Source organism: Cheilinus undulatus, linkage group 3 (assembly GCF_018320785.1).
Source record: "Cheilinus undulatus linkage group 3, ASM1832078v1, whole genome shotgun sequence".
NCBI classification, from domain to species: domain Eukaryota; kingdom Metazoa; phylum Chordata; class Actinopteri; order Labriformes; family Labridae; genus Cheilinus; species Cheilinus undulatus.
In genome coordinates, this window is record NC_054867.1 from 23127682 (window position 1) to 23199770 (window position 72089).

Below are 72089 nucleotides of genomic sequence, written 5' to 3' on the forward strand. Positions count from 1 at the left end.
GAAGCTGTTATGCGAGTCAAGGCAGGTGATCGAATACTTTTGGCAATATAGTGTATAAATAAAAGGGTAGAACATCCAATGGGGTGAATGCTTTAGGCACTTTAGGATAAAGAGTATGAAACTGAGTCTGTAGCTCACAAAATGGCAATTAAATGGAAAAAAAATTGTTAGAAAAGGTAACCCCTGGATAGGGGGAACTCTCTGAGTACCTAAAAATGCGTCAGGATAGTCTGATCTCAACCTGTCCAGTTTCAAAACTGCTGGTGTGATTCCAAGAGATGAGAGGATAATATTTGATTATGCCACAGGGGTTGGCATTGAAAACTAAAATACAGAAAGCAGATTAAAGGATTATTTAAAAAAATAAATATTTGAAAATTTCACTGATTGCATAATATTAAAGATAAAAAGGGGAAACACAAGTCCTCCCAACCCATGCAACCTCAAAGTTTAGCCTTCATTTAACTCAGTCATGACCATCAGGATAGTTTCCTTACAATAACAGGCAACTTCTTTTACCTACAAATCTCTACTGGAAAAATCATGCAAACATTTGAACAATGGACAAAGTTTATATAGACTAGAGCATTGGTTCTCAACCTTGGGGCTGGGATCCCCTTGGGGGTTGTAAGACACTGAGAGGGGGTCTCCAGATGCCCTAAAAACTAAGAATATTTTTTAAATTACAGTTGCCACTTCATGCCAATTTTGTCAAATTCTAACCCCTTTTCATTATTTTTCCCACCAATTTTAACACATTTTTACCATTTAACACCTATTTTTGTCAGTTTTTAAACTCTTTCTACCACTTTTTTCCTGCCTGTTTTTGCCACTTGTGAACAGATTCTTGCCACTTAAGCCTAATGTTGTCACTGTTGACCCATTATTGCTACTATTAACCCCTTTTAACCACTTTTATGCCAATTTTTGCTATTTTAACCAATTTCTGCCAATATCTGCCTACTTTTTCTTTCTCAGTTAACCCTTTGTTGTCAGTTTTTTAAATCAATTTTTTAATAATTATAATAATAATATCTTTAATTTATATAGCGCCTTTCAAGAAACCCAAGGAAGCTTTACAGGAACACATAGACATGGACAAACTATGTGAGGGGTAGGATAAGTGTAAGGGGTGGTTTAGTGAAGACTGTAGGCTGTGGTGAACAGGTGGTGCTTGAGACGTTTTTTGAAAATGTCCAGAGATGGTTTTTACCCCATTTCACCAAATTTCCACCCATTTTTGCCCATTTAAAGCCATTTCACCCACTTTTTTAACTCCCTTATACCACTATTTATGCCCTTTTTGCCACCACCATCTTTTCATTTTTTTTCCATTTTGGTCTAATTTTTGCCACTTCTAATCCTTTTCGACTACTTTTCAAATCCAATTTCACCACCTTTTCCATTTTTTTTTTTTTTTTTTTGCCATTATTAACCAATTGTAGCAATTTTTAAACCAATTTTAATTCTTTTTTGCCAAAGGGGATTTACATTTTTATGAAGAGTATTTACCAAACAAATGATTAAAAAAATATATTTTTGTCTTTGATAAGAATGGTTAATTTTACAGGTTAAATATGAAATATGGATATCACAGCTTAACTTTACAATGGACCATGGTTTTGCTGACTTCCATGGGCCCCCAGTTTGGCTGGGTGACAGAAAGCTCTCCTATTTATCCTTCTTTATGGGTGGCCTTGTTTGCACATGACTATTCCAAATTATGCATGGCTGTGTTCAACCACCTTCAGGTACAGTGGGGGTCCCCTGTCTCTAGCACCTTTATTTTGGGAAAAGGTTGAGAACCACTGGACTAGAGGCCTGAAACCATTTGGTTAAATTTGGTGAAATGTAAAGCTCCAATTAGGAATTTTTGGGGGTTATGAAACAAAGTAAAAAAAAAAAAGATGCCTGTAGGTGGGATAAAGAAGCAAACAAGACCATCAGGGAGAAGGTTTCTATCAATTTATTAGGGCTGGCTCTCACAGCTGCAGGGCTTTCTACAGATGTAGAGTAGTCAGCCAGCTAGGAAGATCTAGAAGCATAATTGTGATTGCATCTCCAAACCCTCTCTCTCTTAGGGATGGGGACAGACAGGCATCTTTCTGATGGATGTAATGGTTTAAGATGAGGTTAAAGACAGAAAATGACAACCTATTCATCAAAAGGTATCACAGATAAAAGTAGCCAGCTGTGATTAAGTGACTAGTCGGCTATTTGGCTGACAGTTTGTGCTGGTGGAGAGCTCTGGAGCTGCCATCAGGTACGAACCAGAAAAGGCAACTAACTGCATGCTGCCAATACCGCCTTTATGGATGTTTTCTTCAGCTAAGAGTCACAAAAACTCATTATTTATTTGGATATTTTTTAAAGATTTGTTTTGGGCATTCTTATGCCTCTATTTGAAAGGTAGGACATCAGGGTAAAAAAGAGAGAGAGGGGAATAACTTATACAAGAAGCCGAGGGCTGGAGTTGAACATGGACCATCTGCTTTTAAATGTGACCAACAACTCACATTTAAAAGGGTTATTTATTGGATCAGAACATTGTTTGTGTTCAGCGTCAAGGCTCCGTCCTCATGGCTCCTGCAGATCGTTTTATATGTAGAAGTTAAACTTATGCTTAAATATCTTAAACACCTATGGGGTAATATTCTATCTTTATTCAAAAGGGCATTTTAAAAATTTTGAGAGCATGCTGAAGCAGGGTTTTGAGAATAAAAGGAAGGTTTTTCAGGGAAATCTGCACTCAAAATCAATGTCATGCTCTTTAACTCATCTAAACCCCAGAGTCGGAGGCTGCAGGTGGATGCAGTAGTGATGGGGTTGGAAGTATATGCACATTACTGGTGTAGTGACAGCAATGGCAGAGCAGAGGGAGAGATGGGAATCCTGCTGCTGAAACAGACTGCCAAATTAGGAGGTCACGCTGCCAGGTTACAGTAGAGAATGTAAACTTTGTAACAGTTAAGCTTTATAAAGAGGCAGAAAAGCTTTCTCTACAAAGGTCACCAAGATCAGCAGAAAACCTGACTGTAGCTTTAGAGTAAAACAATGCCTTTTCATTTCTCCCAACCATGACCTTAAAGGGTTTTTTTTTCTGTTTGTAAAACATCACCTGATTTCCTCCTCTGCTCTTGTCAAAGGATGAGATATTTGACTCACACTAAGCAATCCATACAGTGCTTGAGCACGTTTGAGCCTCAAAGTCTAGTTTGTTTGCTCAGTAGGAGTTGTAAGCAGGCTACACCTCCCAGGCCTTGGCACAGACAGAAAAGGTGGGCTTCAGCATGTATGGTTGCTCATGCACAAGCACAAGACATGAATAATATTATTGTTAGAGAGCCATATTTGACTAACACCTCAAAGTCAGCCTCACAATGTCTGACAATAATGACAAGCAGCGAGGAAAAAAAAGCTGACACCACATTGTAGTGAATAAAAAAAATGGCACTTCATCTTTTTAGAGGCATTTTACTGCCGTAGGGTGCTAAGGATTCATCACAGGTCCTGGAGGATAGGGGGGTAGATTCAAGCTCGTCACATGTCAACTTACATGCTTGGTAGCCAAGGTCAAGCTTGACAGCTTCTCTTTTGTCTGCGTCTTTTAACACCTGGTAATACGACCAGAGACAGCGGTTTCCAGTCCCTTAGGAAATCCACAACATGACCAGAGGCTTGCGGCAGCCCTACTACCCACCCAGTTGGTACCCTAGACCAGTGTTTCCCCAATTTCCCTGCGAGCCCCCTACATGAGCCGAAGAAAAGCTGAGCCTCCCCCAAAACCCACACAAAAAGAAAAAGTGACACATTGCTGTCAAAAGTCAACATTTTTTTAAATTGTCTCACTGATAAATCTTTAAAAACCCTGTCTTGTCCTGGTTTTAGCCAGTATGTGCTAATCTAATTTTGGTTCCCTCAAAGCAGACAAAGCCTTGTGCTCCCCCTGAGATCTCTGGCTCCCCTTCTGTGGGGTACTGGACCCCAGGATGGGAACCAATGCCCTAGGCCATGCTCACTCACCACATCCACCCCCTACTCTGCCCTAAAGGTGTGGACTTTATTTTTTCAACAGATTCTTTTCCCAAGCCTGAGGTAATATGCAAGGACATCCAGAGGACAACCAGGGTTGTGTCAGTCCTCCTTCACACCCTATGGTACCCTCAGGTGGCTTACTTGACATATCTATACCTTACTTCTGCCTCAATTTTTGACCCAAAAATGCCTAAAAATTCTGCACAGAACAGTGTATATTCTGTATAATATAATATCAGGAGTTAGCCTATTTCCAAACTTGTCACAATAAAGATGAACCTGCTAACTTTAACTAAGGGTCAAAGCCTTAGCGATATGTTGTTTTTGTGCTGAGGTCAGTCTTTGAAAACATCCATGAAAACAACAGAATGCCCTTAATGAGACTCTTGTCTGACAACATTCACACACACCATAAATTCATGGTCACTGGTGACACTGTCTTGCCTCCAGAAAATTCCTCATCCAAATTTAAATCTCAACAATTTTCCAAAATACACATCATAAGTCACCAAATGAGGTCATGGCTTGATGAACTAAGTGAAGTTGATTCACATGCTTACAGCTCAGCCCTAGTGCAGCCGTCGCATCATTTTCTAATGAGCTGAATGAGCGTCTCTGTGTCCTCACTGTGACCTCTGGGCTCAGATAAGGTTCTGCTCAGCCGGAACGCTGTTTGGGCTGGCATGGGCCGCAGCTGCATTATCACACAGATGAGTAGACAAAAAGAGGGTGAATGAGGTCAGGCCTATCAGACAAATGCATTTTGGGAATATGTGGAGTATACTAAAAGCATCTAAATAAAACCACAGCTGCTATTTTTAGCAGCTTCAAAGATTTAAATGTTAATGTTTGATATTTCAAATGTTGAGTCTGTTGGAGAGATCATAGGATCTGCTACAAAATAGTTTGTTATTCATGCCATGAAGGAAAGAGCCCGTCAAAACATAATAACTACAAAGCAATGACACACTTTTCATCCGTCATACTCAGACCTGCAGCAAAGCACTTTGCACATTCATGGTTACTGAGGCTGAGGTGCTTTTGTCACTGAGACAAACAGTCAACACTCGAGTCTCAGGGGCTTTTTTGAAAGGAAAGCAGACACGCAGATCTGATTTTCTGGGGTTGCTGTGCATGGATTGGATTAAATCCTGGGAATTAAACCTCATGGTCCTTCTAAAATTGTCCAAAAGTCTCTCTTTGGTGTGTACTGAAAATACAACACAAGAGCTCAAGACAGATTCCTCAAAGGGACAATGAAGCGTATCCTATTGTATCGTATATTGCACCACAGCTAGGGTACAATGTTTTATTGTCTCATGTGTTATTGTGTTGCAATCCATATTGTGAGCTGAAGGGACCCATGAAATGTCCCTGATCTTGTAAAGTAAAAGGTCTTTTATTTAAATAATTCATATCTGGTGCGTTGTGCTTAAATGTAAAATCTTATGTTTGAGCAAGAAATTAAGAGCCAACACTGATATGGTAGTGTCAGCATGGACAGCACATGTTCCTGCTTCTCCTGTGCTTACAAAGAAAGCCTGAGGCTTTGAGAGTAACAGCAAAAAAAACAGAGCAGAACAGGCATCAGTGACAAGAGAATGACTTTGATTGAGTCAGAAGCAGGATAAAGGAGGCGCTTGGGTGGAGGAGGGCTGCAAAAACTTGCTTGCAGAGGGAGCAGCAAAGCGTAGCCAGGCTAGAGCAGGTTAAACATGGCAGCATACATGCCATTAGCCAATAGCATGCTTAGAGCAAATCAGCTGGCCGTCAGTTGATTGGGGCTTGCATGAGATCAGCTGATCTCTGTTACATTGCAGTGCTTGACTCTGTGACCTACCTGACCTAACATTTTATGCTCGATTTGTCTCCCTCTACTTCAGTCAGTACTTGCGACAGTAATGAGTTTGTCTCCTGTTTTGTTTGTTAATCATCAATATGCATCCTTCTATAACAATTTAGGATACAAGAGCCTTTTTGATAACTCACTAGCAGACTGTAGCCAAGACGCGAGGGCATGTGCTCTAATGGTGTTGTGAGCAGCAAAAGACATACCGTATTTTCTGGACTATAAGTTGCTCTGGTGTATAAGTCGCATCAGTCAAAAAATGTGTCATGAAGAGGAAAAACATATTTAAGTCGCACTGGACTATAAGTCGCATTTATTTAGAAACTGACACACCGTTGTCCGTGCTCTGATAGAGAGGCGGTTGCGTTGCATGAAGCGGTAACACCAAGAAGGCCTGCCTGCAAAGTCATTTATATTCCTCTCCTTGGCAACTACCAGGGCGTAGAGACGTAACTGCACCGTTGACAAGCCTCTCCCGCCATCACGTTGTTCAAGCACCCATCTGTGTACCCGTTCCTCCAGCTCTGGCCATCTTCCTTACAGCCCCACCATGGTTGTCACAAGCCGTGAGCGCCCTCTTGCAGCTGTAGACGGTAATGTTTACTCCTTGTGCATGTCAGTCAGTATGAATTAACATTAAAAAACACATTAAGTTATATATATTTTGATATATAAGTCGCACCTGACTGTAAGTCGCAGGACCAGCCAAACTATGAAAAAAAGTGCAACTTATAGTCAGGAAAATAGAGTAAGTGTAAACTCAAACCAAAAATATGACATTTAATCATAGGGTTTTATGCTTTATATGTGTAACTGATCACTGATCACTGATCACAGAAATTCATGAAATCCATGCCAACCTGGAGCTCTGAAAAAAGGCCATAAGTGGCAACTGCTATATCATGAATAAGAACTCAGTATTAATAAACTTGCAAAGCAGATGGATTTGCCCATTTCTGTGTTTCTTATTTCTGGCAAATCCATCTTGCAAAGCTCCCATCTGAACCATTTCAGTGACAGAACTAATCAGCGTCGAGGGGCAGTACCTATTTGAGTGTGACGTAAGCAAGCAGCGACAAGAGGTCGGTAAATCTATGGAGGAAGAGATTAGCGTGGATGCTGCTAAAATGCCAGTTTTATCTGAACTTGACGAAATTTCTTCGTTAAAAGAAGAATAAAGAACAGCATTGAGTTGTTTTCTTTTCAAGTCATGTACTGACATGTCTACAGTCGCCATGGTTTACGTTATGCAGTCTATGGAGTTTACTCCTTCGGTAGTGGGACAGTCCGGTAGTGGCTATGTCACGTGTTTTGTTGCGCTCTGATTGGCCTGTAAAGATATGACAGAGAGAACGTTCATCCAATCACCCTCCAAGTTTTTTTTCAAAAGCTCTGCCCTTTCCCAAACACCGTCTATAGGAGATTTACCAGATGGATGTTTGAAACACATCCATCTGGTTTTTCTGGCTTTTCCATCATGTCTTGTGTTTAGATGTAGTTTAGATGTTTTTAAATGTATTTACATGTGTTTAGATGTCATCTGTTTTACAGTGACCACAGCTTGGACCCCTTTGCTCATGTCTCTGGTGGATGATTCTTGTTTTTGATGTTAAACACATGTGCACCATGAGTGAAGTAATCCACTGAGTTAGTGACTTTCTCACAAGGTAGTTTGCAGAAAAAGGTGTTGAGCTAATTCTCATCAAAGGGTGTTTCTCAACTTTGCATTTGCTCCATCTATACCAGAAAACACCTGACTGCCACATGTCCAATACAAATGGGCAATTATGTAAAGTACATAGTAATCAGTCAATAATTGAAATTGTAAAAAAACTTCAATTTTACACCATAAGAGAAAGGAAAATTATCATTCATTTTTTAAAATCATGAATCATTATTATAGTAACAGTCTCATTAATCACACTGTCATGTAATTAATGTAATTAAGCGTATTTTTGGAGTTTGCACATGACATGACAACCGTTCATTTTTTACACACTTCACCAGCACCGATTGCTACCCAGTATCTGAGCTCCCAACATGAGCAACCCCTACAGGGTTACTCACCAATACTTCCCACATCATTCCTCATGGTAAAAAGCATGACATAGGCTCTAGCAGGGATAGTGTTGGTGCAGCACAATCATTTATAATAACACCGAAAGGCACTATCAAGACCCCCTCACTACCAACCATGAACGGGCCTAACTTTGCCAGCTAGCTCTACCCGCAGGTTCAAATGTCAGGCTGTCAGATCAATTTGCTAATCCTGTCGCAGATGTCACGCTGAGGAGTTGAGTGTTTCCTTTTCTGTTGTTGTGCTGAGCTGTTTTTAGTGTGTCACTTTTCTCCCCCAGATATAATCTGTTTTTTAAATCATTCTTAAATTAAGATGATTTTTTTCTGTAAAAGATAAAGTAGGCAAAGTAAAAAATCAACTTAATAGTTGGTGAACATCAATCAAGGGTCCTGAACTCCTTTTATTTTGTTGCATATTTTACTCAAATCTCTGGTGGGCATTGTTAAGACATTTTCTCTAGTGTTCATGCGAACAACTGCCGATAAAAACAAGTTTGGGTGGCATCCATCACATCAACTTTTACAGTTTTTATATTCACTTAAGCGACTGCAAATACTTTAGTAGTCCCCCTGTGGGCATTTTTAAATGCAAGAGTGATGCAGCTTAAATAAAGATGTCAAGATGTCAAGTAGAATCATTCACAAACTTCCACTTTAATTTCTGACTTACTTTGGAGGGGAAACTGACATGAATCAAGCAAGTTTGTGTATAAGCACCACATACAACTCCCACATATTTGACGCATCGCCGACGGCTGAAAGGAGCTGGAGCTGGCTATAGTCACAAACCTAAGTTGTTGGGGATTGTCAGGAAATAGTCCAGGTCATTATATAGGTCAAAAACAAGGGCAGTGGCTGCTGCAGGAGAGAAGAGGGAGAGCGTGTATGATGGGGTAGAGGAAGAAGATGGAGCAGAGGAGAAAACAAAGGAGGAATGAAGTGATAGCATTAAAAGAGATGGCAGCTGACCTCAGGACACCCTGGTATTAGCCTACTCAGAACAGAGGATGGATTTAAACAAATCAAAGCTTTCCACTTCAAAATAATCCTCATTTGATAGCTTCTTATCTAGCAAACTGGGACAGAACAGCCTAAGGACTAAGAAACTCTGATGTGCTTATACTCAGTTCATCATTGCTTATGCTAACATACAATATCTCTCTCTTTCTATCGTCCTTCTCACATTCATGCCCGACTCTGTCTGCTTATCATTAGAGTGCACATCTCTCTTCTGTCTCTGGCTTATAAAAGCTGTCGTTCTGCTGGTCTTTCAGTGTGAAAAGCAGTTTCCTCCTTGTGTCATTTTTACCAAGGTATAGTGACAAAATACCCTCACTATTTTCAGTCTTTAAGTGTATGTACGTGAAAGTCTGTAGGTGTGAATGTAATGCCCATATGGGATTATTTCAGCGTTGGAGACAGCAATCCACTGCATTGCACGCCTCCACCTCCACCTCCCCTCCTCTGCTGAAGTCTTCTGCTGAAGACCTCATTGCTTCTCTTCATCCAATTCTCCCATTATTTATATTTCCTCCTTTCCTTTCCTCTCCTCATCCAAGCACCAGTCCCATTTCAACTGACAGCAGTACAAGCAATTAGGTCAGCATTTGGCCTATTTAAAGCACGAGGGCCTAGATTTGCTCTGTCACTAACGAACATCAAAGACGGCAAGAAATCTCACAAAGGCGACATTCTGCTCAAAGCATCAAAATCTTCCTAATGTGAGGAGCTGAATCATAAGACGTATCTTCTGTTGCACTTTCAGAGAGGTCGATGTGAGGTTTTACATCAAATATGCATGGGCTCAACCAGAGCACAGTGCACAGGCATTGTGAAGGTCACCCTTCGTTCACACAGTCTTTGACACAGTGGGTGTCTAGCTGGATCAGCAGACTAAGTCTGATGTATTTACTCACAATGTCACTGAGGTCAAATTTGACCTTGGTCCTTTAACACCACCCTGGAGATCTTAAATAAGCAGGTAAATTGACTGAAGCACTAAGCCTAGCAGCTAAAAGAGCTGATTACCACTCCAGTCATCGATCTTAAAACAGTGGTGTGACCCATTAGAACGTCAAACCCTCAAGAGGAAGAGAAGACCTGAGACAGCTTCTGTGTGTTGACATTGTCAGTGTCAGACTGATGAGGTTCAACAGATATTAAGAGACTTTCTGTAGAACATATTTGAAAATCAGATGAGCTTTGCTACCTTATTATGATATATTTAAATTTTGAGAGGCTATTACTTTAATTCAAATGGGATTTTTTTTTTAAATTCACTACATTTTAATTGCCTTAACAGTAACTTAAAATCTATTTCTACTTGTAAAGCAGGTGCTTTGTATGACTAACATCAATGTCTCTGTCTGTTCTGTTGCTGTTGTGGCATGTGTTTTCAAAGGCTCTAATTTGATCAATGTGAAATATTTATGCATTAAATTAAGAACAGCTCAAATAAAATGATTTAACCCTAAGAGCTCATGGCTATTTTTTTTTACTATTATGTCTCATTTGGACTTTATGCCTTAAAAAGCTTATAAAACATCAACCCTGTGGTGCGCGATCAAGCTCTATGCATCTTTATTTTTCAGGACAACCTGGGCTTTAAGAAAATACCTACTACAGTAATGTCACTTGAATTTTTAAAAGTTATAGAACTCTAAAGACAAAAGAAAAAAACAAATCGGAATTTGAAACTCAGAGATTTTTATTCATAACACACAATACATTAGTGACTAAGCCTTTTCTTTGCACAGACTTGTTCTCCCATCTCTTGGGACAAAACAGTGAAAAAATAAAAAACTTGTGACTAATGGTTTTTAAAATATCTACATACATACAAAGAAAAGTCCATGTGCTTTTTTTGCAGTTAGATTCATTTGTGCCATTCCCAAAGCAGTAGAGATGCAACCCGTTGACTACAACTCCCACACTGCATCGTGGTTAGCCCTGGGCAAAGAGCTGAAGTAAGTGATCGAATATGGATTAAAAAGTGATAAAAAGATGGTTCTTATCAGTTCTAACAATGTGGATTCAATCGGTAAGACCCCAAAAAGTCACCAGAGTTCTGAGCTCAAACAGTGTCCTTTAGGGCTACAGAGACATTGAGGGTAGAAAACGAACGACAGGAAAGTCAGTTTTCAGAGGAAAAATAAGAGTGTCTATGACTTATGGTTATCAATTTTTATAAACTTGTCACTTCTTGTTATTTACAACAACACCGTCCTCAGAGACCCTGGAAAGTCAGCCAAGATCTGGGATCACTAGAAAATGTTCTGTAAGAGCTAAGAATACATGGAGGACATGATCAGAAAGGCACAACGGAGAGCTTTCAGATAAAAAAAGCAATTGTCTACAACCTACAGTTCAAACATTACCAAGTGGTCTATAAAGGGATATGCCTGCATCATGGATCCATGCCACGTGAGCTCTAAGGGTTAATGTGCCAATATACTGATGGACATAACATCAGCACAAATGGAATGCCTCTTGTCCAATCAATTTTCTTGTTTTTAGCACACTGTGGTTTAAAACCCTCAGGGGTCCATGATCACGCCCACGTGATCAGATCATGTGACATTTTCAAAGCCCTGTAACTAAAAAACTAAAGCACCTAGAGCACTTCTGTCAACTTCATTTGGAATTGCAGATCTGAAACTTTCTCCCAGTTTTTGTTTGATGTTGATAGGCCATGTAGAACCGGAGATATCTCCGTTTTAATTTGATAGTACAAAGATATCTATCCGGAGGTAAAGGCGGAGAGGGGGTGGGGCGCTGCGCGCTGGACAGGCCTTGTATTTCATTCCATATCTTCGTCATTTTTTGTCTTTTAACAAAACGGAGAAAAGCTGTCGATATATATATAGTTTGAAATATTTATATATAGTTGGATCTCATCTAAATTTGACCTGTTATGTTACATTTGCACTATTTGGAACTCTGGGAATAGCTATTGGGGACTGTGGGAATACAAAACACTGGTGTGGTTCTTTGTGTAATTTTGCAAATATTTGTTTTGAAGGGTTACAGCTAAAAAAGATAAAAAAACGCCTGTAAATATACATGTTTTAATGGGAAATATTTGGATATAGGTTTACTGTATTTCAGTTTTACCTTTATATGTTCATATTTGCAACCTGTTTTTACTTTTTCAAGTTTCAAAACAGTTCATTGAGCATGTCTGTGTTTTTATTGTAATAAATAGTATATTTTTTAAATTCGGATTTGATGACTTTTGTGTATTTTTAGGCCCAAAATGGTAATTAAGTAGGTTAAAGTGAAAAAATAATTATCAAATCATATAGAGAAAGTTGTGCTGAAAAAAAAGATACCAAACATGGGTATGTTAAAACATTTTTTGTGGGGTATATTAAGGCAAAATCAAAAGTTCTCAAAAACGGCCAAAATAGGCTCCGACCCTTAAGGTTTAAAACTTGTTTTCCTGCTCTTATGCTGATTTTGCAGTATTTTAACACTTTTAATCCCGTTTTAAAACTAAAGACTGTTCAGCTTCTGCGGCTTCATTTCAAGATTACCTGAGCATCACTGCAAGAAAAACCTCTCCACTTGAAGTATCTGTCTATCTGTCTCTATAGAAGACCCTTAGGGCGACAATGACCATCAGTACTCCGTTGTAGCAGTGCTTCCCTGAACAGGCAAATGCTGCAGGAGTTACCTCAGGTAAAACTGTTTCACTTTGTCCTCTACCACTAACAAATTAAATATTCAATTCTCCTCTTTATGTTATTCAGTTCCATTTTGTCATTTGTCCCTGACTTAAAAAAAAGACCTAGATCAGCCTAAGCTGTAGCTGCTGTTTGGTTTGGAGCTAATTAGCAATCATTAGCATGCTAACGTGCCACACTAAGATGCTGATCATATTTAACTTTATTCATCAGCTGAGAATCCTGGCATGCATACATTAGCATTTAGCTCAAAGCACCACTGTGCATGAACGCAGCCACACAATGCTGCAAGCACACTCAGACCTGGTTTTGAGAGGAAAAAGACACAAAGCACACGTCAAAGAAACATAAAACCAACCCAGGAGCACATATCATTGTATACACACCCACCACACACATGCACAAAAGACCCCCTGAAGCAAGTCGCTCAGTCAATTCAAGCTGTTATTCACACTAAGTGCTGTAGTGGATTCAGAGCTGCTCCCTTTCTGAAATCAATCGATTCACCACGCGTGTGATTTAGCATCGTTCCCCCAAAACCAATCTCTCCCTCCTTTCTTTGTTGGCCTGTCACACTGAGCCAACAATGTCAGGCTCCATTGATGAGACATGGGGCATGACTGGTGGCTAGACAGGGAAAGAGAGGGAGACCACCAGGTATTCAGCGCTACACAAACATACTTTTATTGCATTGTTCCTGCCCTACTTCAATGTATTTACATGCCGTGCATTCAGCATGCTGGAAGTGATCCAGCATAATCACACAGGCATTTATAAAGATTACAATCCCTTCGCCTGAGAGCGATTTGTCTCTTTTTATTTCACAGCATAAACAAATGCTCATGTTTAAGCATGATTTTATTATATTCTATCCTGTAATGGCATTAATGCACAGAGGCCTGATTCAGCAGGGATGCCTCAAAGCAAACACAATAAGCACAGAGAAAAAATCAGGCCATGTGTACTTAATGCAGATGTTACAGATTCATATGAGATGGTTACAAAGAATGCACTGACATGACATTAATATTATAAATGACTTGCAGTCATAAAGAATGAATATACATTATCAGGGTGATTCATTCTCATTTAATAAGCCTCTGTATCAATATGATCAGTGGAGCCTGTTTCAATTACAGCCACCAGGGTGCATCATTATCGCTGACACACAACATAAAGCATAGATCATGCAGCACTTTAAAGGTTAATGGTATGCTCAATAGTGACATTCTCTTCTGCAGCACATTTAATGTGATATTCAGCATGCAGGTAATTCTATGACGCTACATGTTGATCTGTATGTGTTCATCTACAGCAGTGTCATAACACAGTATAAAATCTGCTACCGTGACAACCCTAGTGAGTCAGTTATTGAGGGACTTTTGAGGTTTGGTTTTGCCAATGCTAATATCACAAACATTTATGCTTTGGATAAAGTTTTTCTATGTACGCTCATTTTTTTTTTCCTATGGCATCTGCTGTGTAAGATTAGGCTGAGAGTAGGGCTATTTATACACCTGAAATGTCTCAAAATACCAGTTTAATACATGTTTTTCAGCAGACATGTTAAGCTCTTCACATTATAAATAAATTCAACAGTTATTTTTATTTTCTTTAAATGTTTGTCTCATCAAAATGAGAATTCATTCATCATTCAGTCATCATTATAATTTGCCAACTGACTTTTCATTAGAATGTAGGCTATATGTATATACATTTTGGAAAGACTAATTGAAGGATTTGGTATAATCTGCTTTGATGGTTTTTTTTAGTTTTTTTTTAAGCATTTTCATGTAAATTTCTGACATTTATTTGTAATTTTTCAGGAATTGGATTTGGTTTTTGAGGGGAAGGGGGTGGTCCTATGAATTTTCTGGAATTATGAAGAGAATTCCAGGACTTGATTGGATGTTTGAGTGTTTCTGTCAATTTCATGGAATTTTAAGGAATGGATTTGGATTTTTTTTTTTCAATTGCAAAGAAATTTTAGGGTGAATTTGCTCTGAAATTTGGGGAATTAAAATGACTTGTTTTGGGCATTTTTTATGTGTAGGCTTAATAATAAAGTTTCACTGAAAGATTTCAGAAATATTTGAAGAGATTTCGGGAAACATCCTATGGGATACTTCAAAAAGTGTTCAAGAAATTTCACATAAATTTCAGGGAATTGTTTGAAAATTTAGAGGATTAGTTTGAAATTTAAGGGACTTTGTATTTTGGAAAGGAATTTGTTGAATTTCCCTCGGGATTAATAAAGCATCCGTCCGTCTGTCCGTCTGTCCATCCGTCCATGAAATTCCTGTTCGAAGGCTGGTGTTTTAACATAAGCTCCTACTAATCTCAAATAGGAAGGAAAAACTAAGAATTTATACTTAACAAAGGCTCAGTCAGATCTCAGAAGGTTAAATACTCAAAGTTTGCACAGTTCCTTCTTTATCTATCAAATGAACATACAGCCATGCTGCCACTAACTCAATTATATCCCATGTAACAAAATGATGCAAAATGACATAATCTAAGTTCTCTTGTGTTACAGTGTTTATCTACAGGAGATGGCTTCTGCACCTGAATCTACACCTGTTATAACACCAGACGGAAAAAGGGAGAGGGGTCTGGCTGCAGCTAGTACTTACATCTCTGACAGACTAATCACCTTAGATGCCATTTATATCAGAACTTTTAAATAAAGTCAGATTAAACTTCCATTTAGGTTTAGGGTAAAGTTTAAGGTATCTGCTGGAATACCAAAATTTAAAAACCTAACCTGCAAAACCTGACTAAAAGATGTTCAATAAGGCCGTTTAATCATGCTACTTGCAAATAAGCTTGTCATTCATGAAAACACCCTAACCAAGCTCTGCTAGCCTCATAAAAAATGCAGATTAATGAAGCTACATAGCAAACGTGTCTAAAGCTAAGCTCACAAAGCAACTAGGTATCTATGTAGCTGAGTTAGTATTAGCTACGTTTGCTAAAGCTCATGTTGCTAAAGATAACTTTCCAACACTGGCTTTTGTTATATTGTTAATTAAGCCAGTGTAACTACGTTAGCTTTAGCTCAAGCTAAAAAAGCTAAAGCATGCCACTGTTGGTGTAACCACATCTTAACAGGTCTATCCATAGACCTCTGACCTTTTCTCTATTTTATTAAAGAAATGTTTCTCATGTTTGCAATATGGCTATTTCAGGGATAACATCTGCCAGACTTTGTTCATGAATAAAGTTGAATATTCTAGATAGATGTTTTATTCTGAGCTGTACGGCATCTCAGATGAATGGTCTGTGAGTGTGGCTATCAGAGATGAGTATCTGAAGCCTGCCTGACTTGAAAAAAGGGGGTTTGTATGTTTTTTAAGGACCTGTGTTGGAAGTTAGATATTTGAAATAACAATATGATTGTTAGTGAGGCAATTTCTATTGTTTCTGTGAGACTCTGATTGTTCTAATCTTGCTGAAAAATTGGTTTATTAGTAGTGACACCTGTTCCATGATCTCTCTAAATCAGATGTAATTTCAAGCTTTATCACTTGCTATTATTATTGAATTACACATGACAGAGGATGTCCAGTTGGTAATTCATTCTGGAAAGTCAACATAATATGCCTCTATGTCTGTATCAATTCTGATAGTTGCCCTACAACTCTTTAAAAGTAAGCTTTTGTGATGCTGGAAAGAAAAGTCAAAGAGGGTAAGGGTCCTGACTTTAAATCTTTGTCACTTCCACTTGTAGAGCTCTGGTCAAGTGCTGCTTATTCTGAAGAAATGAATGACTTCCTCTGCTCACATAGTGCAGAATGAAGAAGACCAAACCAACACATACTCTGTCTTCAGACTGTTCAGTCATTATCCATTTATAGAATTCACTGATCTCAGTGACAACATTTATCCTCCAGTTATATATCTGCCCTGTTAGACTGATACTGTTTTAGCTTTCATTTAACTCTCAAGGGCATGAACTAACAGATTATATGAACACTAACATCAGCCTCTACAAATTATATTCTTATGCTGCTTACACATGAAAATGTAGTCTTTTCTGCTCTGCTTGAGGCTTTATTTTCATAGTTACATTGTTAGAGGAAAACATCAATTACAGCGTGCATATTTTACTTTCCTGCCCCCACACCATAATCCACATTCAAGCTGTTTTGTTCATCCATTGTAACAACCAAACAGCAGTCATATTACAATATAAATGGCAAGCAGAAGGAGCAGGAACGGATCAAGACAGAGAAATGGTTGACAGAAATCTGAAAATATTGTATCAAGGTATTATATCCTCACTGCTCACATCTGTCACTAGTGCTGTAAAAAGCTGGTGTAACATAATAAGTGCTCGAGTGCCAAGGGACCTTATTCCTTCCTTCACAACTACTCAAATGCACTGACAGTTTGTCAATGACTCAGCCTGAACAAGGAAGGTTAGCATGAATTATGTCTCTGGTTCTGAGTTACTGTTACTGTGACTGCGCAGGAAAAAACAGGATGATATAATTAACTGCTCACTCCTCAGATAATCCAAGGTCGCCTAAGGCCATTCAATCAAGACTGCTTATGATTTGATAACATTGTTAATCTTATGTGACCGGGTAAACACTAAGGGATATAAGGCTTAGGTTTCAAACTAGGAGTGACCTTTATGGATGGCTGCAGGGTTACTGAAAGGAACCGTCATGGCTGAATTCCTCTTTTGACCTCTTTTTGTTTTGATTAAAAAGGATTTTAGGCCCTCAAAACTCCTGCAGTTTTTCTTTTATGTATGCAGTCCAGCCCACAAACTTTGTTTTTGGATGAAATGCTACAATCAGGCTTAGAGCTCAAACTCTAGCCTTAAACTGTTTGCATGTTTGTTATCCTAGAGTTAGGAAAAGGGCTACGCTTTGTTTCTGCTCAGAGCAAATACAGCAACATCTTTATGTTATGTTATCAAAGCACCTCATAACCACTTTTACTAGCACGTTAGCATTTGCTAGTTAGCGGCTACAAGCCAGTCTGTTTCTCATTAACGCAACATACAGAAACCAGTAGGCTAACTACAATTTACAAGGTATTTGACAGGCTAAGTAGAAACTTGATTACGGAGTTAAATGAAAAGTTAAGGCATAACTTAAATCATCAACACAAATGCTCTGAGAACTACGGTTATCAGTATCCATTGGCTGTCAAGGGTTCAGTAAAATGGTTGAACATTTCACTTCTCAACAAATCAACTGACAAATAAATTGGCTGCCAGCCAGTCAGATAGCCAGCTAACCAACCAACCAATCCAACTGACCAACCAACCAACCAGCAGGCCAACCAACCAATCAAACAATAAATGAACAAACAAACTGACAAACCAATCAACAAACCAACCAATCAAACAATGAATAAACCAACCAACCAATCAAACAATGAATAAACAAACTGACCAACCAACAAACAAACCAATCAAACAAACAATGAATAACCAAACCAACCAACCAATAAAACAATCAATGAATAAACCAACCAAAAAATGAATAAACAAACTGACCAACCAACCAATCAAACAAACAATGAATTTACAAACTGACCAACAAACAAACCAGTAGGCCAACCAAACAGCCAACAAACTGACCAACTAACAGAACAAACAATAAACAAGTCAACTAGCCACACAACCAACAGACCAGGAAAAAAAAACAAAAACAGACCAGACAACTAGCCAGCAATCCTGCCTACCAACACATAAGGCAGCCAGGCAACTAAACAGTCAACAAGCCAACCAACCAGCCATCCCACCAACCAGTAAGCCAACAAGCCAACAGACTGACCAACCAAACAAACAATAAACAAATCAACAACTAGCCAACCAGCTAACCATCCAGCCAAGTAGTAAACCAACCAGCCCATTAACTGGCCAAGGGTCAATAGAACACTCTTCTGGCCAAAGGCTGTACAAACCCTCTGACATTCTAGCTTTGCCTTAATCTTCCACACAAAAAAACACATCTACACAGTTGAAGATTATAATTAAAAACATTGCTGTGTAAACCATCAGGAATCATGCAAATTTAAAGGAAGATAAGCTTTGAATTTTATGGAAATGGTGGGCGAGTGGCAAACAGTCATAATAGAGAAGAAAAACAAACAAAACCATGATTGACGCAGCCAGATAACAACACATGCAAAGATGAATTCCTAACACTGTTTGTGTGTAGAAACAAGCTCTTTTGTAGCAACAGATAAAAGACATGGCCTGGTGTGTGCGTTTGTTAACACACCACATGAGGTGTGTGTTCATGTCTCCTGAGCTTTGGCACTAATCACTGCTCGTTTGTTTGTCAGGAGCTGGCATCTGAACCTGGCACTTTCTGTCTGTATTTATCTCCACCATTCTCACTTTCCTCCTCTCCTCTCTCTGTGTGATATCCTTTATGAGTCACCCGCAGGTCTGTGCTGCAGAGGATCCAGTAATTACTCCAAAACTACTCATATCAAAAAGCCATGGCAGGTTTATTTATAATTTAAAAAGCAGGCTATATCAAAGTCTCCAAAAATCAAAATAGACCAAAAGAACACAGATGAAATAAAGAAAGACAGCATGAGGCTCAAATTATTAAAATCAAAGCTGTGAGAGCAAAGTTGATTTATAAGAGCTTATAAAATTATCAAGACCGCCAAACAGCAATATATATCTCCTTAATGATCTCTAAAGAAAAAACTCATTAAACAGACTACTTTTAACGTTCATATGTGAGGCACACACTTTGGTACAATTCAGAAATAAAACAATAAAACAAAGTGAACAGAAATGGGGCAGCTTCTAGTTGGGTTTTGGTGAAACAGCAGACTGGGTCTAAAGCCAGCATCATACCCAGCAATTACCGAGGGAAACCAAACTGGTGCTGTGTTTCTTACAGTTCTGTTCCTTCATTTTTTACAGTGCTGTTACTTTGAGCCACACTGCTATTTCTCTTGTAGTTTCTGTTTTATATAATCAAATACAGCTGGAGCTATCAATGAAATACATAGTTTATTCTAGCTGCAATATAAAAACTTTGACTCCACGTCACTCCCCAGTAGCCTCTCTGATCCAAATCAATGGAGAAAGCAGGGAATGTCTGGGGTTTTATCATCATCTGTTTTTCTGTCCTAACTGCTGCTGGATAACTTGGTGCCATGCTGTTGTCTTGCCATTTCATCATCTTACCTCAGAAAGCAAGCATGCATAGCTTGCAACCTAATAATGGCTAAGGATATAATGGACGAACAAATTTGTCAAGAAAAAATATTAAAAGCTAAGATACCATGACAGAACATGGATCAGCATCAGTGAGTGAAGTGAAGTATTTGTCTGAGGTCAAAGTGAGTGAGGGACGAAAGATTCATGATAGCTTTCTAGTATTAGATGTAGGTGGCTCCCACACAACCTCTGTCCATGCAGCTTTTTGTCAAAGAGCCAGACTTTTTTAATGTTCAGAATGAGGTGAATGTGAATGTGATCACCGACAGAGACACCTCTGCACCCAGTTTCTTTTTGGAACGCTGTGAGTTTTTTAAGTTAAAAATTAAATGACAGTTTCTGCCTCTTTTTAGGAGACAGGAGTGGCAGTGAGCTAACCTTATGTTGTATTATGGTCTCATGAGGATAAAGAAAACTAGAGAAAATTAGAACAATTAGAATGTGATATTCCACACAGATGGACCACATTTGGTCAGGCAGTTCTGTCTGTCAGAGGATGAAACTCGTGAAGTATCTTACCATCTACACTTACAGAACATCTTACATTAGGTGCAATGTTCCTTTAAAGAACTGCACTACATACTTTATTAAGTATTATTCTCATCATAAAAAGTATTAGGGGTGTATAGGGGAGGTCACGGTTCAGTTTGTACCTCAGTTTTGGGGTCCAACTTTGGTTCAACAGGAATAAACAACAAGAAGTCCTAGATTTATAATTCTAGGGTTCACTGATTTATTACTTTTACCTGACAGTAACACAGCTTACAGTTTGTGGACTGACTGTGCAGACTAGCAAATTATTTTACACCTTTATTTGACTCAGAACATGGATTAACAAATAAAATCATAATGTACAACATCTCTGTGACCCTAAAGTTGTTTTTTTTTTCCTGCTAAATATCAAAATAACAATAATGCAGGCTCTAACTCTCTGACCGACCCTCACAAAAGTTAAACAATATGATGGTTAGCATTCAAGCTAGTGGTAATAAATGATCAAAGTTGGATTAAAATGAATAAAAAGACGTTTAATATTGGGTTTACTGGTGTGGATTTAATCATGAAAGTCATGAAAAGTCACACTAGCCCCAGGCTCACTGAAAATGTCTCTGTAAGGATTCAGAGGCATCAATGGGATGCTATTGATGCACAACAGCTAGCTTCAAGAGGAAAAACAAGTAAGAGGCAACGACTTATGGTTCAAAAGTTATTAAACATTTGATAAACTGCGTTACTTCTTGTCGTGTACAACAACGCCAGTCTAGAAAAGCATTTTAATGGTCTGACACACACACAGCCATCTTTGCTGCTGCGTCAATCCTTTGCTTTCTTTGCTGCTCTGAACACGGTAGCTCATGCATGCAGTGTTTGTCAGTGCCAAAAAAGAAGAGATTTCCGTTTTTTTATGCTAACATTTAGCATGATTAAATGAAGCAAAATATAAAATTGGACAAAATGGCATTGGATTGGTACATAAACACATGCAGTTGCCTATGCCAATACCTGCATTGGAACAACTCTACAACTAACCAATGATGAAGCCAATTAATTCATCATAACTTATAACATGTGATAGTTGATATAGCTAGTTAAAACAACCTAGACTTACCAAAGTTCTTCACATATTAGAAGGAAAATATATATATTTTAAAAAAAAACATTAACACATCATTATAAAACTATTAAAACATTCAATCAATTAAAATAGAAAATAAAATAAGAAAAGTCATGTGAAATCTGTTGGGATAAATCATTGTCATCTTAAAACAAAAAACAAAGACATGTTTTCAACAGTGATATTAAGTTCTTTTAGACTTGAAATAAGAGGAAAACAAACGAAAAACACAATAAAAAGGAACCCATAAGTGAATAACCTAACATCTCCTGATTTAAAATTATGAAATACATAAAAGGTAAAAATTTGAATAAAATATGCGTATATTCTATGTGCAGTTTTTGATCAGTAGATGATTTATAAAGTAGGCCATGACACCATCACATAGTTGTTGGTAAATAGCCAGTGTAATGGTTACTCATGCAAAATTATCACTCATGTACATCAGTGAAGAACCCCAGCAAGTTTATAAAAACAGGCTGGGATGCTGTGACAGAGCCTCAGCAGTGCACTAAAATACACACTTGTAACTGGTGTAGTCCACTTATATGTATCCTTGTTTAGCCTTTAGTAAGTATTAGCATAAGCTGTGTTTTTGACCCTCTCTGCTTTAAGTCCAAAGACTTTATGAAATCAGTGCAAGGAAGTTGATAAAAGTGAAATTAAGCCGGCAGGCCATTTCTTCTTTGTGTTCTTCCTCTTCTTCATTAGTTGTTTAATAGCAGTTAGCATATTAGCGAATTTACACTGTCTATCCCCATACTACTATTGATTGTACATATGTCCCTATTTTTAGATACAACTTAGATGTAAACTCTTAAGGGTACCCTTTTCAGGTTGTATTCACCATTTTACTTCCTAATGATGTGCAGGTTTTTGGCATTTAAGACCAACATAAGAGATTCAAAATGGCAGGAAAAATGATGAGCATGACTGCCATAAAACTGAAGCTGTCTCGTACACAGATGATCAGGTGCACCTTCCATTCTTAGGAAATGGTGTTGAAATCTCTCATCATATGAAGGGGATGAAGCTTCCTTTGGGACAAAAACTGCTGCCTGCAACTCAAACGTCATCAAAATGAAAAAAAGAGAGAAAAACATAAAAGAAAAAAGTACGAATTCTTAAGCTGTTTTAAATTAAAGCACTTAAATACATGAATTCAACTGCCCGGTTCTGCTTAAGAGCTGCTGCGTTTTGTTATAGTAGATCAGTGCTTAATGAAGTTGCAGCTTTTATGACCTCCATTTTGGCTATTAGCAGTTAAAAAGTATGCAAAAACACTCACTACACAGTTATTACAGAAAACCCCCGATATTATGGCTGACATATTTTAAAACACATAAAATCAGGCATCACACACCAAAGTGAGATAGAGAGTGGGAGAGTAGTTATGTCTGTGGGCAGTGGAGAGAAATAAGAAAGTCGTTAAAGTGTTGGAAAGCATGTTACAGATCAGCAGGCATGTCGAGGTCAATTAATTTAAGAACATCCCAGATTCTTTCTGTGTTGTGTTTCAATCTTTGTGTGACAGATTTTCAAAGGGTAAAAGTGAGATGCAACCTTACTGTAACTCTTACCGTGTAAGAACAGAAGTGACTAATGAGGTGCACTCTGACATAGTTGTATCGAATGTGCAGATCACAGTAACACCGTTTATTCAAATCCTACTTTTGCTTTATAATATAGTCTTACATATGGCTTGCCCTCTGTGCCTCCTATTAACCGCTTTTCTACCTTGTTTGGTCATAATGGTGCATTTAAAGAAAACAGGAAGTATACTGTTGATGCTAACGTTACCATTGAGTGCTGGTTTGACAGAAAACACTCCTCAGTGAGGGCAAGTGAAAGGTGAAGGAGGGCAGGTAGACTCGTGGGCTTTGAGTCCATCTCAAAACAATCACAGAGAGCTCAACTACTGCACTATAGGTATGGTAATAAAAGAGAGACACAGCTGAAACGAAATGGAAGTCTTCACACCGGAGGCCTGTTCAAACATTTCGTTCCCCTTAGGAGAGTCGAAAAACAAACTGGATTTCATATGTGACTTGTATTCCCAATACTTACCAGTGGTAAGAAGAATACATTGTTTCTTCGCTTGGGATATACTAAGTTTGTCTCTCAGCAGCGCTACTGTCTGTACTGCTACTGTTGTGCTACTGCCAATATCTGACAGTAGTATCACATTACAACCATCTGCCAGTAAAAATAATAGAAAAAAAAATGTTGGCCTTTGTTGCCTGGAATCAGCCATATGAGGACACAAAGACACAGGCCTAATAACAATGGAAGAAGCCTGTTTTTGTAGTTTAGAGGGAAATGCTCAAACAATAAGCCATAAAAACTGAGGGCCTCATCATCCCAGGATTGAAGCACTTCCCTCCTTTCTCGGATAAGAGGAGAACTTAGGAAAAACTGCAGGGAGTCCACATGTTATAAAAGTCCCTGTGGCCATCTCCCCCTAAGTTACACCACCGTCCTGTACTTTCCAAAAACAGACCAGCTACCTTCCACTGTGTTGCTTTGAGCTCCCAGCTTTACCTGAAAGTTTTACACAGTCAGCCACCGTCTGGTGGAGTACAGAGTTTTCTTTCCTTCCTTTGACGCCATCCAGAGATAGAGGAGAGGTAGAGATAGAGGAGTGCTGCAGAAAGCCCACTGGTATCCCAAGAGGGACACACAATTCTGCTCCTGTAACAAAGCTGTGTCTTGATGCCACAAGACTTTTAACTTGCTGAAACCATGGAAGAAACATTAATGGACTGACTTTTGCTCATTCCTGGGCCTAGCTGAACATCGGACTCTAATCACAGTGATCACAAGTAAGAGGCTTTGTTTGGGTAGAACTAGTTGTAAGAAGTGTTTTAGGTGGATTCTTTTGTTGTCCTGTTGTTGCCGCTTATGTGTTGTTCATTTACTTTTCTGTGTCCATTTATATCCAGTACACTGCTTTCACTTACGAAAACAATAGTGTAACTGTTGTATCAAAGTATGGCCACTGGTTTCTGAGATGTAAAGTCACCATACTGAGTAGTTGTAGCAGCAAGCAAAAGTTTTTTCTTTGCCCCATGGCTCTACCTTTGTTCTCAGTCCACCATCTTTACAGCCACACGTTAACCGTTTTCAGAATGTTAGCCATCTTGTCTTTACCCACTCTCTCTTACACTCTCACACCCACACATTTACCACACTTCACCTTGCTTTGTAAATAGTTTGTGCGTTGTAGTTTAGTGTTATAAAAGTTGTGTGTTTATCATTGATAAATTCTAATATAGATTGAAAGAGAAGCTGTCCACAATTATTGTGCATATACACTGTAATTCTTGCTGGGTGAGAAGGCCAGTATACCATTTCACCTTTATTTATATACCAATATTTATTAAATAATAATGTTATTCTATGAATCTTAATTCCATGATGATGTTTTGCTCCTTTTTGATTGTTTCTCCCTGTTTCCAGAGTGGTGCCCCATTATTTATTCATCTTAATTAATAATTGTTTTTATTTATAGAAATCATTCTAAGAAGAAATATCAATACTTTAACAATAACCAATCTAACGTCACAAAACCCAACAAGGCCCAGGTTCAAAATGAGCTAAGTATGATTCAGTCAGACTAAAATGTAACATAATATAATGCTAAACTTTGTTATCATCATCATGCATACCAAGTTCCCGTATTTACCAGCGTAATTTATCTAAGAGAATTGACTCATAGTGTACGAGATGAGTTCCTCTAAATATAGTAATATTAAAATTGACCACACAAAGGCTTCCTCTCCTTTTAAATAAAAATAGTCCACCTCTTATATGTAGCTGTGACTGAGGAGCCCAATGAACAAACTCACACTCATCCAATTCAAAGTCGTTGAAAAGTGAAACAGAACAAAAAAGTCGACTTTGTGAATTATCAGTTAGACAAGTTTCCCACCTGCTTTGCACAGGCGACACAGATGACACTATTATGCAGGGTTTAGTATAAAGTGAATCTGCTGATCCCTACACAATGTCTGTGTGCTTTTGTGCCTGCATGATTGAGAGGAATGATTATTAGCAAAGCCCTGAGAGTAGATCTGACACATAGATTGAACACAGTGGCAGAGTCTGCTCTCTCTGTGTGTCCTCTAATTTTATTTTTTCACTCTGTTTTTTGGGAGGGCTGTGCATCTCAATGAGGCTCTATCTGTCAGGGAAGTGGTCTCACCTCAAATAAAGAATAAATCTCGAGAGGAAGGAAACAGTGACTCAAGTTATTATCAAGGATAGTGAGTGTGGTACCTTGAAGGAGGATGAAGAGTGTTTCAAAACAAGTCCTGATACCACTGAGAGAAACAGAAAACAGTGCCCAGAGAATATCACAGCCTTGTTTTGGGATTGTTGAGGCCTAAAATACCTGATAACAGTGCATTTTTTTCTTCTACTAAAGTGCTATCCAAGTTAAAATATTCTGAGGCCTTAGCTAGTGCAAAAAAAAAAAATTGCAACTGTGGTGAATAAATCAAAAAAGGCTCTACATTAGAACAGTTCCCAAAGACATGCTTTATTTTTGGATAAACAAGAGCACAGGGCAGTATTCATTAAAGTACCAAAATCTTTTTAGAAGCTCAACATCAGTCTGAATGGAAAAGCACATCAGAACTGTGTACCAAAAGAAGCCACTGAGATACCTTCAGTTATCGGCTTGAAGAAAAAGAATCAAACTGCACTTGAATAGCATGCAAGCATTACACCGGCTACATATTTTAGCACACCCAAACTTTGTAGCAAGTCCTGATAATGCAGACTGTGGACTATCCAGACGAGTGGACCGAGTGTTAAATCATGATGCATTCAGGATCAGCTCAGTAAAAATGTCTGTTAGACCAATGTAAATAAATGTCATGATGTGTTTTGATGCCACATCAAGAAAAAGAAAATGCAGTTTTTGATGAGAAGCTTGAGTTGATATCACAGATGAAATCATGACCTTTTCAATGTTTTAACCCAAGTTCTACTCAGCTTATACCACTCTGATCAATGTGTATTGGAATTTTGCCTTTCCAACAAAAAACAGAGAAGGATAACTACTGGTACAAGTAAGGACTCAGACTGATAAGGATCTCTATCCCTACCTCTTGCCCATTGTCAGTTGGGATGGGCTTCAGCCTCCCTTCAAACAGGATGGATGGAAGCTTGGATGCTCTAAAGCACTGGATTCCAATCTGGGGTCCTGGACCACTTCAATTTCTACATTCTCTGCCTGTGGATCTCTCTTTTTATAGTAAGGCTGGGCAATAATCACAAATTGGATTAAACTGCAATATGACTTGCTGCTATTTTGAAATCACAGAGAGTGCAATATTTTCTTAACCCAAAATGTGTCAAAATATCAGTTTGATACAAATTTTTTGTAGCAGAATCTTTTGCTCTACACATTATGCAAACATTTAAGTGTCTGTTTTAGAGAATAGTTTACAAAAATCCTACTTGTCCTGTTCATGTGTATGATTTTCTTAATTAAAATATGAATAACATAAAAAAAGTTATCATTTCCTTCAGTATAGATAATCATATCAAATTTGCTTTTAGAGCCAAAAGTGCAATTATATATTTTTTTCAAATCTTTCAACCCTGGTTTAAATGATCTAATATTGTGCTGGTTATAATATAGAATGATTAATTGGTTGTGTTTGTTGAACAATACCTAAGATCAGGAGCCTAGAAATAATCAAATATTAAATAAATCATCAATTTTAGGGAAAACAATTAGATTGTTTTCCCAAATTGTTGAGCCCTACTTTCTAGTCAGTCTTTGCAACTTCAATCCCTAAACTCGGGTCCATTTCCAGTGCGGAGATACACACCAAATCTATTTGGTCTATCTGCTCTGTCTGCTGTCCGACAGCAAGCATGGCACGCTTAACTGGGCCTAAAACTTCATTTTTTTGGAGCTAACAGTGGACTCTATGGCGCTCAAACAGAGTTTGTTCTGCTAAAATTACCGCTTCAGTCATGCTATAAGCTTCTGATTGATGATATGCACAGCCAACAGCTGATGGATGTGTGACTGACAGACGGTGAGATGAGGAGACATGAGGAAGCAGCGACTGTTTCAAAGTTACAAAGTCACAAATAGCAGCACTAAAAGTGAGTCTGTGCGCATACACAAGCTAAATAAATGCTGTATCCTCCTCATGGAGACTGCACAGGTTACCAGCAGCAGAATCTCATCACCTCGGACTGTTCTGATCATGTGCAGCTCCACATAGTGCACCGGAGGGGGTGGGGGTTGGAGCAGTCATCTTAATGGGTCACGGATCAGCTCCGTTTCTTCATTAGCTCACTCACTCACAGTTAAGTCTCCATGGCATCTTTGTGATCTTTTATAATTTCCAGTTTGGTAGTTTTTTCTGTAAGGAGAGCTGCTGCTCCTTCTCTCCGCACAATATTGATCTTGCGAGTTTGATTTTTCCACGACGAGAAACCTTGTGGCGTTTTGATCTTGCGAGATCTCGTGGCACGAGATCTCGTCATACTCCTATATATCAACATTTCATTTGATCCTGTGGCACAAGCAACAGGTCATCGGGAGGTCGGTCGGCCACAGAGCTACTGTGGTTACAAAGAAAAGTTCTCTTTTGAGGTGGAAAACTACAGAATGTTGCAAACCTTTTATCTTCATGATGTACTCACCCATGGTGGGAAGCAATGAAATCATGGAATCATATTCAAATGACTGCAGAGGAAGGCAAATAATCCACTGCTGACATAGTATGCCCTCATGAAGTCATAGTTCTTCAGTGATTTTGTGATCTCTATTGTCCAGCTACTCAGGCTGCATGGCACTGTGCAGAGCTCCTTCCACTGTGTGAGGTCGATTGCCTTTGGCTGGAGCAAGGTGCTGCAGTGCAGGTAGAGTATGTGGAAACTGAAGGTAAGAGGGGGCACTGAAGATCTCAAGGGGGGCATGGGGCTACATCTACTATGAAGTTGTCAAATTGCACATACATGCTACAAGATACAGTACATTATTAAATGGAAGGAGTGCACCAAATATTAACTTATGGTAACATTTTTTTATTGACAGCTAAGGTAAAAAGCTCTGAATGACCAAAATGAAAGCTCTGAAACAACCCACACCAAAGACTGATTGAACTAATTGATTTCTGCCACCAGTCAGACATTTCACAAATTCCTATCTTTCTCTGAATCATTTTTTAAACCCTTCCAGGTCTCTGTGTTCTCCTCTGTGGGCCTGACAGGGAGCCTTTTCTCAGTCAGCTCACTATCGAGCAGCTGACAGTTTGACCTCTCCTCACGGAGATGCATCTTTTGACTGCAGCCATTTTCCCCCCATTATGTTTACCAATGGGCCCTGTGCCTGCCTGAGGCTGGGGGGTAGCTGCTGAGGCTATCATTCATACCAGTGAAGAGGAAAGGATTAAGGCCACTGAGAGAGAATGGCAGAGAGAGAGAGAGGGGTCTGCATCTTAATGCAGGCCCCAGTGTGGAACAGCCTTGTCAGAGGAGGCTCTGTGGAGAGGGAGGAAGAGGTGAGTGGAAGGGGGGGTCACAGGGGACTGCTAGCATGAGGATTTGGCCAAAAGAAAAAAAAGGCAGATGCAGAAAAATATCTGAGGAAAATTAGAATAAGAGGAAGAAATAGGAATGAGGAGATGTAGAAGAGAACATTGTGTCCACACTGACAGCCCTGACAACATGACTACGTTGTGTGTTATTTTGACTCAGCCACTGATGCAGTGCTCACAGATTTGGACAAAAGAAATTTGTTTTCTTTTAACACCAGTGATGGCATTTAATTGCCTCATCACATCTCCATTCACTCTCTAAGTAAAGCAAAGTTTAAAAGCTTTTCCTGTCAGCTTTGGAGCACATCTTGAGGATTTCTCCATGACTGAACAATCTGCATCCTCAGATCTAAATAATTTATGTCTCCCAATCCAGCTACTTGCTATCTGATTTCTTCAAATCAGTTAAAATTTTAATCACAAATTTGTTTATTTACTTTCAGATCTAAACACACAGTCTGTACTGGATTGTTTAAGCATCAAGTGAAAAAAGTAATCCTTTCTTTCAGAATTTTTCAGGGAGCCTTTTCTTTCTCATATTGTGAAAGTTTATAGTGCAAAGGGAGATGAAGCAGGAGCAGATAAAGATGGTGTATTACATGAGACAAAAGAAGACAGTAAGCCTATTTCCCTTTTTCATTACTGACAGTCTTCACATCATGCAGCCTCATCTTAAAAACTAAGGCTAGAGCTGCAAATATTCATCAGTCTTCCAGCCAATAAAAGCTAAACCAGAGCAAACTGATTGCAATTTTTGTTTGACTCTGGAAAATCTCTAAAAACGTCTGAAATCATTCATCACAGAGAGAAACAACTGAATTCTGATTATTACAACCAAACTTGATTCACAGAGGAGATAGGCAGAAAGCATACTGAAAACCCCACACAGACTCGTAAGACACAAACATAGACCTAACATTAGGGGTGGGAATCACAGGGTACCTCACGATACGATAGGATACGCGATACATGGTCCACGATACCGATATTATCACGATACAGCGATACTGCGATAATCGATATATTGCAAGAAAACTGTATAACGATACATCACAAAATATGTCTAACTAGAGAATACAAAAAAAGTTGTAAAATGCTCAAGTGCAGGATTTCTCAGTTTATTCACAATTTAGTGTCAATTTCACAGAATTGGACACAGACTGAGCTAAATACTTAATATGAAGTGCATAAAGTCTATAGATATGTGTAGTTTATATATATATAAAACTTGTTACATAATTCTAAGTCAATGTGGAATTTAACAATGTAGAATTAAGCTATTTAAAAAATATGTAGTCCTGCATCATCTCGCATTTTAACTATCTTGTTCAATTTGAAGATGAGGATTTTCCCCATTTGTTGCACTCAATTAAAATGCTGCCATGATTTTTTTTTTTTTTAAAGAATAGGGGAATATATTAATATGAGTGAATGTACTCCAATCCTTTATATATCGCATTATATCAGTTTTTTATATCATCACATAACAACCAAGTGTTTGTGGAGGGAGATTATGGGAGACGGGCTGATCGTCACGTCCAGCTTTAAGGACTGATGGACTGTTTTACGGGGGGCATATGTGACAGGCCAGTGTTTCTTTATTGTATTACCGAAACTGTCATTCTTAATGACACTACACAGGATAGGTTCTTACAAATAAAATGACTGTGATTATGGTTGCACGAGTAGAGACCAGCGGTAGCTTCAACGGGCTTGTTTGTTGACATTAGCGGTTAGCTGTAGCGCTAACGCGATGATGCCTAACTTGTAGATTCGTCGTGTTGTCTGAGTATTTCACTCTGGCGTGGCATATCTTGCAAACGACGGTCTAACTCCTGTCTAAGTTTGTGCTGTTTTTAATGTTTTGGAAGCCAAAATAATCCCACACATCCACTATGAATACAGCAGAAGTCGCTCAGCTATAAGCAACCGGCTCACGTAGACCGGAAGTCTCGCATGATCTTGTTGTCTCAAGAGAGAAGAGGCAAGAGTCAACTGCCAGCTGGCGATGCCTGCTGCCAACTAGCGGTCGGGGGGGATGTTACACCACAAACTACCGCACCAACAAAATGAATAATTAATTAATTAAATATCGATACTGCATTTTAAATATAGATAAAAGTATCACGCCAGGAAGTATCGCGATATTTCAGTTTATCGATTTTTTGTCCCACCCCTACCTAACATGGATCCATCATAGAAGTATTTTACACACCATTGACTTCCTTCAGTCATGGCTGTTTGCTCTATTTGGTTCTGCTGCTTTCAGATAATGATGCTGGAACAGAAAAGATCTCCTAAAGAAGGACATGTTAATGTCTGGCACTTGGGAGTTCAGTCCAGCTGCCCGTTTAGGAGTGAATTTGGCTATTCAGTCTACTGTCACATGAAGGTATCTGATCTGATGAATGACTCTGGTTTACACCTATTTACCAATTTGCGTAACTCAAGCCCCCCCATAAGGGAGCACAAATAGAAGAGCTTTCGGGGGCCGAGCCAAATGGGAGCCATGGAGTTCAGCAAAGGTAAAACATGTAAAGTAGGGCTTTATTTTTTCTAACTGTATATGAACAACCCCTATCAAAGAAACAAAAAGAAAAATAACTTTATTCATAAATGCTGGGGTACGAGGAGGACGTCAGGATGCCAGAGAATAAAGCAGAAGGAAGTGAAAGAAGATTAAGGGAAAAATAATTCGTAATTGTAAAAAGTGGCAAAAATTGGCAGAAATAAGCAGTACAATGTAGTTAAAGAGTGTCAAAAATAGGTTAAAAGAGGCAAAAAGTGATATGAAAGAGGCAAATATGATTTACAAAAGGGAAAAATGGGTGTAAAATGGTGAAAAGTGGTTGAAAGTGGCATACATGGGTTAACAGTGGCAAAAATGGGTTAAAGACTGGCATAAATGGGTTAAAAAAGTCAACAAGTTGGATAAAAGAGGCAATATGGTTTACAAATAGGGGCTAAAATGGGTGTAAAATGGTGAGAAGTGGTTAAGATGTAGCATAAATGGGTTAGAGAGGCAAAATGAGTGGTTTAAGCAGTGACAAGGATTGGAAAGTTGCAAACATTGGTTAAAATGGCAAAAAACAGCAAACAGTTGATCAAAAGTGTGTTTAGTAGGGAAACAAATTTGGCAAAAACAGTGATGAGAAGTGGTTAAAGAGTGGCAAAAATAGGTTGAAAGTGGCAAAAAGTGTGATGAAAGAGGCAATATGGCCTACAAAAGGCAAATAGGGGCTAAAATGGGTGTAAAATGGTGAAAAGTGGTTAAAAAGTGGCATAAATGGGTTACCAATTGCAAAAAAAGGGGTTAAAAATGGATGTTTTAAGCAGTGAAAAGGGTTAGAAAGTTGCAAACATTGATTAAAATGGCAAAAACAGTGAAAAAATTGGTTAAGAGAGATAAAATGGTGTTTAGTGGGGAAACAAATTTGGCAAAATGTGTTAAAAAGTGGCATTATTTGAACACAAAAACCCAATAATAGCTTGACACTCTTTTTGCTCCAAAATGAAGTAACTGCTGGCCAAAACACAAGCACCAATTCCACTGTTTCAACACACATGCATATCATTATCATTAGTAAATCACAACTGAGGAGGATCCAGTCACTGGGTTTTTCAGGGGTCCAGCCATCTCTGTGGGCAGGCCTTGCTTGACCACCCAACACAAACCTGTGATATATATTTCCATTTGTCTTGCCCCAGAGTCTTGCCCCACATTTTAGATGTACTAGACTTTGACTGAAAGACCACAAAATAATTCCTGTAGCATTCAAAGACCGCAACTTAATCAGTAAATGCATTGAATCCTGAGAGCCGTTTTATTTTCTCCTACCTTTCTTGACCTCATGTGGGTGTTTTTTTTAAATATAACTTTAGTTGATTGTTAGCAGATCAGTGGAGAAGTGTGTAATTATCCTTGACGTTCCACAGAGCAGAGAATGTGGAAATCAGCGGTGTAAAGAATCTTTTAAGTGGGTATTCATGTGAATGCATGCCATGCATTTTAAATAGGAAGTGGATAACATTTCACAAATCGTTAGGCTAACTTTATACCTGTTATGTCTTCCTCTAGGTGCAACCAGGAGCCTTATTTAGTTCTGTGTTAACTGGCAGTTTCATAGACTGATTAGCATTGGCACAATGAGCTGAAATGCAAATTTCCCTGTCAGGGTTGTCTATTTTTAGAGCTTAATGCAATGAAATGAAGCTTGTGTCAGGATTGACAACATGGTCAGTGATTTATGTCACAGTTTGCATAGGATCTCATGCAAAATTTTAAATGCAGAAACTTCCATGTTTTCTTTCCCACGTCACAAGTGCTTTGAAAAAAACACATGAGGAGTAATCAGAGAAGAAACATAACGTTCAAAAATACCACCAGTAAATCACCATTGTGCAGACTCCTTTAGTTTAACTCCTGGGTTGTAGTTCCTCCTTAATTCCCTGACTTTTAGGTACACAAACAGCTCCTTTTTGCAGTGTCAACTAGCATTTCCTATCGTCACACCAACCATAGGGGCATGTCATGTTGTGTTCAGAATTACAACAGCCTCCCTATTTGCCAATCTGAGCCTGTGCCAGCCCTAGTATCCCGCCACAGCATGGCTAGCATGGCTATTAGCTGCAGGGCAGGTGAAAAGAGGGTTTGGCACCCGTTCCTGTAATCCTGCTGCCTCCTCTAGGGAAAGCGAGACACGAGGTTTAACTACAGACGATAGTTTTGGGTTTTCGGACACGCAGCAGAGGCTTTAATTGATGTCAAATGTGTCTTTCTTGATGTCAGATCAACCCAAACTGCATTGCTTTGATTTCAAAGGGGGATTTCATAGTGGGAGGTTTGAAGCAGTATGGGGTGAACCTCTCTCCACCAAGGCTTGGCTTTTAAGTTAAGACGGAATCAGCTAGTTTGTGCTTAAGACATCCAACATGTGAAGATCTGACAGATAGGTAGAACTGGAATAATGAAAAACAAAGAGAAAAAAAAATAAAGCAGAAGTCAACATTTTCAAAGATTACACACCACTTTGTGACATTACAATCAGCAGATGGATGTAATTTTGAACCAGTTTCAGCTGAATGATAATAGCTGTTGTCGCTCAATTCCTATCATCCTCTATGTCAAAATCAAAATGAATCCCAACTTGCTTATTAAAATCCATTTTACTGACTCCTAAATTTAATATCATCCGAACAAACAAACAAAAAAATGAGCATGTTTTCCAGTGCAGAAAAACTGTAAATAACTCTGGGAAAGGGCAAAACGATGACCACCCAACAATCACAGAGTTACTCTGATCACCACCCAACAATCACAGAGTTACTCTGATGACCACCCAACAATCACAGAGTTACTCTGATGACCACCCAACAATCACAGAGTTACTCTGATGACCACCCAACAATCACAGAGTTACTCTGATGAGCGCCCAACAGTCACAGAGTTACTCTGATGACCACCTAACATTCACAGTTACTCTGATGACCACCCAACAATCACGGAGTTACTCTGATGACCGCCCAACAGTCACAGAGTTACTCTGATGACCACCCAACAATCACAGAGTTACTCTGATGACCACCCAACAGCCACAGAGTTATTCTGATAACCACCTAACAGTCACTGAGTAACTCTGATGACCACCCAACAACAACAGAGTTACTCTGATGACCACCCAACAGTCACAGAGTTACTCTGATCACCGCCCAACAGTCACAGAGTTACTCTGATGACCCAACACACGAGTGACCACTAGTGTTACACTAGTGACCACCCAACAGCCACAGAGTTATACTGATGACCACCAGCCAGTCACGGAGATACTCTGATGATCACCCAACAGTCACAGAGTTACTCTGATGACAACCAAAAAGTCACAGAGTTATACTGATGACCACCCAACAGTCACAAAGTTACTTTGATGACCACCCAACAGTCACAAAGTTAGTCTGATCACCACCAAACAGTCACAAAGTTACTCTGATGACAGACCAACAGTCACAGAGTTATTCTGATGACCATCCAACAGTCACTGAGTTATTCTGATGACCACCCATCAGTCACAAAGTTACTCTGATCACCACCCAACAGTCACAGAGTTACTCTTATGACCACCCAACAATCAATGATGACCGCCCAACAGTCACAGAGTTACTCTTATGACCCAACACACTAGTGACCACTAGTGTTACACTAGTGACCACCCAACAGTCACAGAGTTATACTGATGACCACCCAACAGTCACAGAGTTATACTGATGAGCACCAGCCAGTCACGGAGATACTCTGATGACCACCCAACAGTCACAGAGTTACTCTGATCACCTCCCAACAGTCACAGAGTTACTCTAATGACCACCTAACAGTCACAGAGTTACTCTGATAACCACCTAACAATCACAGAGTTACTCTGATGACCCAACACACTAGTGACCACTAGTGTTACACTAGTGACCACCCAACAGTCACAGAGTTATACTGATGACCACCCAACAGTCACAGAGTTACTCTGATCACCTCCCAACAGTCACAGAGTTACTCTGATGACCACCCAACAGTCACAGAGTTACTCTGATCACCACCCAACAGTCACAATTTGTAACCGTAATTTTTTTTAGAATTCTGCTCCGTGCTTTCTGTAAAACTGCTGCTCTAAGTTTCTTCAATTGCTTCCCTGGTTACCAATAATTTTTTTGATTTTTTTATTGAATTGAATTGTACTGACATTTTTTTCCTGCAAAAATGATTCATTATTTACATTGCTGGGTAAAACACCAGCAAACTGCTCAAGAAAGTACATAATAATTGTGATCTTTTTATTTTTGTTCTCATATCAAACAATCACACCATCCTCTTCCAAAAACAACTTGTACAAATGTTGTAAATAGATGTGAAGCTGTGATCTATTTCTAAAAAGCTTTATCAAGAACAAGCTGAAAGGACAAAAAATATTAAAGATTTGATTTCTTCTGCAGACAACAGTTTCCAAATGGAGAAAATGACGACATCTCATCTCTTGGGCGTGAGGCCGTTTAAATATAGACTTCTGATACTTTATCTGTTCCTGCAGCTTCACAGTCTGTTTATACTCAATTGTAGACTTCCAGTTATGTTTTCATCCTAGAAATTCAGCACCAGTGACATAAACGTCTTTCATCAGATATTTCTATAACTTAGAACTGAACTTTACTGAAGAAACACTAAGGCATCTACCCAAATATTAACCTTAAATCAAAAAGTCCTAAAGTCTTTGCACATTTACAAGAAGGAAAGATTGTTGGCATTTTTCTTCATATTGCTTTCATCCTGTTATTGATGCAATATGGTGTAACGTGGTCCCACTGACTGAGCAGTGCAATACACACCTCCGACTCTGCAGATATTTAATACAGGGCAGCTCTATACATTATAAATGGCCCTCTGCAATATACCATCCCTCTAAAATGAAGCCACTGCGCAAATAGAGGAAATAGAAGTGACCTGCCCTTGGAGTACCTCCAAGGTTTTGGATGTTTTATTCTGAGGCTTCTTCTTTCTGTCACATGGCATGCATATATATATATATTTTCTACATTCTTGAATTAACAGAGAGCAATGTCATAAGGTCAAAGAGGTCACTGTTGATGGTAGAAAACAGCATTAATATGAGAAAACTAAAGAAAAACAATCAGATTGTGACACAAGTTGATGCATGAGTGCCAAAATCACAGATTTTAGCATCCAACATGGCTGTGGGCTGCTCTGCTTCTTTTTGTGTGTGATGGAGACAAGCAGCGAGGGCAGAGTGCCGCTGAGAGTGACGAGATGCGATGAGACACAGTTTGAGTGAGTGCACACTAGCAGGAGGGAGAGGGAGAGAAAGAGAGAGAGGCAGAGTGTGTGAAAGTGGATGAGGGAGCAAGAGAGAGAGAAGATGGACATAAATGGCTATGAGTTAGCATACCCTACGAGTTTTTTTTTTTCTCTTTTTTGCAGTAGAAGCAAATTGAGGCCACTAACGCAGCAGTTAGGCTGCTTTTCAGGTCAGTGAAAAAGCTGGACTAAAAGGGTACACGGACCTAAATCCATTGTTAATTTGATGGAATGAAAGAAACTGCAGCCCACTAAAGGATCCAAACATGTTTCCTCATGTAGTTAATGCAGGGGAGACACAAGAAAGCTAATGTGATGAAACTGAAAGGGAGAGTACTTTTGATTTCTGCTGACTGATACACCAGGATGAGCACAGCTGGATCTGCATCAGCTGTTTCCTTCAAAGTGGCAAACAGAGGTTCTTCTTCTCGTGCTTTGATTCTGATTCAACTTTACTGACAACACCCAGTGTATTCACCATGTTTTCTGAGCTGTGGGAAAGTGCAGCTGACTGTACAGAGCTGCATGTGTGATTCATGTGTGCATTTGTAGTGTAACTGACCTCGTGAATATGGGAATGGGAGTCTGAGATAAATCATCATGTCTGGAAGGAAGCAGGCTGAGTGTTGGGGTTGACTGGGCTTTGTGGTTATTGACAAAAAATACCAATGGTATAGCTCAGTGGGTAAAGCAGGTGTCAAAACATAGAGGCTACTGTCCTCTATGCACTGTTCGTGTGATTGATTCCTGCTCTCGGTGCTGTTTGGTGCATGTCCTCCCCATATTTCCCGTCCCTCCTCAGCTGTCCTGTCTAAATAAAGGCAAGAGCTCCAAAAATAATCTTGAAAGATATCCAGCTAAATATAATGTATTTAATCCTATATATAAAAAAGTCTGACTTGAGTTCCCTTAGGGAGTGGTTCTCATTTGGTGGGTCTGGACCCAAAAGTGGGCAGTGGATCCATTGGGTTGTGATTGTGTGTGGTAGAGAAAAAAAGTAGCAAACATCTACATTATTTCACCTGGTTTTGCCATGATAACAAATGAGTTCTGGTTGTTTTCTCAAGCTCTTGACTTATTTAGCTCATTATCATGGAATAACAAAGTCTCTTTTCCTACGTTGATGTGTTAGTTTCTCAAGATCTCTACAAAAAAACCCAATTTTACACATTTTTATGGAAATCTGAGTTAAATAAGATTAGGGATGCACAAATGCATCAGGTTAACTCCTGTTTCAGCCAAAATCAGCCCTTTGACAAACACCAAGCATGATATTAGAAGCAGATGTTTTAATGTCATGCTGCATCAATATAAAGCTGGCATTTAGCACACCTAATGGCTTATCTAGAGAAGACATTTGTTTTTCGGCAGAAGAAGTGACCTGATGAACAAAACTGAATTGTTTTTATGGTTAATGTGTGAAAAAATGATGGCAATGAGGTAGTGTTACACCAGAAATGTCATAAAATCTGATTGGCATGTGTAACAGCCATCGGCTACATTTTCATTTCAAAGCATTGGCCCTGAATTTTTACAACTGGTGCATGTCTACACCTGTCATTTAAGGTGCAAACTGCAACATTTTGCATTAAATATAATTGTGATTAAAATTTTGGTTCTGATTCTCCTTAGGGAAAGGTTGGGTCCTGAGCCTGGGCCAGTTGAGAACCAGTGCCTCAAGGATTTTCTAACACTGTCATTGAGGGCTAGCTTTATTTATTTATTTATTTATCAAACCTGACATGTTATATTTACTATTATATATATAAACTGGAAGATATCTCCATAAGAAACCCAGCCGAGCACAATAAAATAAGTCAAAGGAGCCATTATAAGATGAATAAAGTGTATTTGCTCATGTCAGACATCGTATAGTCTCTGGAAGTGCCCTTAGACTCACACTAGACTTCTTGTCTTCCATTAACAAGTGGCAAACTAATCCTGTAGTCTGTGACTAACATGTTATTAACTCAATGTGACAAGCCACTGTGACCAACACCACAAGCCTCCTAAACCTCCATCATGCATCTCTTTACCTGTCAAAAATGATGTTGCTGATGAAACTGTGGAGGAGGAGCTGCATCACAACATCACAGGGACACATCGCCCACTGTTGTTTTGTTTTAATACCCACACACTGAGACAGACAGAGAACCCCTCGTCCTGTGAGAGCTAGCTCCTGTGAAATGTTCAAGAAACGGACTATAGTCTGCGTGTGTGTATTTAAACACCGCATAGACGCAGTGTAAATACTGAGTCCAAAAACAGCGTTTGAATCAGCATGAGTCACCATCCCACCCACTTTGCACGAAATGTTCACTCCTGTCTGACATATTTGACTTAATATCAAAAACACACCACACTCAGTGGGCGACATGTAGGCTGATAGACACAAACACGAAGCAGGAATTCAACAGTTTTAGTCACTATGAAGCTGTTTTACCTTTTAGTGAAAACTGAAGAAGACGACTTGGAGAATTTATCCTTGCTTTGTCCGTAACTTCCCGAGCAGGGCATCTGTTAGTCAAGACGTGCTGATTGAATTGGAAGAAAATGAGAGAGAAAAGCACTAACAAGCGTCACTGTGGTAAACAGCAGCAGCAGCAGCAGCTGCACGAGCGGCTGCGTTTTCCTTTGAAGACCGCGGATCAGTCGGCTTATTTGTCCGGGGAGTTTGCCTGTCTCCGGCGGGAAGGAAAGGACGAGCCCCGGTCCTCAGCAGTCTCCATAGCCGAGTTTAATGTCCACATTAACATGTGGACACAACGGATAGATACAGGAATACACTCACGGAGAGAGCTGGAGAGGAGGACTACCGCTGCCCTCCGTCAGACGAGCCGGGTTAGGTACTGAGAGGCTGCTGCAACCAACCAACAAACTCCAGAGAGAGAGAGAGAGAGAGAGAGGGAGGGAGGGGGGTGGGGGGGTGGCAAATCATAAGTGAAAGGCTTCAGTGTATTTAGGCTACCCATCATTCATTCATATATTCAAGTAACCTACCCATCATTCATTCATATATTCAAGGCTGCCCATAAGGGGGGACAAAGGCAAGACCTTCTAGGGCCCTGCCAAACGAGTGGGCACATGAAGATCAGGAAAATCCGGTCATTTGTAAAGTTACGGTGTGATAACCACAGTTTATTTTTACCAGAACATTAATCGCTCTTATCAAAGTAACAAAATAAAATAATTTCATTTATTCATTTATGCTAGAGTACAATATAGAATTTTCAAAATGTAAACCATTTTCTTAAACCAAATTGCAATAATAATAATAATAATTGTAGAAATAATTGCAAAATAAAGGCGAGAATTGGCAAGGTGGGTTAAGAGTGGCAACAATTGGTAGAAATAAGTGGTGAACAATGGTTAGAGAGTGGCATAAATGGGTTAAAATGTACAAAAGTGACAAAAAATGGCTGGAAATGGTAAAAAGCTGTTAAAAAGTGTCATACATGGGTTAACAGTGGCAAAAATGGGACAAAAGTGGAAGAAATTGATGGCTAAAGTAGTGAAAAAGGGTTAAGTTGCAAACATTGCTTAAAATTCGGCAAAAATGGGAAAAATGGTTTAAAGAGGTATACATGTTTAGTGGGGGAACAAATTTGGCGAAACTGTGTAGAAACAGGAGTTTGAAAGTAGTATGAGCAACTCATTTAAAATATTGAACCCAAAAATAGCTTGACACTATTATCAAATCCAAAATGAAGTAAATTAGCCAGGATTCTACTGACACACATGTATCGATATCATCAATAAATCACAGCTGGGTAGGGACTGGGGTGCAGGGGCTCAGCCAGCATGCCTGCATACAGTAGCCTATCCACAAGTATATCTTTTCTTTTTGACTGAATAGGCTACCTCAGAGAAGGCTATTTATTTTTTAAATGACGGCTTATAATTTTTCTTAACTATACTTGTTTTGATAATTGCCACTGTACTACAGCTACATCCAAGTTCAACATTACAACGGCAGCAGCCTTTATTAGTGGCGTCCAGTATCACTAAACCCCAACCATAGCTGCTACCTTATTCTCCTAAAATTACCCTGATTGGTCAGATCCGTTTTCAGCCATGGCACAAGCGTTTCAGGTTGGAGCTTTGCAAGATGGATCTGCAGTTGTTTCAAATTTGGGTCAAATCCTTTAAAACGACCAAAACTAACAAGAAAATCTGGTAGTTTCTAAATGGGCTTGTGTCTTGTTTACAACCAAAGCATCCTCTTCCTCTTCCCTCACTTATATCGTAAATGACTGATATGTCAGGTTCCAAATGCACAACATCTTCATTTCCCATGATGCAACACTTGCCTCCAAACTACATACAAATCACTTGTTTTTGCCAGGAATAAAATGGGATAGTGCAACCTCAGAACCCACTGGCTATCATCTAATGACAGTAAAGCCTCAGGTAAAGATGGCCAACTCAAAGGGTTTCTGGTTTAGCTAGCAATTAGTGATAAACCGCTCCTGGCCAGGACTTCTCTTTCTAAGTCTGCTTTTGTTTACTGCCCAAGAAAATTGCGAAACAGCTATGGAGTTGGCGTGAATAAACAATGTCTATGAGGTGACTGTGAGCTGCACCTATATGCAAATGTTTGTTTAAAGCTAATTAAAGCTAAATCATCATTAGAAGACAGCCAATGCATTACAGTGGATTGCAATCGGCCCTTTTGCTCTCTGGCTCCTTAACAGCTAATTTCTTAAAAAATAAAGATGAGTGCTAGAAAATGGTGCTAAGACTAAAAATGCAACCCAAGATGCTTGTGTTACCATAGTAAAGCCACATATCTATATGTTCTGCAGTCTTATGCAAAATCTCAACTGACTGCATTGGCATTGTTACATCATAAAGTCAGATTTTTTAAGCATCTTTATTTAATCATTATTCAGACAGGAAATCTTCTTCTTGAGACATGGGGTCTCATTCTAAGACACCAAGTTCCAGACAACAGCAGCAACATAAAATGTCTCTGACTGACAGGACAGACAACACACATGTAAAGTATGACAGCATCAATCATAAAAATTACATGTCCAAAAGTGTGAAGTCTGATTTTGAAATACTGGTACAAGAAAAATCCACCCAAATTCTGTCTCCAGTTCATGTAAAAGTGTCTTAAAATTGCTGAGGGGAATCAAGCTTGACAGCTGTGGCTCCTGCTGGAGGATGTTGCAGGTTTAGGCAGTGGTATAGGAAACAGTGTCCCCCGCCTCCCACCTTTCTCTACTTGTGGTGATTAAAAACTCAGCAATAAGTGTAGAACCTGTGGAATTTGCTGGATATAAAATGTTATTTGCAGAGTTTAAATGTTTGCCTTAAAGTGCAGTAACTTAAAAGTGTACAACATGCATTCAAAAATTCACCATAATGTATATTACATAGGTTAATCAACAAAGCTAATCAAAAAAGCGTTGACCCGGATTATCTCCCTTAATAAAGACTGTTTTTTCCAAGTTTCCTGCTTTCACATTACTTGAGCTACCTGCAGCTTATTTCCTGTGAAACAATAAGACATATATGGAGTAAAGTCAACCAAGCAAGAGACAGAGATGGAAAATATATTCAGTCCAATTTTATTTTGCTAGATGTGTTGATTGTTGTCTTACATTAAGGGGAACAGGCAGCCATAATGCATACAAATCAACACTGTGAATCTGCCCATCTGTCCTTATCAGACTGCTCTTTCTGTGCAGGGAATGTAATTCATTTTGTCACCCTCTGCCTCAGCTCTATATGCAGTCTGTATGACATGCCTGTAAAGCAGAGACCCGGCTGCGCAGAAAGAGAAGGAGAGAGTTATGAAATGGATTCAGGACCATGGACAGCTCACTCTGGTTCCCTAACTAGGCCAAACACTCTGCTCTTGTTCCTGCCGCCACCTCTTTTTACCGTGTCAGTGGCTCTAAATTCAGCCTGGAACAGACTAAAGATACGCTCAGGTTCGTGTCCTTGTGCTGCTACTAGATGATTACATTCCCAAAGAACACAGGCAGTAGCACAAAGCTTTATCTGTGGACAGAAAAAAGACAGGAATGTGTGGTGTGTGATTTGTTGGTGAGACATCAAGCACAGTTTAGCCGAGCTAAAGCAGCCTCAGGAGGACCACAGGGTTATTGCTTTATTATGGGGCGGCTTCCACCTGTCACTTCAGGTTGCTTTCATCCCCGGGAGGTGAAGGCTGAAGAGGAAATACAAGTGTTCCTTAAAAGGACGACATTTATCGTCACGTGCTAGAAGGCTGTAACTACAAAAGAGCTACTTCTATCTTAAAATGGGTGTGAGAATACTACGATTCATATTTTTGACAAAAATACTCTGTAACACTTTTTGGGGGAATTTGACACTTTTGCAGACATTTTTTAAAAAAGAATTCTTCCCCTGAAAATACCAGGCTGTAGACTTAAGTTTACATTATAAAGTCATTATTTGGTTTGGTATTATTTCTTTCAAAAGTATCACTGTCTGTTTTCTCTCTCAATCAATAAATGTCTGCCAAACTACAGTCTCCACTCCTCTCCAGCTCAGGGCAAGTTGCTGCTCATTGATCACTCTTTCATCAGATCTTTGAGGCAATATTTTTTAAACTGAACTGGTAATGAAGTGGCTCCTCAGCTGCTGTCCACATGATACTGAGACACAGATTAAAACACTGACAGTAAGGTGCAAAAAAATGACCAGCTATGTGAGTAAGCATCAGATATTTCCTGCTCTTGAATCCACTCTGTTTTGAATCCCCTTGATCATTTTGCAATAGTAAAATTAAATGTTGTAAAAATATTTTCCACTTTGATTCTTAACTGGTAGACTGGAATTTAAAAGTAGTTAATGGAGCTGGTCAGTGGGTCATGAATGTGTGCCTGGGGAAAAAAATGTGGCCAAAAAAGTCTTTGATGTGTTCAAGCCATCATGGGCATTGACCCATTGTACACAACCCACTTTCTAAAGTCATTCATTTGGACTCCCTTATTTTTGCTTTCACACAAACAAAAGATATCTTTCTGTCTCCTGCACCATTTTCAGAGCACTTTTAGTTAACTCCAATCCATTTTAACATTGATTGAACTATTAAATCAATAACCCTCCATAACGTATTACTGCTACCCTGTAATCCATTCCCTTTTTGATTGGGGAAATGCCTATAACAAGGAAATTCCATGTCATGTCTTCATAGCTGAAATGTATTAAACATGTCAACACTCATTAGAAACACACAGAGGATCAAGTACAGAGTTACCTTTCACCACAATGTGACATTTATCTGAATGCTAGTAATAGCTCACCTGTTGCATATGGCCTTTGTTCACTTAAGAAGTCTCTGCAGCCTCATTGTTTGGTTAGCAAAAGGGCCGATGCTAACATTAGAATAGTGGAGAACTGAAATAATGATAGTAAACTGCTCTGTGAATACAGTAAAAAATCACCTGATTTGATACGTTAAATGTCCACAAAGATTGTCAGAAGCATTTGTTTTTAAGAATATATAAATGATTAAGGATTTGAGAGGAGTACAATGGATAGAGGGGACAAAAGACTGGGGGAGAGACATGAGAGAAAGGAGCCGCTGGCTGGTCTTGAACCCTTACGTAATGTCACGTCTCACGTACATGGGACACAACCTAACCACAGGATTCATGAAATGAAGAAAGTAAGCTGTGTTCATTAAACTGCAACAGCAGAGACTGTTGTTAAAAGTGACCTCAGATTTCAAAATAAAAGCTTGACAATTTCACAGCACCGTTGCTGTTATGATCAGAATTTCTATCCATTTTACTTAACCTAACAATAGAATATTAAACTTACATACGTCTGAAGCCTGAGTATCCAACTATTATTATCATGGGGAAATAATTTAATAATTATAATGGGGCCTAGTAGCCCAGCATTAGGTACATTTTTTCCTGGTTTCACGCTTCTCCATTGTTACCTAAAGCGTGTCCCATTGTGTGGTCAAATGACCATCCAAACATGTTAAATACATCAAAATGCAACATTTATATCTACTCTGTTACTCCCATAGCCCCTGTAAACTGTCCCCTTCTTTTTTATTCTTCTGGTGCCCATGGAAGCCAAAATCAGATGTCCATATTAATTTACACCATTTTACTATTTTATCAAGTAAATACTTTTTGATCTCAATATCATGCAATGAAGTGGAGGTTCCAATGACAGTGTGTTCATTTCTCAAAATCCCAAGCAAACAACAAAAATGTTCATATTATCGTGGGAGTAAAATAAAATAAAAGCATGCATGTCCTACCAGGGTCTCTGTAATGATCCCTTTTTTAAACACATTTGTTGTGTCCACTGTGTTCATTCATATGTTGTGGACCAGATTGGTGCAGGGGTTAGCACTATTGCCTCACAGTAAGAAGGTTCCTGCTTCACTTCCTGGTCAGAACCTTTCCGTGCAGAGTTTGCATGTTCTTCCTGTGCACGCGTAGGTTCTCTGTGGGTATTTGGCTTTCTCCCACCACCAATGACATGCTGATTAGGTTAATTGGTGCCTTTTACTCTTGGCCATAGGTGTGAGCGTGCTTTGTTTTCTGTCTCTATATGATTACCTACAATTGACTGGTGACCAGTCCAGGGTGTACTCTTGACCAGATTACTGGGATATGCTCCAGCCCCCCCTGCGACCCCAATGGGATAGGTGGTAAAGAAAATGGATGAATCGTGGCTTGCTTTAGCTTGGTTACCTTTTGCTAAAGCTTACATAGGTACACTAGTGATGTAACTAACGTTACTACATAAGCTGTAATAGCTAAGGTAGCCTTAACAATGTGAGCTTTAGCAAATGTAGCTAAAGCTAAGGAAGCTACAGATGCTGTATCTATTTTACATAGCTGCTTTGTAAGCTTAGCTTTAACTCCATAGCTACTTCTAAAGCTAAGCTAGCTTTGGCAAACATAGCTAAAATTAATTTAGCTATGCAGATTTTCTGGCTGTTTTATGAGCTTAGCTTTAGTTATGTTAGCTATGTAGTTACGTTTTCTCAGTAGCTTACCAAACTAACGGTACAAGGTGAGCTACGCTGGCTGCGTTAGAGTGTCTTCATGGAGGATGAACTTCTTTCCTGTAAGCAAATGTTTTACTTGGCTTTACAAAATGTTTTGTAATCAGGTTTTGCAGTTCAGGTTTTTAACTTTTGGTTTCCTCACCCTGACCTTGACTCATACCCTGACCCGTAACAGAAGTTTAATCCAATTTTATGTCAAAGTTTTAGCATGAGATAAACAGCATCTCAGAAATGAATGGACTGCAGCCTCAATATTGATATAATATGATATTTAAAAGACAAATAAATTTGATTGCCAAGAGCTGTAACAATGTTTACAGAAAAACGTTTCATAAACTTTTCAAGTAAAGGCGTGAACTGGTCGTCCACATCAAGGTATAGTTATTGTCTGTCTTTACAGCTTGCCACTCAGTGTGGAAGTTAGTATGCACATAGGCTATTCTCAGCAGGTTCAACTCTTTTCAGTGCAGTGCCTTGCTCCAAAATGGTCACTATTGTGTTCAGTACAATAATCAAGATCTTGGAAGTGTTCAGATTTTGACTGGCACTTCCCCAGCTCCACCCACAACACTGATGCATATGACAATTAACATTTTTGCGCCCAAAAATAGTGTAACTGTGTTACCCGGGTCAGAGTTTTATGTAATGTTTTAATTATGGCCTGCCAAACCAACATTGATGCAATGCTTTAAAGGGCAATATTTGTGTTTATATGCTTCCTTTGTAGATAAAAATCGGATTAATAGAATGATTCGAGTCAACAGTTACTGCAACATTAACTGTAATCCCTGTTTGTTCTTGAGCCAACCAACCTGCTGGATTTAAAACCATATTAGAACTCCTCTTAGTCCACAGTATGGTAGACCTGAAGGTCTAGTGTTCTGAGTGTACAGTGTTAAAAGCAGACCATGAATAAAGTCTTAGTATGAGCGTGTGTTTCTAGAAATGTGTATTTGGGTTTTTAGGACCTTTAAACCTCAGTGTAGAGGAGTAGGTAGCTGAGAGGCACCACTGGAGACTGGTCTTGTAGTAAAAAGCCTCCATTACCCTGATTTGTCCTGCAGGCACCTTGACATGTATTCTGCTCATGCCTGCTACATGAACCTTGCAGATGAGCTCCAGGCATGTGTGTTTGAATCAAAGCTGCTCCCTGCTGCTCCCCTCCTCTGTAAGCATGTCTTTCAATAGCATCTGTGCTGTGAGGAGGGAATATGACGAGGATTACCTGCTTAATTAGAAGGGGAGGTGATGCTATTGTGTGTAAGAGAGAGAGTGTTACGTTCACAGTGAGCACCAGAGACATAGAGTGTAATCACAAGTAATCAAACACCTTAATTAGCTTCTATTGGAGTTTTCCCACAGCATTTGCTTTACAAGATAGTGAGTAATTGTTGCGTGTGATAAACCATATAACTAGATTTAATAAAAAGTTTACAAACACTTTGGCTTATTTGCTTCTGGAGCCTTGAATACATTTATATTCCACATCAGCACTGGAGCTTAATATGTTTTTATTTCATTAATGGATTGAAATTAAAGACAGATTATGACTGTGACAGAGCTGTAAGTCATGTGATGCTGCAGCTGATAACAGATGGTCTCTCTCTGTCTCAAAAGCATGCAAACACACAGCCATAGCTGTTTGTTGCCCTTGCCTTCTATCTTCTTCTTAGTAAAAGAAGATAAAGTTTCACACAGTCAGGGAAAAAATCAAGAGATTTCCAGTAAAAAGCTGCACTGCAGATTTAGTCACAGCATTTTTGCAGAGAGGAAACAACATTTCACTCCTTTCCATGAACCCTGGTGTGACCGTAGCCTGGACTAATTAAGGAAACAGTCCTGTCTATGTGTAATGCCTGCACCTGCTTGTCACTGTCCCTGACAACACTGATTAAATACATGCTGTGTACGAGTGGGCCTGGCAGCTCATTAACAATAAGAACAACAGTTGAAGGGCAGAGCTGTGTGCCTCTATGTACAGAGAAACAAAAGAGGAATCTGCTTTTACTTCAGACCTCTTCTTAATCGCTTACACAAGACTCATTTAGGACTTTTGTTGTAAGACAAAGAAGAACCAAAGGAAGAATGCAAAATGGTGCTGATTAAAATAGCTGTAAAATTCTAAACAATTAGACATCCAAACAGAGAGCCTGTTTTATACCAAACTTTGGACTGAAGCGATACGCACAGTTTAAACTTAAAGGTTTGGGGGTCGCAACAGAATCTGAAGGAATTATCAGAAGAGTATCTTAAACACAATTTTAGGAATATAGGGGGTAGGGTCACAGTGGCAGCAAGGGAATATGCAGAACCAACCGCCAGGAGTTACCTCACTCAGAATAAAGACAACGGCAAGCATCTGGTGGCTGGGCTTCACTCAATGGGCAAATTATTCAAGAAAAAATTGACACTTGAATGTTTGCTTGATGCATAAAGCATAACAACTCTGCTGAAAAATTTATGGCATTTTGAAACAAATTTCAGGTCAAAGTAATATTGCACCTTCTGCGATTTGAAGATTGCAGTAGGAAATATTGTGGTTTAATCTAAAAGTTGATTAATTGCCCAGCCCTAGTCTACAGCCAGACTGCCCTAGCTGATTGGTGCTTACTTTTACAGACTTACTGTTCAGTAACATAAATGTCTGAACTAACACTCATTCAATACGCAAACATTTTATGAGTTCTTTCAAGTGTTGCAGGCTTTTTCAGTGTTTTTCCCTTTGGGACAGACAAGTCTTGCAATTTAAGCAATCTGCATCATGATGTTGTTTTGGCAAGTTTAAAACCACTCAAATTACCAAAACATTGATGCCACTTGTGGCACATGGTGACTATAATGATAGATTTGACAGTTCTGTGTACACCACACACTAACAGAGTCAATCAGCAACAACCAGAGTCTCTACTCTAAAAACTACAAATCTACAAACAACTTTAGATTAGCAGTTAGCTCCCTGCTACATCTTTCACATAGCAATTCCTGTCCAGCTCCCTCTCTTGTTGATTTAATTCATTTTTTACAGTATACACTGTTTTAGTGCTTGTGTTGTTGCCATAAATCAACAAGTTGCTCCTTCATTTCATTTCCTAATTTAACAACTGTTGCCATGGCTGTGTTTGTTGTACTTCCTCCTTTAATCAGCTTGCTTCCTGATTGGCTGTTGTTCCATTCTACCTAACAATCTTGCTCATGTCTGGCATTGTGCTCTTAGGAGTTCACCCCACGAAACAAGATTTCTGACTGCAAATACTGAACATGTAGAAAATCAAGCTGAAAATCATCATAATCATCTTGTAGTATGTATGAATGCTGAGATGCTCATAGTGGGAATTCTATGCACGCAATCACATCCATTTCTTTTTTGAGCTTTATTTTTGGGGTCCTATGCCTTCATTGTAGATGGGATAGTAGGTAGATAGTTAGAAACCTGGGAGAAAGAGTGGGATTTGTCATGGGAAACAAGAAACTGACCAGATTTGAACCTGGGTGGCCCACCTTAAGGACAGCAGCCTCTGCTCATCTGGCATGCAGACATAACCACAAAGCTATCACCCTCATCTCTAAATGTGTCTTACCTGCCTGAAGTCTTATAATGTTATGACAAACCACTTTGGAGCAGCCATCCCTGCCAAACACCTGCCCTGCTGTCAGATCACTCATTCTAATGCATACCGCTCAATGCTATTTAAAAGTCAATCGAAAGGGAGCGCTGCCAGTTTGCAAGTCAAACACTCTCACTAGCACACCTGTCCACCTCTGCTAAATGTTGCCACCTGAACAGGCTGTCAGCTGGTGTGAGTCGTGAGGCCTTTTTACTCTGTCCTCTAATTGGATTTCATATTTAGAGCTTCCCCTTCAGAGGAGAGGACACGGTCAGATAATCAACGCACTCAGGCCAACGTAACTGGAATGAAACCAAAATTGATTTTTTAAATGAGGAGGACATCAATGGTAATTCTATTGAAGTTATGGATGCAACACTATTTATTAAGTGCAAGTACTTCATCCACTCTATCTCAGTTTAATGTCTGTGTTGTACATTTCTCTTGTGCAGTCTGTAAAAACAAACTGTTTTATTGCAACGTCCTGTTGGACGATGACACTGAGTGGAAGGCAGCAAAACACACAACAGACATCAAACAATTATGATAGAGTGCTGTTTATAGCATATAATGGGAATGAATCACAGCGTATACTGGAAGTGTTATTTCCCCCAGTGGAAAATCGTTGCCATATATTGCCCTGTCAACACCTCTCAAATGTGATACAAATATGATCTAAAATTGTCTCCCTGCTCATCTGATTCATTATCACCTCCAAGGCTGCAAAGGGTGTTTACATTTTGAGTGCAGAGTTGAGAAAATCAGATATCTGAGTGTCTTTAGCTCAGTCTGTATTGATATTTTAGTTATACTTACCGCAGGCATCTCCTTTCATAACCTCCACCATTGAAGCCAGCACAAGGAGCGTTCAATATCTCCTCCAGGGGTAGAATGCCGTGCCTGTGCAGCTATTTAACCTCCTTCACAAACAGTCAAAGCTGTTCAAATTCAGCCAATATCATGAAGGGCAGTGTCAACACAAAAAAAACACAACACAAATACATTCAGCATTACTTAGACACATGATTGTATACCAAAGAGCTTGTACAATGTCAGAGCTTTTAGGAGGTCATAGGAGGACTTGCAGACTTTGTTCTGGTCCTGTCCAAGCTTTCGTTTCATAACTATGGAAGGAAATGCAGACAAATGAGAGCTGAAGCCAGGGGACAGAAATGCAGGGGAGTTTCTGGGCCAATGGGAGAAGGCGTTGGCTAATGATGCCCAGTGGAGGTTACTGACTCTGCCTCGAATAAAACCTCAGCTCAGTTTTTAGTAGTCACGATTGCATGATAGAGCAGGAATTTTTATCCTTGAGCAATCAATTTTAAGTGCTCTGTGAATGGTTATACCCTCTGTTTAGCAACATGTGTAGGATTTTCTCTTAATATAATGCTTTGATATACAATAATTTTCAAAATTGAATTGTGATATGTATTAGTTTCCCATATGCATTAATGCATTAATCTCTCTGTCTATAAAGAGGATTCCTTCAAACATGTTACCTGTTTAGATCAAAACAAATGACAACAAACTGTAAAACAGCTGATGTATGTTTGATGTAAAAAGAGCAACTTTAAGCAATTTTGTTAAGCACATTTCATTATGGATTATGTAATTCTGTACGTACCACATAGCCATCATATGCTGAAAGCGCAAAGAAAATCAAATATAAACTTAAAAACAAGGTCTGCACTTAGAGCCGACTACAGAGGTGGTCACATATTTACAAGGCATTGTAATGTGTATGTTTCAGAAAATCTAGGTTTTGTGTTTTTTAGTTTTAAAAGTGGGGACAGTTGTGATGGACCTGGGTCAACAATCAACCCCGACCCTGGGTTAATTTGTTATACCATCCAATTAACCAGTTTTTAAACCATTTATACTTTTCCTTTTCTAAAAATTAACATAAACAAAAACCACAAAAAAATAAATACAAACATACATATAACTAGTATTGGATGTAACAAGTTATTTAGAAGACTGAGTCTCCCCAGCAGTTGTACCATATAAGTCCTCATAAACTGATGATCTCAACTGTAACCTCTGCTGAGACAATAAATTCAACCATTGTGGTTTCTTTGGTGTTGAAAGGCAAAAGCACCCACTGATAGTTCAGTGCCGTCCTTTTAATCAATGACACTTCCTTGTAGGTGAAGTTACATTTGCTGCTGCTACTATAGCCAGAAAGCCCCAAGCTAGCACTCCCAGCTACGAAGAAGTAAGATGGGGCTCTCACCAGCAGCCAAAATGACCCATTCCTTTCTGCATGACATGATTCTGTGTTGAATACAGTTCCACTTCATCTGAGAAGTTGTCAGGTAGATTTACTTATTCATTGAAGTACACTACAACTCTTTGCTTATCATCCTGGCCGCTGCATCAGCGTTTATACCGCTCAGTTGCAGTTTCCTTTGTTTTGGCTTCCTTATTATCTGTAGTGATGACTAACTCAAAAAAGAGACCCCACAGATAAGTTATGTTTGACGTTATCCATGTTGATCACATGAATAACTGCGTCTAAATTCGCCATGTGCTGTCTTACGTAGATAAACAACCCCAGCGACAAACAGGAACTGGGTCATAGTAAAATGGTATATTGTTTTAAAGGATTCTTGACAACATATCCTCTAGGTAAAACAAAATATTACACATAATTATTCACTACTTACTCATTTGATAACTGGTATATTATTCAGCTGGGTATTTTGGCCATTTATATTCTTATCTCCCATATATTAGCCCATGAAACCATCCAAAGACCTGCAAATGTAAACTCTGCTTTAGATGCTTGCAGATATGCACAGTACTCAGAATTTGTTGCACACAGGGACACAAAAGTGACGGTAAAATCTAAACTGCACCAAGGTCAGGAATGCTACTCCACTGCCACAAACTCCCATCTATCCAAACACCCACAAAAGAAGCAACCTCTGGAACCCTGTGGTGTAGCTCAAGATAACTGTATGATGCTGACAACTACCAAACAGCCAAAGTGACAGTCACTTTTGCTTGTTGGCACCAAAATTAAAAGTTGGTTAAACTAAATACTTTGATACTCCATAATGTATGCCCACAGAGCTACTTAAATATTGTGTCTAAGCTGCAAAGAAGCCATTCACCACCAGCAGGGGCTGTGGGTAATGGGATGGCTCTATCCTTTCTGCTGCCTTGATGACAAGCACCATGACCACATGTCATGTATGTTGTAGTATATGGCCTTTTTCATAATGTTAAACCCCTTTTCTTAAAACATGGGTTAAAAGTGACAAGAATGAACAGAAAAGGTGAAGAAATGGGATTTAAATGTGGCAGAGGTTGGAAAAGAGGATTAACCAAGGTAAAAAATAGGCAGAAAGATGAAAAAGATGTTAAAAAGTGGCAAAAAAAAAAAAAAAAACCGCAGGAAAATGGTGAAAAGAGGTTGCAACTGGCAAAGATGGGAATGACTGATAGTGAAATGTGCTTGAAACTGGCAAAATGAGTGGTGAAAAGGGGTGCATAGCAGCAAAAATGGATTAAGAATGGTAAAATGTCTGGAAAGGTGGTGTTATGGTATTTTAAAAGGAGTAAAAAAAAGGGTTTAAAGTGTATAACCACATAAGTATGTGGATGTCAATCTGCAGGCTAGATGTGCCAGACTGCTAACCTTAGCCGCACTTAACAAAACATATTTATAAACCTTACTTGCCGATACTGTGTTCCTACTCAGTCTACAAACACAGCTCGTCATGACAATGGCTGCACAAGATACAGAAGGTCAGGGCTATTCAATTACAAATTCAACTGGCACAAATTTTAAAATTAAGATATGTTACTGGGCCAGACATGTTCGGTGCCCAGTAAGCAGCTGGTAATGTCAAATTTTGTACCAATGCATATCAATTTGATTAAAAAAATTGACTTTTTATTCATATTTTCCCTTTTAACTTCGGCAACATGAAAAAAGCACAACAAAAAGTGCCCGAAAACACAACAAAGCTGTTTTGAACATAACCTGAGGCAGTACAAATGTTTTTTTCCACTTGATTAAAATTAAAACAAATAGAATGAAAAAAATAAAAGGAAATTCTGTAAGTTATAATTTTGGTGACGTCCTGCCCAGGCATATCTTAAAAGTGCATAGAAAACTAAATTTGCACAGTTGTAGCTACAGTTGAAAAGGACATGTTTTATACTCGGTATCTTGGGGCTACTCTTTCAGCATGGCCAGCAACACTTCAAAACAATGCAGTGCATTGTAGGTAGACTGTTGCTAGGCTATGTGGTGTTGCATTCAAGGTCTGAAATACTGTTGGAATTTATGAAAACTTGCGAAACAGGTTTATTACCTCCGCCAAGGAGGTTATGTGATCGGCAGGGTTTGTTTGTTAGCAACATAACTCAAAAAGTTATGGACGGATTTTGATGAAATTTTCAGAAAATGTCAGAAATGGCATAAGGAAGAACTGATTAGATTTTGGGAGTGATCCGGATCACCGTCTGGATCCAGGAATTTTTTTAAAGGATTCTTTACTATTGGGAGATAGGGCTGATGGCAGAGGTCTGTGCTCTCTGAGTGCTTTTTCTAGTTTATTTATTTATTCATTTAACCTTCATTTAAGTCTCAAAAATCATTTAGGTTTCCCTCAATTACAATGATGTCGAGATACAAACAGACACAGAAACAAACAGAAGAATGATGCTCAGGCTGCTAATTGAATAGGCCTGCTCTCTTAGTCAGAATTCAAATTTCTGTTTAATTAACAGATTTTTTTTCACTAGGATCATACTAAGTTGTAACAAAGAACCTCACCAAATTTTTCTGTATAAATTCCCTCCTCATTCTGGAGGTATAGGACCTTTGTTTGATACAAAGATAAATGTATTCATGCATGCCAACACATTGGGGGGAGTTGTCTAATATTCAAAATTAGGCCAGTTCACCACCTCATTTTTCAGCATAGTGCATAATCTGTCTTCCTGTAGTATCTGCATACTTTGTCCCAAGTCAACATAATCAGAAAGTTTCTATTAGAAATGTAACCAAAGACTTCTATAGATTTCTGGGACATTATAATATGTTGCTTGCACATAAGAGTATATCTTATTGTCCATCTAACACTGGCTATATTTCAGCTACACCTTCAAACCCACTGTATCTATGTTTTAAAATACTTTTGAAGTACTGGAAGGAACTCATATAAAATATTTGTAATGAGGCATTTGAGATATGTAATCGTTGCTTTTTACATAATAAAATATTTAATCAAGAAATGATCAGTGTTAAAGGTGTTTTTGTATTTTTACTTTCACCAACTCTTCAGACACTCCACCAACCCTTGGCTGAACCTCTGAAGTCGCTCCACCTGCACCTTCAGCCGCCTCCCTGACCTTTGCCTCAGTCAGGCTGAAACAAGACAGCTCTGACACAAAAACCCTCATAATTGATCCATACCAGACTCCCAGAGGTCACTCCAATTATTTCCTATTTGAAAGCAGAGCGAAGGAAGAACAACGACCAAAGTGGATCATGAGACAAGGAGCCAAAAAGCTGCTTTGTTTTGTCTTTGAGTTCTGCTGTTTTTCCCTCATTCAAACTGAAAATGTCACCAGAATAAATGTCAGAAAATGGGCCGCCTCCTTGAAATGCTCGCTTTTTCTTTCTTAGGCCTCTTCTTGCTGAATATATCAACATCTGCCCAGCTGCATGATCTCTGACTCAGACCAGAGAGACACACATGTGGCTCAGAAGTCCTGCCGAAGCAGTCGATGTTTTCAGGCGAACAAAGGTCCCAAAGTGCTGAGACATACAGTGCTTAACAAATTTATGAGACCACCTGTCATAAAAATGAGAAAACATAAATATTTTAGAAATCTTTAAAAAACTTGTTTACATCTAAAAATGTTATTGTTATTTATTTGGCAAATAACAAACTGAAACAACTAAATAGTCCTTTTCACACATAATAACCAAAAAATTGTAATATTTTGTATGGCCTCCTTTGGCCTTGATAACAGCTTGCATTCTTGCTGGCATTGTTTTTATTTACTTTTCCACAGTCTCTTTTGTTATTGAGTGTCAAATAGTTTCTAGCTGTTCCCACAGACTTGCTTTAGATGAAACTTTTGTGCCATCAATCTTTGAATCTACCAAATCCCAAATTTGTTCATTAGGATTCAAATCCAGACTTTGACTTGGCCAGTCCATCAGTTCCAGTACTCGAGATTCCTTTTTCTTGTTCAAATAGTCTCTGCACAGCTTTGAAGTATGCTTGGGGTCATTGTCTTGTTGGTATATGAACTCACGACCGATCAGATTCAGTCCAGAAGGGATTCCATGATGCACTAAGATGTTGTGGTAGACGTTCTTGTTCATGATACCGTACATTTTCACTCATTTGCCCACGCCGTATCCACAAATGGAACCCCATACCATAATGGAATCTCTACCGTGTTTCACTGTGGGTGCAATGCATCTGGCATCAAAACGTTCTCCAGCTTTTCTGCAGACATAAACACGACGATGCTGACCAAAGAATTCAAACTTGGACTGGTCCGTCCAGAGTACCTTCTTCCAGTCATCAACAGTCCAGTGTTTGTGCTCCCTGGCAAATCTGAGGTGTTTCTGGATGTTTGCAGGCCTCAATAATGGCTTCTTAGCAGCTATTCTTTCCTTTAAGCCTTGTTCCATCAGTCTGCTTATGGTCATTCTGGAGACTTTCTCAGACTCTGATCCAGAAGCATTCATCTCTGCCTGAAGATCAGCAGTGGTCTTCCTTCTGTCTCTAGTACTTTAAATCTTGAGGTGTCTGACATCTGCTTCAGTTAACTTTGGTTTGCTGCCTCTTCCTTGGCGCATTTTTGTAAGTACCAGTCTCAGCAATTGACTCCAAAGCATACTTGACCACACTATGAGAACACTTTATGTCTTTCCCTATTTGTCTCAGAGACCATCCAGCATCATGAAGTGCTTTAATGCGGACTCTTTCATTTTCAGTGAGCTCTCCACGTTTTACCATTTTGAACAGGAATGAGGAATTTCAAACTGAATTCCCCTTTTTATACCCAAATTTGAGCCGGCTCACTGGGCTTCTCTGAGAAGTCAGAAATGAATCAAGCATAACATTCAACCACTAAAACTAATGTTTCTGTTCAAGAATGCAAGTAAATAACTATAATTTGACACATTAATCAAGAAATAATAATGTGCTACTATTTTTTTTCAGTTTTTTTGTAAATCAGTAAATTTGAAAATTGATGGATAACAATGATAATTATATTTTAGCATTAAAAATATCATTTGGGTAAAAGAGCTTCTACATATTGGTGTATTAACCATTGCAGAAACATAAAAATGATTTTGGTAATTACCAATGCTGTTAATTTAGGGCAGCTGTGGCATAAACCTTACTTTGGGTGGTGGTCTAATAAATTTGTTAAGCACTGTATATTCATGTACTTAAAAACATACATTGTGAATTTATATGTGTGTGAGAATGACAGAGCTGTTTTAGGTCAGAAAGCATCTGTGAAGGTCGTATTAAAACATATGAGATGTGTTAAAGGCAAGAAATGTGGTTTGATTTCATTTTTAATGTATTTTAAACTCAATTTCTTTCCTGTCTCTGTCCTTGACTTCTCCCTCCCACACATCACCTCTACAGCTTCAGTTCCTCTAGCACAGATTCACATTGGCTTTACATCTTACAGTGTCAGCTTGAAGTTTGCACGCGTTTCCTACTGCCTACTGTTTTAATTGGACAGAGGCAATACTGGTATTTGGACTAAAAACATAGCACTGCATTAAAATGGGAAAAGAGATTGTTGATTTAAGTGGTGGTAGGATTAAAAATAATCCAGGATGTTCAACATTTAAAGCTCCTCCATTATGCACAAACACTCCAAACAGATTCTATTGATTTTTCACTTAATCATCACAACCAGTGGAAGATAAACAGTAGAAACTAAATTACAATATTTTGCATGTATTTCTTTGGCCAAAACAGCATTTAATCTGGAGTTTTATTGTTATAGACATTTCACATCCTAAAAACGTTTTTGCTATTCATCCAAAAAAATTATGCTCGCACACAAAAATATAACTATTTCAAAGCCTGACCATGCTCTGCTTGAGGCTAACTCTTTCACTGCTTCTATTTAAAAACCAAAGCCCAGAGCCAGTGGCCACTGAAACACAGCCACAGATGGTTCCTTAATGCTAGCATGGACATTTAGAGATGAGGGGAAAAAAGAATGAAATCAGCCAAATGGGAGCAGAAGCAGCTTTGCATAGAAGGTAGAGACAAAGAGATTAGCATTACCGCTAAAGTGCAAAGTTAACCCAGCTGGAATGCTTTTTGATCCCTATAAAGAACAGCAACAAGTAAATTATCTGTTTCACTTTTTTAGTGGAAACTGTCGGAGTTAAAGTTTTTTTTTTTCACAAAATATTCAGAAAAATCTGTCCAAATATAGATTTAGCACAACCAAAAGTTAACATTATGAATTAAGGGTATGATTTCCCTATCGTGATTGACCTTTACTGAATGTATATAACACTGAATATAGTAGACTGTTTCAGTTTACAACTACATTTAGAGAATGATAAGGCTGCCAAAACCTCATGAGAAAGCCTAGTTTTTAAGTTCAACACACAAAATGTTCCACATTACTACTGTCCTTGGGCACAAAGTGGAGAAAATCCACATGAATGTGGGATTGCCAGTCATGACTCTGCTGGGAAAACCAGCACCAGCTGCCACTTCATCCTCCAAGCAGTCTGTTATGTATTATGAATACATAGGCTACTATGTGTCTGCTCTGCTCTAGTACATTTATCCATTATTCAGCTCTACAAGGCATAAGAAACACTTGGTGCATTCATGCAAAGTGATTTTATTCCTTTGTGGAAATAGTACATTAAACACCTCTGAAGGAGGAACATGGTAACTGTTTCATGTACAGTCATGGACGAAAGTATTGGCACCCCTGGAATTTTTCCAGAAAATACACTATTTCTCCCAGAAATTGTTGCAATTACAAATGTTTTTGGTACATGCACGTTTATTTCCTTTATGTGCATTGGAACAACACAAAAAAGCTGAAGAAAAAATATGAAATTGACATAATTTTACACAGAAATGGTGTATTTTCTGGGAGAATTCCAGGGGCGCCAATACTTTCGTCCATGACTGTGTGTTATGATGTGGAACAGTAAAATGAGGTATGAATCAGCATGCACCAAACTAAACTTTACAGTATAGTACAATGCAATACCATGGAATGCGATGCCATACAGTAAAAGCATGACATGATGCAATATGATATGAAACTACACCATATGATGCAATATAATTTGTTACACTTCCTTAGAGCACTCATTCCCCAAGTCTGGGTGGAGACCCTAGGCTGGGTAGTGGGAGATTTTTTTCTGGGTTGCCAAAAAAGTTTTCACAATTTCTTTGCTACAGTATCTAATGTGAAAATTATGTAGGCATTATGTATTACCGTCAAAATGGGAGCTCCACAACCTATCACCAAACCATAACAAACCCTAAAATAACCACACAAAACAAGGCTCTACTAGCCACTGCATGGAAAAGTCACAGTCATTGATGCTTGGCTAATAACTAAGAAATGTATTGTTCAAGACCAGACAGCCACTGAAGGCCCAAGGGGTCAAGCAAACAAAGAAAGTCCATGTGACAGAGGTGAAGTGGCTTCCTCTTCTGTTTTGTAAAGCAGAAGGACGAGATTATGACCAGACTAAGTCCAGAATCAAGGCTATCCAAGCTTGAACCACCCATCAGTCCCACCAACCAGCCGAGGACGGCATAGATTGCAAATACAGACACAGATACGCAGTAACATATGGAAAATAAAGTTAATGGGTTCACGATGGCTTGTACCTTATAAAAAGTGGCTCACCAGAAATGAAGTTTGGGAAACACTGCCATAGTGTACCATGTGATATGACATGATATGTAACAATGTGGACTGTGCAATAAGGTATGAATCCACATGATATCACACCATACGAGACAGTGTAGCACAATGCAATATGACGCATTGAGATATGATGCAGTACCATACAATGCAATACAGTATGATGCAATGCAATATGATACGAACCTACTCCATATGATGGGATACGATATAATACAGTGCCATGGAGTACAATATGATGTGATACAATACGATATGATACGACAATTGAGTATTGTACAGGTAAAAATTTTCAACAGTGGAAAAAAAAGCAACGGGAATATCAGACTACACATAGCACAAATTAGGTGAGACAAATTTTCACAGGTTGAATTAAAATCATGCCTGTTAAATAACATTAACAGGCATAAGGTAGATAAATAACAAGAGTAAGGTCAAGTAAGGTAAGTCAAAAAGGATTATATGGTGTAACTTGATAATTATGCTAACAGCAGACAGGTTTAGCAAAAAGCTAAAGCAGACGTATACTTGGTGGAAGTCATGTCTTTGTTTGACCGAACCATCCATCCAGACCTCCTCTCTACAAGACTTTCTAGCTTTTATACTCTTTTTTTCTCCATTATATTTACCAAGCTCAGCATCGTTTTCATAAAAAATAGACTACTGATGACTGATAGGTTTTAATATTTTCTGCTATTAGATCAATACAGTCCATATGGCTGTTCTTTGGGACAGAAAGCTTGGTGGTATGCTCATGGGAGTTTTAAATATGTTTTTAAAAACATGTCTGCACTGGATTTGCTTCAAAGATTTGGTCTTTTCATGTTAGTGTAGAGAGAATCTGAGTCTTTAATGAGTGCTTGTGTTTTTATTTGTGTGTGGATCTGTGATTATGTATGCTTTTGTTGCTCCCTTGTCTTTATCTTCCATCTCTCCCAGGGCATCTTTTCCTGCTTTACGGTGTAAACCTGTGTATCTCGAAGGGATTCCCATGTGCGCATTGAATGCAAATGAGCCAAACCATGTAAAGTGATAAAAGAGTAAAATCTAATCTCCAAAGGCACAATTACCTCTGCTGTGTCCTCTGACAGCTGTTACATTCAAAATTGTAAAACTTGGTGTGCTAATGGGCCCAAATCTGCATAGTAACTCAGTGCTGTGAGGTTTTCTGTTTAAAAGAGCATTTTTCATACAACCTGATTATAATAAATCCCAACATAATGGAGAGTGAAGAGTTAAGATATTTTTTAAAGTGTTGCAGAGTAACTAATTGTAAGAGATCCTGTGTGGAGATGGGACAAAATTTCAGAAGGACAACCATCACTGTAGCCCTCCACTCTCCTCAGTATAAACAAATTAAAGCACACTTGGAGTTTGAAAAAATTACCTGACAGACTCTCAGAATGAGAAACAAGATTTTCTGGTCTGGTGAAACGAAGATTTAAGTTTTTTACCTTGATTCTAAATTTCATATTTGAAAGAAACCAGACACTGCTCATCACCTGCCCAGTACCATCCCAACAGTGAGGCATGGTGGTGGCAGCATCATGCTGTGGGGGTGTGGGGGTTGTAGCCATGATAACACAGCAGTGACTTAGGCCGGCCACACACTACAGGATTTTAAGCCTAATTTTTGGCAAGATTTGACTCCCCCCACGACTGTGGGGGCATATACTGACTGGAGCCTCGTCACGAATGATTATTTGTCTGAGTAGTCTGTATGTGTGTGTGGTGTCAACACGATTAATTTACTGCTCCAAATCGCGTCGTAGCCTCCCAGACCCTGGATTGTAGATATCATAAATGTTTGATATTTACAATTCTAGGCTGCAGTGCTGCTGATGGATTACCTACAACAACCAATGAGAGCGAGCACACCGGGTAGCTTCATCAGACGGATCATAAGTACTTGCACCGCTCACAACCATAAACACAATTGTACCTTGATTCCAGCCAGGATTTCATCCCGAGTCTTTCCCTTGTTTTATGATTTTTGCTGCACCTGCAACGCACGCCAGGACAGCCTGTTGTGGAGAGACAGCAAGACACGTGATCACACGAGGCTGTAGGCAGGTCGGCAGGTGCGTGGTCTTGTCTAGTGTGTGCGTTCAGAGGATTAAAGATGAAAAGTCTTTGGAAATTATCCTGAAGTCTGTGGTAACCCACAGTTAGGGTTAGGGTTAAAAAATCATTTCGGATTAAAAAATCGTCTAGTTTGTGGCCGGCCTTAAGGAGAACTCTGAACGTCCTGGCCCAGCCATAGCTGTGACTTGAACCCTATCAAACATCTCTGGAGGGATCTGAAAATTGCTGTCCACTGACGGTCCCCATCCAACCTATCTGAGATTGAGAGGTTTTCAAAACAATCATGTTCAAAACAACTGGATACTGTGATGGCTGCCAAAGGTGCTTCAACCAAGTATTGCGTAAAGGGTCTGAATACTTATACCAATGTGACATATGTGAGTGCACATAGGATAATCTTGGCAGTTTTCATAACGATTCCCTGCTTTTGACTAAATTCGGTTACCATACCAGATTTTCCTGTGGTGTGTTGAGAGTTGAAAGAGAAGGCGGTGAGAGTCACTCCAATTTGAGATTGGCAATATCAAACATGTCCAATATCTAGGATCAGAAATCTTGTTGTACAGGGGGAAACATGAGAAGGATTGTTAACTAGAATGGAACAACAGCCGATCAGGAAGCAAAATGATGGGAGGAAGAGGCCCAACAAACATTTGTGGCATTGTGCCATTTGTGGGATCTGTCACATTAAAAAACATAGCTGAAGGAATGAAATCTTAAAGTCTGTTCCAGGCTTAAAGTGTGATTGGTTAACTAACCAACTAACTAACTAATAAATAAATGTGACATCAAACCACCTTACAGCATTGTGTATAAATCTTAAGTTTTTTTGATAACCAAATATTAAGTGAAGCAGAGGAATCTATCACTTAGCTAACTAATGTTAGCTGCTTATCTGCTGGCATTGGTTTGTAGCTAACATGTGAGCACTAAAAGGAATATTTCTGTCAACACATTGAACTCCTTACCCATTTACCTTTCATTACCTTTCATTCATTGCTTTCTTTTTATTTGTTTGGTATTGTTTTCTTGAGGTTTCAAATAGGGGTGGGAGAATACAGCATAGTATTGCAATATTTTGCCTGGCAATATATCGTATCGTCCACCAAGTATCGATTTTTTCAAATTAACTGTTAACATGAACTTAAGTCTATGATAGTGGAAAAATAAAATCAATTGTTTTGAACATTTTTTGTCCAGTGAGGTCAGCAGAGGTGACGTCTTAGAGCAGGAGAAAGTTAGTACAACAAATATGGCAGCACCATGGGGGAGGACATTAGGAATGCAAGCACGAATTAGATGGACACGACACATGAGGTTTGCAAGAAATGCTACATGAAAATAAAATACTGTGAAAATATGACAAATATGAGGGCAAGACTGATGCTAAATCGGCTAAACAGTTGAAAAAATGGTATAGATCGCAGTACTCACTGTATTGCAAAGTGTTTAAAATTGCAATAATATCGAATCGTAACTCAAGTACCGTGATAATACCGTATCGTGGGGCCACCAGTGATTCCGAACCCCTTGTTTCAAACCTCTTTAGCTACTTTAGCCATAAATAATGACAAGCACAGCATTAGCATGTTTAGCTTAATGGTTAGCTAACAGTTAGCCTGTACTGGTAAGTCTATTGTGTTTCCTGCAGGGTCTCTCAATACAGACCTTCGTTGGGGTTATTAGAAAGGCACCTACATGGTAATACATGTTAATCTTATTGGAAAGATATTTGTATTGACACAAACACTCACTGGATATCTGCAGTCTGAGAAAATTTGAATTTAAAAACTCATCAGGGGGCCACCATGTTTTAGTCTGTACTGCATTCTGGGTAATGTAACACCATCTGATGAAAACAGTCTGCGGTCAGTATTAGTTCTATACATTAGTAGCCCATCAAATCATTATTAAATTAAAACTGCTTGCACCTTTATAGTAGAGAAAAAATCATATGGACATTACTTTCAATGTAAATCGAAGTGGATGTAGTCATAGAGGCAAAAGACGTGAGTGGATCTGATATTATACTATCTGTAAGACTCAGGTGATCACTGAAACATACAGATCGGATGAGGATCAGACCAGGTGTGAATAGTGGTACTCAGAGCTGTATGGGTGTCAACAACCAGGACTCACTGCTCACCCAGGTGGGCCCTCTCTCTCTCTCTCATCAGGCACTAATACTGAAACAATAATATCAACTTCACTGGTGTTTTTTGCCTCTATGACTACATTTACTTTGATTTACATTGAGAGTAACGCCTTCAGGATTTTCTCTTCACTAAAGGTGACCTTATGTTCATAATATAAAGATTTGGTGGGTGACTATTAATACAGTCAGACTGCTGTTCCCAAATAACATGACACTACCCAGAGTGCAACACGGACTAAAAGATGGTGAATTAATTTAAAATATAATTTAAAATATTATTTAAAATGTTCTCAAAATGCAGCTACCTACTAAGTTTTTTTTATTCAATAGACATAGAAGAGATCTATCCAATATGTCACATATGTCACGCAGAACTCATTTTAACAGAGCAAACAGCACAGTCCAAACCAAAGAGGATAAAAACTATTTGTAAATTGCATAATTTTGCAGATTTATAAGTCAGGGATGCAACCAAAACTTTCTGAACTTTTTAAGATGTTACAAACAAAGTTGACTGTTTTTAGATCAAATACATTGTTTGCTATAATGATAACCCAAAGTAGAATCCAAATAATAGTATATATTTTTGTCATGTTGGTGATTTTATGAGTCTTTGTGTCTGTTAAACAGCCTCTGTACGTTGTTCAACAAGACACTGGTTGTGCCAAGCTAAAGATTAAATTCTGATTTCTCTTTAGTACCTGTTTGTGTTTCCCAGAAGATATTTTCTGGATTATTCATAACTCTCATCCCAAATTTATACTCCCACAGTCCTTACCCTGTCATCTATTATCCTGGTAGTATGTTAACAGTATGTGACATACATCTCGCTCCATGTAAAGCACTAACATGATAACCTTGCTGTATTGTGTATAATTAGGGATTTATCAGGGTATGGGCGAGACACATCTCAGAATATCTTTTAAACATTCTCATCTGTTTTTGTGGCCACCAAATCTACATCAATGCAAAATCATTCCCAAAGATTGCTGGGGAGGCTTCAATGTTAAAAGTCAATTTGGCAAACCTATTTGCATAATCGACACAAGCAAATGCCTTCAGATGCAGGTGGGTGTCAGGGTCTGTGAAGATCATTTTCTGGCAATTAACTTGTGATCATCTCTGGAAGCATCTCGTTAAGAATCACTGTTATTGATGACTTGCTGTCTGCATTTAGCGTTCTTCTCCCCAGAGATTCAATTATTCATATCTTTTTATCTGTTTTCCTCTTCGTCATTATGTCATCCTCGGTTCTTCATTTCAGCGTCACATATGGGGATAATATCTTCAAATTAAAGCAAGATGGCATCATAAATCTGTTAGATCACTTGATTTAATTTGATTAGAGAGAAATTAAAGGTGAGCAAACAAGGCTCCTATTTTTGCACTTATGTTATTGTTGTTTTTGCTGCAGTTTCACCTACTTGATCATTCTCCACAACGCCACAGTTCTTTATCTACTTCCTAAATCAAATAAGGCTCAAAGTGTGTGTTTCTATGCTCATTTTAAACAGTGAAATGTGACAGCAATTTTCTTATGAGACTCTCAGTCTTTTCATTGGCACTTTGATTATTTGTTGAACTGTTTCTTGGAGCCACAACCTCTCTTGGTCCAATCATCCTGCTGTCATATGCCATATTTTATTATTTCTCCTTGCCTCCGCAAGTCAGTCTGTTGTTTTGGTGTGACCACTGCAACCCTCCTCCACCCCAGCCACCTCCATTATATCTCATTATATCTGTGTCCAGGTTCAGCTTCTCTGTACCATCCTGCATCCTTTCATCGCCACATCCAAGCCCTCTCATTTGTGTCTGGGTCCAGCTTCTCAGAAGTCTACTTCTTATCTTGTCCTACTCCTTCCATCACTGCCAAGGGGGGGTCTCCAATCCTGCTTTGGCCTCACTACCCTTTCAAGTACATAAAGATGTCACAATGGAGTCTAACGACACATCACATTATCGATCTTGTAAAATAAATTACTGTTAACTCATATTAAGTCTCTCCTGATTTTAAATCAAAAGTCAGGAATAGTCAAGGTTTTCGTTCCTTTCCTTTTTAGTTGTTGTTGTCGTTCAGGCCCCTGTGAGAAGTTTTAAGTTGGTCACTAAGCAGACCAAATTTAAAAGTAAAACTCTTCAGAAAAATAAATTCAAGTGACCAGTTCAGCATAAAGACTGACTATTTTTAAATTGATTGAACTGTGAGGGGGATTCTACCAGAGGAACACAAGCAGCCGCAGTGAGGCTCACTGGTTACCAGTAAATCTGTGATGCACGTAGAGGCAAGTCAGTTCAGTGCTCTAAAAATGATGAGTAGTTGCTTGAAATTGATCCTTACCACTGGTAGCCAATGAAGAGATGTGAGAATTGAGCTGATATGGTCTTGTCTCTTGGTGTTTATTAGGAGTCTGACTGCTGAGTTTTGGATGAGCTGGAGGCAGTAGATGGATTTTACTGAGACCAGAGTACAGGGAACTGCAATAGTCTATATGTGATGAAATGAATGTCTGGATAACTTTTAAAGGGAAAAGAGTGAAAGAGGAAATGTTTGACTTCTGATTGAATGTGTTGAGATCCAATATTACTAAAAGTGAAGTTCTAACAAAAGGGAGATTTGATGAGGGCATGCAATTGTTCATCAAAGTAGATTGTTCTTTTTTTTTTAAGTGGCTTTATAACAGCTGTTTTTGGGGTCTTTGACAAGACACCTGTGATTAGAGCTGAGCTGAAAGCTGAGCTCCATTTCGCTGGCCACACTCAGGCCTGATTACCGCCAGATTTGTTGAATTAAGAAATCACTTAAATAGAGACTGTTAGACAAAGTGAAGTAGGCTGCAAGATCTCAGAAAGAAACACACCATGCCACGATTCAAAGAAATTCAAGAACAAATGAGAAACAAAGTGATTGAAATCTATCAGTCTGGAAAAGGTTACAATGCCATTTCCAAGGCTTTGGGGCTCCAACAAACCACAGCTAGAGCCATTATCCACAAATGTAAAAAACTGGGAACAGTGGTGAACCTTTCCAGGAGTGGTCAGCCAACCAAAATGACTCCAAGAGTGCAACGACGACTCATCCAGGAGGTCACATGAGAACCTAGAATGACATCCAAAGACCTGCAGGCCTCTCTGGCCTCAGTAAAGGTCAGAGTTCATGACTCATCCATAAGAAAGACACTGGGCAAAAAAGGCCTCATGGGAGAGTCCCAAGGCAAAAACCACTGCTGACAAAAAAGAACACAAAGGCTCATCTCACATTTACCAAAAAACATCTTGATGATCCCCAAGACTTTTGGAGAAGTATTCTGTGGACTGATGAGACAAAAGTTGAACTTTTTAGAAGGTGTGCTGCCCGTTACATCTGGAGTAAAAATAACATCATTTGATAAAAAGAACATAAAGCCAACAGTCAAACATGGTGGTGGCAGTGTGATTGTCTGGGGCTGCTTTGCTGCTTCAGGACCTGGACCACTTGCTATGATTGATGGAACGATGACTTCTGCTGTCTACCAGAAACTCCTGAAGGCCAACGCCATCAGTTCATGCCCCCAAGCTCAAGTGCTCTTGGGTTATGCAGCAGGACAATGACCCGAAACATACCAGCAAGTCCATCTCTGAATGGCTAAAGTCAAAGACTTGGCCACTCCAAGTCCAACTGAGATGCTGTGCTGTGACCTGAAACAGGCAGTTAATGCTTGAAAATCCTCCAATATGGCTGAGTTAAAACAATTCTGTGAAGAAGAGAGGGCCAAAATTCCTCCACAGAGATGCGAAAGACTCATCACCAGTTATGAAAAATGCTTGATTTCAGTTATTGTTGCCAAGGGTGGCACAAACAGCTATTAGGTTCCCGGGGACAATTACTTTTTCACACAGGGTCAGATAGGTTCGGACTTTTTTTCCCTCAATAGATAAAATCATCATTTAGAAACTGCATTTTGCATGTACTTGGGTTGTCATTGTGAAATATAAAAATTAGTTTGATAATCTGAAACATTTAAGTGTGATAAATATGCAAAAAAATCAGGAATCAGAAAGAGGGCAAATACTTTTTCACGGCACTGAATATTTATGATCGTTAACAAATCAGATGCCACGACATGAAACTTTAATCCAACCTGAACACAGAACTTAGCAACATTAAGTTTAGAACAGGGGTGTCAAACTTAAGGCCGTGGGGGCCAAATCTGGCAGGTAGTACCCGGCCTGCAAGATCATATCATATTTTTATTTAACAACCAACCAAAATATCCTTGTTAAGTTATACATATTTATAAAGTAAAATTTGAAAATAATTAAACAAAAAGTCAGGAATGTGGGAAAAGAAATCCATTTGTGTTTTAGTTTCATATTTTCAATTTTGCATCTCACAATTATGGCTTTAACTTAAAATTTTGATTTGTTTCATATGTTGAGCATTTCTCACAATTTTGACTTTTTATCTCAGATTCTGAGCCATTAAACTTTTCATTTTGACTTCTTCTGAACCTTAAAATTATTTATCATCAATGCAAAGCCCCCACCCCACCCCAATTCATTACTGGTGAAAATGAGTTTGATGGTTTAAGTTTAAATGTTGATCTCCTAAATTCAGAATCCGGCCTCTGCTGTGATTTAGTTTGACACCCTTGGCTTAGAGGGGAAAAAACACCTTCACTGGGTAGTCACCTGGAGCAGAACTGGACTCATGTTAGACAGCCATCTGCTGTGAAAGTGGGCTAGAGGAGATGGATATTGACTAACAGAGCTACAGCAGCAACATGATGTAAAACAACCTTGCACTACCTTCCTCTGCCCTTATATCCCTCCCTTTCTGTCCCTTCAGTCTTCTGAAGAAAGATAAAAGATGAAAAAGGGTGCTGACATCTGATGGATGGAAAAATCTCAGTGTGTCATTGATCCCACCATGGATCATCACAGCTGGCAGTCTCTGAGGTGAGATCATCACTACTGCAGAGATTAAACACACTCACACACACGTGTGACACTGAGTCAATTATCACATTCTCACATTGGAGAATATTAGCATAGTGGAAGTTGTCTCTTCATAAAACTTCTTACTCAAACATGTGTAAATGCCAAGGACAGCTGTTAACACTGCATCTGCTTCTGCTCCCATGGGTAAAACTCTGCAGTCATTTCCTGAAGTTTAGTACCAGATTACTGCTCTGTATTTCTGATACAGTACACCACACTGCTACCAGCAGACACTGACTTCTTTTGATAATGACTGTAAATGAGAATCAAATTCATTCAAATTTTATTCAGGAGCACACACATGCAGACTCTTTTCCCTTGCACCCACATTTCTGTGTTTAACATCTTTGAGCCCTGCAGGCTCACACCTACACTTTCACTGTATTTGTAGACTTCACTATCAAACTGATGTCTGAACACCCCCATACTCGCTCTCTCTCTCTCTCTCATATGCTCACACATACACAGAGTCTTCCACACCCTCCTTATGACAGTGTTTCAACCAAGCAGCCGCCTACCCACCCACACCCAGTGATCCACTAGAGGCTGCTATTGCTCATCTGTTCCACACCTTTGCAGTGTCCTAGATTTCACTTTGTAGCATCCTCTCTGCTGGTTTGCTCAGCATCTGCACAGTTAGCCCTCCTCTCTCCTTTCACAGTTACACGAGATGGAATAAAACAGTGTTTTTTTTTAAAGAGCAGTAAGAAGACTCTTCTCTCTGTGCCTGGAAGTAAATAACACAGGCTCTCATTTAAAACTTCCAGATATTTTTAGAGTAATGGTTTTGAAGTGCGATGGATACAGACAGGCAGGGTCATCCAGAGTACCATCCAGAGAGAGTGAGTGGGTTAACACATTTTTTTTTTTAAATTTGTGATCATGTGTTTCATTCTTTATATTTTGATTCACCCATTTTAGAAGCTTATAAATTCAACTGTTTGCACTTGCATCAAGGGTGCTAATGTGCAACTGAATATGGAGCTTTGCTTAATTCAAGCAAAGCTACTTGGTTGCACAGGAGTACAAATCGGCTTTTTTATTTGCATTTCTTAATCAGCTGAAGGGCTCAAATGGAGATTTCTCTACAGGGGAGGTCTAAAACCCAAACTGATGATGTGCCACTTTAAGTTCCACAAACTTCAACTTTCAACATTTTAAATTTGTTTCATACTGATTGGCAGATGTTTAAGTTGCATTATTAAAAGCATTAACCCCTATTACTCACTAAAGCTCTGTGTTGTGTCTCCTTTATGATCTGTACTCAGTCCTTGGTCAAACTGGCTGTATAGTTTCAGACCTGCCATCTTTAACCTCTGAGACCAAGTTGTCCTGTACCAGAAGAGAAGACACAGACTACTAAAGTAACTCTCCAGGGACTTTAAAGATAAAAGCCACACTCCAACAGGGAACTTTTTTTTTATCCATTTTTGATCATTTTTTTATAGTTTTTGCCAATAGCTTAGCATGCTTACCTGACATATTATTTTCCCATAATGCTTTATGACAGACTGTGACAACTAATGACAAGCTGTTCTGTTATGGCATAATACCTTGCCAAACTGTGAATTAGCTTATGTAGAAGACAGCCTAAACAGCTCATAGTGGAGGGAAGGGAGACAAAGGGGATGTGATGTTTCCCTCTGTGTCTCTGCAGACAGGAACTGCTTTAAATAATGACTCAAAACCATTACCAAAATAGAAAAATAAAAAAAATGGGGATGTCAAATGATTGAAATTTTTTAACCACAAGTGATGTCAAAATTTCTGTAGTTAAAGTGATTTATAGCACAATTTCATTATATTTTAAAATTATACTATTTTGCATTGTAAACTATTTTTGTGTCATTTTGATTTTTTCCACTGCCTTAAAAGTCACATATGATGCAAAAATCACTTTTTCAGGCTTTTCTAGCTAAAATATGTGCCCCTAGCTTGTCCACAATACTATACTACACTATATTTATATATATATATATATATAGTGAAAGATTAAAAAAATAAGTGACAATAAGGCATTCTATTACTCAATATCAGCCTTAGATAACTGAAAACCTAACAGTAATCTTAAAATAAATGTAACCTAATTTAGAGTGACTGATGGAGTAGATAAAATAAACATATGATGGGTAAAAATATATTTTTTATGTTAAATTAAAAATCTATTCCTACACATGGCTACTAGCTGAGACACAAATACCCACTTTAAATTATTGTAGTGAAACAAAAGTAAAAAGTCAAGTTTGGAACCTGTTTTGTCCATTTTTTCTCAAAGCTTACTGGTATTTGTTTTGCATGTTCTTTCATTCAAACATCCAACGGAAATAAATAAACAAAAAATGAAGACTGACAATCAAATCTGACCGATAAAGCCTACTGTGTCAGTATGAGAAACAAACTGATTGATGTGACTTGCAATCATTTCTGATGTTTCCCTTTTTAAAGGTTTCCTGGAGGGAACATTTTTCCCAAGTCATTACAAAAGAGCCACATTTGGCTTCAATCAGACCACCACAATATTTTTTTTACTGAACAATGTACCCCCATTTCATTTCAATGCGTGAATGTAACCTTATACAGAAGAATAGGTATTGCATCTGTCTGGTCTGCATCCTCATGTATGGCAGAACAGTAAAAGAGCTTTTTGCATGCACAGAGAATGGTGGCATATTTCAATTTCAGCAACTTCTGCTGACAGCTGATTGGTCACTTCTACTGAGATTAAAAACTGAAATACAAATGGAAACACTTAAATCAAATTTTGGCCTTGCAGATATAAAATAAGATGGCTTTTTACTCGGAAAGCAATCAAAAATTGTTCTTAAATGTAGTCCTCAACAAAGTTCATTTCTTCACATTCCTTATTGAAAGTCTCCTTATTCAGATTAAGATTCGAAGAGTAGTAGACTTTATATATTTGATAGATAAGACTCCCCAAGGCAAGTCAGTATTTTCTGATTTTTGGGTCAAATAAATAAAACTGACTCGACTCGACATGTAAATGGATCCCTCATGTCTTGATGCATCAAATATGTGATCGTGGATGGAAATAAAACCAAGTATGTCTGTTCTTGACATTTAGTCAAACACATTTGTGTTGCTGAAATGAGGAGCAACTTTGATGTTTTCTTGGTGACCTTAATGAACTCTGCATGCCTGTAACATTCGTAGAGGGAGATGTTAGAGTGCAGCTGATCAGCTGCTTCTGATGTACTGGTTTTTGGGGAGTGACTGAACCGTTTAAGAGGATTAATTTAATGCTCTGTTTAATCACACAAATAAATCTGGTTTTAGTTTGTTCTCTTTAACGCAGGTTTTATCCATTGTTGAAGTTGTTGAATTAATTTTGAATAAGTTGTAAAAGTATCAAGGCAATCATGCTTTTACTGATAAGCTTGTTTTCACTGAGATAATTTGTGTTTGTACGTGTT